The sequence below is a fragment of the Oryctolagus cuniculus genome, chromosome X (genome assembly GCF_051225735.1).
Source record: "Oryctolagus cuniculus isolate XC-2025 breed Fujian yellow rabbit chromosome X, ASM5122573v1, whole genome shotgun sequence".
In the NCBI taxonomy this organism is placed as follows: Eukaryota; Metazoa; Chordata; class Mammalia; order Lagomorpha; family Leporidae; genus Oryctolagus; species Oryctolagus cuniculus.
Window position 1 is genome coordinate 61,171,499 of NC_142888.1, and position 72,089 is coordinate 61,243,587.

General features: G+C 38.3%; 1 long non-coding RNA gene across 5 annotated transcripts; it reads left to right on the forward strand.

Moving 5' to 3' along the window:
• Window positions 1-9,686: 9,686 nt before the first annotated feature.
• LOC149119660 (uncharacterized) lies at window positions 9,687-41,701 on the forward strand. 5 transcript variants are annotated; one of them, XR_016227660.1, is made up of 6 exons: window positions 9,687-9,817; window positions 10,327-10,435; window positions 26,667-26,819; window positions 33,766-34,002; window positions 34,627-34,750; window positions 41,580-41,701. It is a non-coding gene; the product is annotated as an uncharacterized LOC149119660 (long non-coding RNA). The 5 variants fall into 5 exon arrangements; XR_016227661.1 differs by having other exon boundaries at window positions 33,766-33,837; XR_016227658.1 differs by lacking the exon at window positions 26,667-26,819.
• Window positions 41,702-72,089: the final 30,388 nt, after the last annotated feature.

Consider the following 72,089-nt stretch of genomic DNA (forward strand, 5'->3'; position numbering starts at 1 on the left):
CTTTTGCTATTAAGTTGTTTGAGTTGCTTATATATTCTGGATATTAACCCCTTGTCAGATATATAACTTGCAAATATTTTCTCCCATTCTGTACATTATTTCTTCACTCTGTTGATTGTTCACATTGTAAAAGTCTTTAGTTTGAGGAAATCCCATTTGTCTATTTTGTTTACATTTCCTCTGCTTTGGGGTCTATTTTAGAAAAATCATTACCCATTCCTGAAGTGTTTTTTTCCACTTGGTTTCTTCTAATAGTTTCAAAGTTTCAGGCCTCACATTTAGGTCTTTAATTCATTTTCAGTTGACTTTCGTACATGGTGAGAGATAGTAGTCTAAGATTAACTCTTCTTCATGTGAATATACATCTTTCCCAGCACCATTTATTAAAAAGTGTCCTTTTCCCAGTGTATGTTGTTAGAAACTTTGTCAAAGATCAGTTGGCTATAGACACATGGATTTACTTCTAGGATCTAGAATCTTTTCAATTGGTCTGTAGATCTGGTTTTTTTTTTTTTTTTTTTTTTTGCTTTCAAACTTTTATTTAATGAATATAAATTTCCAAAGTACAGCTTATGGATTACAATGGCTCCCCCCCCATAACGTCCCTCCCACACGCAACCCTCCCCTTTCCCACTCCCTCTCCCCTTCCATTCACATCAAGATTCATTTTCAATTCTCTTTATATACAGAAGATCAGTTTAGCATACATTAAGTAAAGATTTCAACAGTTTGCTGCCACACAGAAACATAAAGTGAAAAATACTGTTTGAGTACTAGTTATAGCATTAAATCTCAATGTACAGCACACTAAGGACAAAGATCCTACATGAGGAGTAAGTGCACAGTGACTCCTGTTGTTGACTTAACAAATTGACACTCTTGTTTATGGCCTCAGTAATCACCCTAGGCTCTTGTCATGAGCTGCCAAGGCTATGGAAGCCCCCTGAGTTCACTGACTCTGATCATTTTTAGACAAGGCCATGGTCAAAGTGGAAGTTCTCTCCTCACTTCAGAGAAAGGTACCTCCTTCACCTTCTTTGATGACCCATTCTTTCCACTGGGATCTCACTCACAGAGATCTTTCATTTAGGTTTTTTTTTTTTTTTCCCCCAGAGTGTCTTGGCTTTCCATGCCTGAAATACTCTCATGGGCTTTTCAGCCGGATCTGAATGCCTTAAGGGCTGATTCTGAGGCCAGAGTGCTGTTTAGGACATCTGCCATTCTATGGGTCTGCTGTGTATCTCGCTTCCCATGTTGGATCATTCTCTCCCTTTTTGATTCTATCAGCTAGTATTTGCAGACACTATTCTTGTTTATGTGCTCCCTTTGGTTCTTAGTCCTATCATTATGATCAATTGTGAACAGAAATTGACCACTGGGACTAGTGAGATGGCATTGGTACATGCCACCTTGATGGGATTGAATTGGAATCACCTGGTATGTTTCTAACTCTACCGTTTGAGGTAAGTCAGCTTGAGCATGTCCTGAATTGCACATCTCTTCCCTCTCTTATTCCCACTCTTACATTTTATGTCAGTAACATGCTGTTTTAATTACTGTAGCTATGTAATGTATTTTAAAGTCAGACATCGTAATGTCTCCTGCTTTATTCCTTTTGCTCAAGATTGCTTTGGTTATTCAGGGTTGGTGATTCTGTTTTTTTTTTTTTTTAATTATTTGACAGATAAAATTGGACAGTGAGAGAGAGAGACAGAGAGAATGGTCTTTCTTCCATTGGTTCACCCCCCAAATGGCCGCTATGGCTGGCGCTGTGCCGATCTGAGGCCAAGAGCCAGGTGCTTCTTCCTGGACTCCCATGCAGGTGCAGGGCCCAAGCACTTGGGCCATCCTCTACTGCACTCCCTGGCCACAGCAGAGAGCTGGACTGGAAGAGGGGCAATCGGGACCGAATCTGGCGCCCCAACCGGGACTAGAACCCTGTGTGCTGGTGCCACAGGTGGAGGATTAGCCTATTGAACCGCGGCGCTGGCCTCTATGTATGTTCTTAGTACTACTTATCTCTCCCTCATAAGTGAAGGATCGCTTTGTTGGATACAGCATTGTTGAATGGAAGTTTTTATCGTTCAATACTAACTATGAAAAATAATTGCAAGTCATATATCTGATAAGAGTGTAGTCTCAGAATAAAGAACTTATTCAACTAATTGAACAGAAGGACAAAGAATTTAATTTGAAAAAATTAGTGAAAGACTTGAAAAAGTACTTCATCAAAGATATACAAATGACCAATAAGCACATGAAAAGACACTTGCCATCATTACTCATTAGAAAAATGCAGATGAATTCCACAAGGAGATACTACCTTACATAGCAATTATCTATCTATCTATATGGCTCAACACTAGCAAATGTTGAGGAGGATATGGATAAATTGGAATCCTACTGCATTAACAGAATGAATGTCAAGTGTTGAAACCACTGTGAAGAAATAGCTTGTTAGTTTCTCAAAACTTTGAATAATTACCATATAACCCAGGAATTGCACTTTTTCTTCATGGGCATATAGCCAGAAGTGTTGAAAACATGTACTCAAGTACTCACATATAAATGTTCATATAGCAGCACTGTTCACAAAATCTAAAAAGAAGAAACAAAAGTCAGTTGACAGATAGATGTATAAACAAAATGTATTATGCACATACATGAAATAGCAACATAAAAAGAAATGAGGGGCCAGCGGTGTGGCTCACTTGGTTAATCCTCTGCCTGCAGTGCTGGCATCCCATATGGCGCAGGGTTCTAGTCCCAGTTGCTCCTCTTCCAGTCCAGCTCTCTGCTGTGGCCCGGGAAGGCAGTGGAGGATGGCCCAAGTGCTTGGGCCCCTGTACCTGCATGGGAGACCAGGAGGAAGCACCTGGCTCCTGGCTTCAGATTGGCATAGCTCTGGCCGTTGCGGTCATTTGGGGAGTGAACCAACAAAAGCAAGACCTCTCTCTCTGTCTCTCTCTCTCACTGTCTGTAACTCTACCTGTCAAATAAATAAATACAAAATCTTTAAAAAAATAAAAAGAAATGAAAGATTTATCAGTGCTTATAATAGACAAATTGCAAAGGATTTATGCAAGGAGAAATATGTTAGACACAAAAGGCCACATATTGTATGATTCCCTTTATATGAAATATTCAGAATAGATAGTAGACTTATGAGAGCAAGTTAGTGGATATAAGGGATTAAGGGGAGGAGGAAATAGGGGAGTGACTGCATAATACATATAAGGTTTTCTTCTATGGTGATGAAAAAGTTTTGGAACTTTAAAGCTGGAGACTGCAGAACATTATGACCATACTAAATACCTGTGATTAGTGTACTTTAAAATAGTTAATTTTATGTTAATTTCACCTCCACTTAGAAAAATGACAGTAAGTAAAATGAACCATTATCTAAATAACTTGTAAACCTGAGTACAAAAATACAACATGAAATATTAATGAATCAAATCAACCAATGTATTTTAAAACACATCAAAACCAAGTGAAATTTATTTGAAGAATATAAAGATAGCCTAAATTTAGAAAATGTTTCTGTGCATTTGACTACAAAAATGTTACTGACTAAAAACCATGAAATTATATCAACAAATGTTTTCTTCCAAAATGTGTTTAATGAAATTCAACAGTGATCAAAGCCAAATAAAAAATTAAAGGAAACTAGAAAAACTTGGAGCTAGACAGAACTGTAGGCAACTCTTTCAAGAAGTGTGACAGATAGGGGATAGAGTAGTGGATGGTAGCTGCAAATTAATGTGGAGTCAAGTGTAGTGTTTTATTTATTTCATGAAAGACAATAACATGTCTTTATCTCTTAGTTATTTTGGATAGTCTCATGGTCCATTTTTTCTCAAATATATGCTCAAATATTTCCTTTTTGTGGATGTGTACCCTGACCCTCCCATTCAAAATTTCAGCTTCTTTACTATTTTCAAATGTTCTTATCATCCTCTATTTTTTCCCTTAGCATTTATCAACTTCTAACTTACTATATAAATTATGCTTTGTGCACATACATTTTATTTTATACATAGTGCATACTTTTTTGATTGGTATATATTTGGTTATATGTTAGTAACATTCCATTTTTTTTTATTTTCCCTGCTCGATAACAGCAAGGATTCTTTTTTCTTTTCTCTACTGGCACCGGGAAAACATAGTTCCCATAGTAAGTAATAAATACATATTTGTTGAATCATTAAGTTAATTAGTGATATATAACATGTTTATATGATGATAGAGATTATTTATTATGGTTAGACAATGCAGAGAAGGGAACAATTATAGAAATTAATTTCTTTAAAATGTGAGAATAAATTTTATTCAAAGCCAAACAAAGAGAGTACAACCTACTGTAGGAACAGGAAGATTTCATCTATCTTAACAAAAATTAAAAGCAGAGTATTTGTGAACAGATGAAAGTAAGTTAGCCACTGGGCAAATAAGAGACCTACCAGTTTTATTAAATTTTTTGTTTGAAATAAGAAATAGAGTCACCATCTGAGACTAAGAAGGAACAAATAATTATTGCTGGTTTGAGGAGGGAGAGAATAGAAGTAAAGTAGTTATTGTAGTTGAAAAGAAATTCAGTATATTAGAAAAAGCGAATAGGCTTACTGGCAGAGTTGAGTGTGTATTTGAGATATTTGAACTCCACTAGTATTTCTTTTTTTTAATTTCTTAATTTTTTCTTTTAACTTTTATTTAATGAATATAAATTTCCAAAGTACAGAATATGGATTACAATGGCTTCCCCCCCATTACGTCCCTCCCACCCGCAACCCTCCCCTTATCCACTCCCTCTCCCCTTCCATTCACATCAAGATTCATTTTCGATTCTCTTTATAGACAGAAGATCAGTTTAGCATACATTAAGTAAAGATTTCAACGGTTTGATCCCACACAGAAACATAAAGTGAAAAATACTGTTTGAGTACTAGTTATAGCATTAAATCTCAATGTACAGCACACTAAGGACAAAGATTCTACATGAGGAGTAAGTGCACAGTGACTCCTGTTGTTGACTTAACAAATTGACACTCTTGTTTATGGCCTCAGTAATCACCCTAGGCTCTTGTCATGAGCTGCCAAGGCTATGGAAGCCCCCTGAGTTCACTGACTCTGATCATTTTTAGACAAGGCCATGGTCAAAGTGGAAGTTCTCTCCTCCCTTCAGAGAAAGGTACCTCCTTCTTTGATGACCCATTCTTTCCACTGGGATCTCACTCGTGGAGATCTTTCATTTAGGTTTTTTTACCTGTTAAAGTAAAATGAACACTATGAGAAATGGTGACTTGATCAGCCCTCACCCTGACTGTTGATGAGCAGCTTAATATGTTATCCCTTTTAGTATTTTTTTTGTTTGTTCTACTTAATACTTTTGGTTGAATACTGTAATCAATACACAATTCTTCTTAAGTGCTGAAACTTAACTGAAAAGTGATCGCTGTTAAATATAAGAGTGGGAATAAGAGAGGGAAGAGATGTGCAATTCGGGACATGCTCAAGCTGACTTACCTCAAACAGTAGAGTTAGAATCATACCAGGGGATTCGAATTCAATCCCATCGAGGTGGCATGTACCAATGCTTAATCTCCATGTATCCTGCTTTTTCTTCTTCATGCCTTGAGCATAAGAGGCAAACTCAAGGTTGGTAGAAGCTTGAGAGTGCTAAAGAACAGAGAGGTGAAATGTCCAAGTGCATAAAGATAACAAGGCCATGTGATGGGGCAGACTCAGGCCATTTTACTTCTGATGGAGTGATCCTTCCAACTTTACCTTGTTGAGACAGAAGGGTTGTGGATTTATTTTCTTCATTTCTGGATCTACTCAAGTCTACCTTTCCTAAAATCTCAATAGGGGTACATTTTATCTTTTCTCAAATTTATGAAAATAGCATAAACTCAGAATGATCATGTCTTCACTCAGGCAATATTTAAGATGCTAAATTATTACTCTTCAACAGCCAGTTTCTGGAACTAATGTGTATACATGAACAAAATCATTGACATTGTTATGGTGGTTTTGAAATTATAGAAGACATTATTGAAACTAATGTAAGAGTAATCTTTATTTATGAAAATATGACTATATAAATGAAAACTAGTGGGTTATTATCCATAAAGTATACATTTAAAAGGGTGGCATAGGTATGGATTCAAACTTTGGCTTTGTTGTGTAAGTGATGATGTTTTCCAAATCACGAGGCCTATTTTCTTCTCACCGTACAGTAGCATCTACTTCATGATTTATTATCAGTATGTGGAATCTTCAAAAAAATCATGGAAATTGATATTACCTTTTTTCCCACATCCTCACCAGCATTTATTGCTTTTCCCAGCACCATTTGTTGAAGAGACTGTCTTTTCTCCAGGGATTGATTTTACCTCCTTTGTTAAAGATTAGTAGGTTCTAGATGCGTCAGTTGATTTTGGAGATTCTATTCTGTTCCATTGGACTACATGTCTATTTTTGTGCTAAGTAGCAGACTGTTTTGATTATAACTGTCCTGTAGTATATCTTGAAATCTGGTATTGTGATGCCAGATTTGTTTTATGCTGTTTGTTTGCTTAAAATTGCTTTAGCTATTCAAGTTCTCTTTTGTTTCCATATGAATTTTAACATTGTTTTTTCTGTGTTTGGGAATTATGTAATTAGTATTTTGATGGGATTGCATTTAATTTGTAAATTGCTTTCATTAGTATGCAAATTTTGATATTAATCTTTGCAATTAACGAGGATGGAAAGTTTTTCCAATTTTTGGTGTGTTCTTCTATTCCTTTCTTTAATGTTTTATAATTTTCATCAAGAGATTTTTCACCTCCTTAGTTATATTTTTTCCAAAGCATTTAAATATTTTTGTAGCTATTGTGAATGGGACTGATCTTAAAAGTTCTTTCTCAGCCATGGCATTGTCTATGTATTCAAAGGATATGGATTTTTTGTGTGCCGATTTTATATACTGCATTTTTACCAAACTCTTCTGAATTTCAGTAGTCTCTTAGTGGAGTCTTTTGGTTCCCCTGTATATATAATCATGTTATCTGAAAATAGGGATAATTTGACTTTCTCCTTTCTAATTTGTATCCCTTTGATTTCTTTTTCTTGCCTAATGGCTCTGGCTAAGACTTCCAGAACTATATTGAATAACAATGGTGAAAGTGTGCATCCTTGTCTGGTTCTGTATCTTAGTGGAAGTGCTTCCAGCTTTTCCCCATTCCGTATGATGCTTGCTGTAGGTTTGTCGTATATAGCCCTGATTGTGTTGAGGAATGCTCCTTCTATACCCATTTTGTTTAAGGTTTTCATCATGAAAAGATATTGTATTTTATTTTATTTTTCTTTTAACTTTTATTTAATTAATGTAAATTTCCAAAGTACAGCTTATGGATTACAATGGCCTCCCTCCCCAATAACTTCCCTCCCACCCACAACCGTCCCCGTTCCCTCTCCCTCCCCCCTTCCATTCACATCAAGATTCATTTTCATTTCTCTTATATACAGAAGATCAATTTAGTATATATTAAGTAAAGATTTCAGCAGTTTGCACCCACATAGAAACACAAAGTGAAAAATACTGTTTGAGTACTCGTTATAGCATTAAATCACAATGTACAGCACATTAAGGACAGAGATCCTACATGAGGAGTAAGTGCACAGTGACTCCTGTTGTTGACTTAACAAATTGACACTCTTGTTTATGGCATCAGTAATCACCCTAGGCTCTTGTCATGAGTCGCCAAGGCTATGGAAGCCTTTTGAGTTCACCAACTCAGATCATATTTATTTATTTATTTTTACAAGCAGAGTGGACAGTGAGAGAGAGAGACAGAGAGAAAGGTCTTCCTTTGCCGTTGGTTCACCCTCCAATGGCCGCTGCAGCTAGCGCGCTGCAGCCGGTGCACCACGCTGATCTGAAGGCAGGAGCCAGGTGCTTCTCCTGGTCTCCCATGCGGGTGCAGGGCCCAAGCACTTGGGCCATCCTCCACTGCACTCCCTGGCCACAGCAGAGAGCTGGCCTGGAAGAGGGGCAACCGGGACAGAATCCAGCACCCCAACCAGGACTAGAACCCAGTGTGCCGGTGCCGCAAGGTGGAGGATTAGCCTATTGAGACATGGCGCCGGCCGGATCTTTATTGGAAAGATGTGTTTCTTGTAAGCAGCAAATAGATGGGTTTTGTTCCTTAAGCCAGTCAGCCAATCGGTGTCTTTTAACTGGACAGTTCAGGCCATTAACGTTCAATGTGACTATTGATAAGTATAGTAGCTTTGCCCTGCCATTTGCCAAAGATATTTTCTGATATATGTTTTGAACTTCCTGTGATCTTTTGGTGTGAGATTTCCTTCATTTACCTTCTTTCATATTGATGACCGTGTGTCTGTGTTTCTGTGTGTAACACCTCTTTAAGCATCTTTTGCAGGGTGGACGAATGGCAACAAATTCTTTCAATTTCTGGTTGTTGTGAAAGGTCTTTATTTCACCTTCATTCACAAATGAGAGCTTAGCAGGATATAATATTCTGGGCTGGCAATTTTTCTCTCTTAGTACCTTGGCTATATTTCTCCATTCCCTCCTAGCTTGTAGGGTTTCTGATGAGAAGTCAGCTGTGAGTCTGATTGGAGATCCTCCGAGAGTAATCTGACATTTCTCTCTTGCACATTTTAGGATCTTTTCTTTATGTTTCACTGTGGTGAGTTTAATTACAACGTGTTGTGGTGAGGATCTCTTTTGGTCATGTTTATTAGGGGTTCTGTGAGCTTCCTGTACTAGGATGTCTCTGTCCTTCTCCAAAACTGGGAAATTTTCTGCTAATATCTCACTAAAAAGGCCTTCTAATCCTTTCTCCCTCTCCATGCCTTCAGGAACTCCTAGTACCCGAATGTTGGGTTTTTTAATAGTATCCTGAAGATTCCTGACAATATGTTTTAGATTTCTAATTTCCTCTTCTTTTCTTTGGTTTGATTGTATATTTTCCTGTGCTCTGTCTTCTAAGTCTGATATTCTCTCTTCTGCTTCACCCATTCTGTTTTTAAGGCTCTCTAATGTGTTTGTCATTTGATCTATTGAATTCTTCACTTCATTATGATTTCTCGTCACTATCACAGTTTCATTTTCTACTAGTTGTTTCATTTCATTTTGATTCCTCCTTAATATTTCATTTTCACGAGAGAGATTTTCTATCTTGTCCATTGAGGATTTCTGTAGTTCAAGAATTTGTTTTTGAGAACTTCTTAATGTTCTTATCAATTTTTTGAGATCTGCTTCTTGCATTTCTTCTATCTCATCATCTTCATAATCTTGAATTGGGGTGTCTTTTTCATTTGGGGGCGTCATAGTGTCTTCCTTGTTCTTGTTACCTCAGCTTTTGCATTTGTTTGTCATATTGGAGATATTCTTTGTTTTTTTCTCATTATACTGTGACTCTAGATTAAGAGGACTGTCTGCTTTTGATGGATCCTTAGAGGCTGTGATGAATGTGGCCAGAGAGCTCTGGTTCTACAGGGTTAAAGGTGTGCCAAAGGTGATTCACCCTGATTGTTCTCTTGCTCGCTCTAGCTCGCTCTAGCTCGCTCTCTCTCTCTCTTTTTTTTTTTTTTTGACTCAGTTGGGAAGTAATTCCACACAGCTGAGTGGAATTGAGAGTAGTTGATGCATGAAATCTGGCCCCTGTGGGTATTTGTTTGCTTACCAGAGTCAGGTTTTTCTGCTTGGCTAATGAGAGACACCCGCTTTACATATGCAAAATGGCACGCACAGCTTTACTTACGTAAAATGGCACCTGCCCTTGGTCTTGCTCGGCTTTGTAAGGTGAGTGGAGAGAGAGGCTAAATGTCCGTGCCGGTTCCCCTTATTTGATTTTTTTCTCTCCTCCAGCCAGCCTGGTGAACTTTCCCCAATGTGGTTTCAGGCCTCATTCTCTGCAGGCTTTTTCTGCCTTTCCCCACCAATGTCTTGGGTTACCGAGAGGTTTTTAGCTCACCTCCCCTTCCAGCACTGGCGCGCAGACTCTGCGGCTCTTTCAGGTCCAGTGGCCCTTTTGGCTTCCTCGGCTCAGCTTCCACGCGGTGGGCGACCTTGCTCTCCCCTTAGGTCCCCGAGTCACAGCCACTAGATCCGCAAGAGTTTCCTCTGCAGTTTTTCCCTGATCCTTTTCCTGAGGCTACCGTAACTCCACTTTTATTAAACTATCTTTTCCCGGACTGTCGGTGTGCGCCCTCACTATTCCGCCATCTTGGCTCCGCCCCAAGATATTGTATTTTAATAAATGCTTTCTCGGCATTTTATTGAGATAATTGTATGATTTTTTTTCCTTTTAGTTTGTTCACGTGATGTTTTAAGACTTGGACTTTGTCTCTCCATTCTATCCTAGCCTGTGGGATTTCTGATGAGATATCAGCTGTGAGTCTAATTGGAGATCCACTGAAGGTAATCTGTCATTTCTCTTATGCACACTTTAGAATCTTTGTGTTTTACTGTTGAAAGTTGGAATACAGTGTGTCATGGTAAATATCTTTTCTGGTCCTGTCTGTTAAGATTTCTATGTGCTTCCTGTACTTGGATATCCCTTTGTTTCTCCAAATTAGAGAAGTTTTCTCTTATTATTTCACTAATAATATTTCACTTAATGTTCCACATATACTACATTTTCTTTATCTGCTCATCTGTCAGTGGACTCCTAGGTTGATTCCAAATCTTGTCTATTATGAGTAGTGCTCAATTAAACATGTAAGGTGAGGGCAATTGTCTCAGATTGATTTCATTTCCTTTATATTAGATTTCATTTCCTTTATATTAGATTTGCAGGTCATATGATATTTCTATTTAGTTTTTTTGAGAAGCATAGTGATAGAAAGGCAGAGAAAGAGATAGTGGAGAGAGACAGAGAGAGAGAGTGCGCACACAAGTGCATGTCCATCTGCTGGTTCATTCCCTAAATGCCTACAATGGTAGGAACTAGGCCTGACCAAAGCCAAAAGCTGGGAATTCAATCCAGCTCTCCTACAAGGGTGGCTGGATCCCAATTATTTAAGCTATCATCTCTCCTCCCAGGGTCTGCATTATCAGGAAATCAGAACTGAGACTTGAACCTAGGCACTCTGGTGTGACATATGAGCATCCCGATTGGCTCTTCAATCTCTAGGGCAAATATCCACCCAAGTTCAAAGGTTTTTGCAAAGCCTTTATGGTGTTTCCTATAATGACTGTAGTAATATTCATTTCTACTAACACTGTGTGAGAATTCACCTTCCTCTGAGTCTTCACTAGCATTTGTTTTCTTTTTTTTTCAATAACAGCTCTGCTTATTGAAGTAAGATTATATCTCATAGTAGTTTTCAATCACATTTCTCTGACTTTGGGGTGTTCTGATCTTCAATTACTTACATTAATGTTTTGCAATTGATGTTGAGAATTTATTCATATACTTGTTGGACATTGTATATCTTGAAAAACATGTCTATTCAGATAATTTGTCTGTCTTTAAAAGTTGAACTATTTGATTTTTGCTGTTGAATTGAGTTCTTTATATATCCTATATATTAAACCTTTGTCTGATAAACAATTGGAAAATATTTTCTCCCATTATATATGTTTTCTCTTCATTTTGTTGTTTCATTTGCTTTGAAAGCCTTTTTCTTTTTTAGCATGATTTGATCTCATTTGTCAATTTTTGCTTTTGTCACCTGTACTTTTGGAGTCACAGCCAAAAATTATTTGTCTGGATCAGTGTACTGAAGTGTGTCTCTTCTGTTTTTATCCAGTGTTTTTTTAGTTTCAGGTCTTACATCTTTGGTGCACTTTGAATTAATTTTTGTAAATGTTTAGAAACAGGGGTCTGCTTTCCTTCTTTTGCACATGGATATTCATTTTCCCCTCCATCATTTATTGAAGAGACTTCTCTTTCTCTAGTGAATGTTTTTATTGCCTTTGTTACAAATTACTTGGCTGTTTCAATATGTGGATTTATGTCTGTGTTTTCAATTCTCTTGCCTTGGTATATGTATTTGGATTTATTTTATTTATTTATTTTCTTGCTACTGTGGGTTTTTTTTTTTTTTTGGTAACTGTAGCTTTGTAATGTATGTTGAGGTCAGATATTGTAATACTCCCCTCTGTCTTCCTTTTATTCCGTATGACTTTGTTTAATTGTGTGTTTGTGTGTGTGTGTGTGTGTTTCAAACACATTTTATTTCTTTTTTTTTCTATTATTAATTTAGTATTTTGATGGAGATTGTACTGAATCTGTAGATCACTTTGCATGGTATAGGCATTTAAACAATTTTTATTCTTCAGACCGAGAACACAGGATATCTTTCCATTTTGGGGTGTTCTGATCTTCATTTACTTACATTAATGTTTTGCAATTGTCATTGAAGACGTCATTAATTTCCTTGCTTAAATTCTTCCTCAGTATTTTATTTATGTTTTGTGGCTATTGTGAAAAGAATTGCTCTCTGGATTTCTTTCTCTATAATTTTATTACTGGAGTGTGTTGACTCTGTATCTTCTCAGCTTACTAAATTCATTTATCAGTTTTCATAGCTTTTATTGGAGTTGTTTTTTTGTATATCTAAAATAGGTTTGTAAGCTGAGATAATTTAACTTTCTCTGTTTTAATTTTTATGGTATTTGTTTCTTGCCTCTTCTGTTTTGAATCTGGGTGAGATTTCTAATATTATTTTGAATAACAGTGGTAAAAGCAAACATTGTCTTAGTTCTGATCATAGAGGAAATAAATTCAACATTCTCCCCTTCAGTATGATAATGGTTGTCATTTATCGTATATACTTCATTATGTTTTTTTTGTATTTCATTTTCGATCATGAAGGGATGTTGAATTTTATTGAAAGCTTTTCCTGTATCCGCTGAAATGATGATTTTTTTTTTTGTCCTTCATTCTGTGGATGTGATGTCTTGCATTTATTGATACGTGTGCAGAACCATCCTTACATTCCTGCAACAAATCTCATTTGATCATAGTATAAAATCTTTTAATGTGTGGCTGGATTGTGTTTGCTGATATTTTGTTGAAAATTTGTTGCATTATGTTCACCAGAAAGATTGATTTGTGATTTTCTTTCTTCTGTGGGTGGCCTTGTCTGATGTTGGTGTCAGCATAGTTTTGGATTCACAGGAGTTTAGAATGGTTACCTGTCAGTTCTTTGGGATAATTTGAGAAGGAAAGGTATCAAGTTTTTCTTTAACAAATCAGTTGTGAAGCCATCAAGCCCCATATTTATCTTTATTGTGAGAATTATTATCACTGATTTAATCTTGTTGTTCAGTATTGTTCTGTTAAGTTTTTATGTGTCTTCATTATTTAGTTTTGATTGGTTATATGTCTCCATGAATTTATTTATTTCTTCCAGGTTATCCAAGTTTTTGGTGTATAGTTATTTTTAGTGTTTCATAATGATTCTTTGTGTTTCTGTGATATTAGTTATTTATTATTATAATTTATTTATAATTTATAATTATAGTTATTAGTTATTTCTTATTTTACTTATTTGTGCATATTTGTTTTTATCTTGGCCAATCTGGCTAAAGGTTTCTTAATTTTGCTTAATTTTTCAAAAAACAAACACTTTATGATCTTTTTTATATTTTAGTGTCTTTTGTTTTCATTTTATTTGTGATTTGATCTTTATTATTTCTTTCCTTCTACTAATTTTGGGTTTGGTTGTTCTTTAGTTCCTTGAGTTTTGTTATTATGTTGTTGGTTTGAAATCTCTTTTTAGTAGATGCTTATTGCTATAAACTTCTCTTTTAGTACTCATTTTACCATACCTCATATATTTTGGAAATGTTTTAAATTTCCTTTTTGATTTCATCATTGACCTGTTGGTCATTGTTGACTATATTGTTTAATGTCCATGTATCTGTACTATTTCTGAAGTTTTCTCTCATTGATTTCTAGTTTCATTCCATTGTGGTCAGAGAAGATGTATGCTGTGATTTCAATTTTTGTGAATTTTGTGAAACTTGTATCCTAATATTTGGTGTATTTTTAAGAATGTTCCATATGCTGATGAGAATAATGTGTATTTTGCAGTTGTTGGATGAAATATTCTTTAAATGTTTGTTGGATCCATTTGTTCTATAGTATAATTTAAACTCAATTGTTTCTTGGTTGATTTTTTGTCTGAATGATCCAGAATATTTTAAATTTCTCCTTCACTTTTGATAAGCAGCTTTCTGACTGCTGACTGATAGTGTTTTTCTCACAGCACTTTGAATATCTTCATTCTGCCTTTTGGTCTCTGTTATTTTGATGACAAGTTAAATGCTACTCTTACTGAGCATCCTTTTGTCTGTGATAAGTGACTTTTCTCTTGGTGCTTTTAAGAATATTCATCCATGGTTCATGATAGCTTGACTGTAATATATGCAAGTTTGTATGCCTTTGATTTATCCTACTTGGAGCTTTTTGAGCTTTTTGGATGTGAACATTAATGGTTTAATCAAAAGTTTTGTCAAAATATTTGGTCATTTTTTTCTTCACTTATTTTTAGTACTCTGTTCTCTCCTGTCCTTCTGGTATTTCTGTGATACATATTTTGGTATGCTTCATTGTGTCCTACATAACTCTAAACACTGTTCCTTTTCTTTCTGTTTCTCAGACTGGATAATCTGTATTTACCAATTTTCAAGTTTGTTAATTTTATCTTTTTGGAAATCTATTGCTGAATCTCTTTCATGATTTTTTTTTTAATTTTGATTTTTATATTATTCAACTCTAGTGTATTTACTCTGCTCACATATAATTTTTATCTCTTTATATTATTATATTATTCAATTGATATAAGAACATTCATGTACTTCCTTCCATTTTTTTTTTGTCATGGTGTCCTTTTTTCATACTTAGATTAATTGGAATAATTTCTAATAATCCAGTACCTGGAATTTCTCAGTGTCAATTCCTATTAATTGATTTATTTTCCCTGCATATAGGCCCTGTTTTCTTATTTTTTATGTGCATAGTTATGTTGTTTTTGTTGTTGAAAATCAGATATCTTAAATAATGTATAATGACAGTTATGGAAGTTATTTTTCCCCCTTCTGGAGTTTTATTTGCTTGTTTATTGTTCATATAATTATTTTTTGTTCTGTGGTACATCTCAGCTAATATGTTAGGTTTGTATTATGTGTGCCACAAAATTTCTCTTTGTTTGGCTTTGAGTTAGCTAATGATTGAACAGTGTCCCTAAATGACTTAAATCAATAAGTCAGTCAGCCTTTGCTGAGAGTTTCCCTGTGTATGTTGGGGCATACCTTCAATACTTTCAGTCATAGGTGAAAGATTTTTAGCTTTCTCATTTTTCCCTCCTGGAAATGCACATCACTCTTCAATGTTTATGACATTGTACAATTCCAAGAATATATTGAAGCTTTTAAAAGTTCATTTTAAAAAGATTTATTTATTTATTTATTTATTTGGCAAAATGAGAGAGAGAGAGAGAGCGAGAAAGAGATCTTCCATCCACTGGTTTGCTTCCAAGTACAATACCTGGCTGTGGGCCAGGCTGCAGTTAGGAGTAAGGAGCTCCATCTGGGTCTGCTCTGTAGGTGGCAAGAACTCAAGCACTTGGGTCATCATCTGCTGCCTCCCAGGCACATTAGCAGAAGCTGGATTTGAAACAGAGGCAGAACAAAATCCCAGGCACTCTGATATGGGATCCAGGCATTCCAAGTGGCAACTTAGTCTGCTGTGACAGCACCCACCTCACCTTGTGCATTCTGTATCCTGATTTCTCTGTTTAATATTACTGGTCAGTCTTGAGATAGCCCCAGTTGCTATTATCACCTCATGTAGTTGTGATGTTGAATAGTTGCTATTGATTTTTTAAAAAAATAAATTGTTTAATGATAAGGTTGTTCTCACACAGTTATTTCTGAGTCATGTAAAATAAAGACAGTTCTTGAGAATGTAGCTTCTCATTGAGTTGCCAGATAGGCAAAGTGGTGATAACTCTCTGGGAATGGGGCTTTCAGGGGAGTTCAAACCCTTTCTACCCTCTTCTGTGGCTATTAGACTGTGGTTTTTACATCTACCCTAGTTGTGAAGCCGTTGATTTTGAAAGCTACGTTAGAGTTATTGATTGTAAGGTAGAAATAGCAAAAGTTAAAATGCTACAACATTTTCCACTAAAATTTAGCTATTTTCTTGACTAAATGGCCTTTGTTTTCAGAGTTCTAGAAAAGTTGATTCAGTGTTTACAAGCTTCTCATTAATTTTTTGGGGTAACAGATTTTCAAAGTTCTTAGTCTGCCATTCCAGATGTGTGTTGCCTCAATATCATTTTATTTCTCTATATATTTCAGTTATAGTTATTATAAATTCTTTATTTTATTTTTATATATTATATGTATATACTGATTTTTTTCTATTGCATCTGAATCATTTTATTATGTATTTGTTGATTTTATTTATTTTTTCGATTAAAAGAATAAGTCTATTTCTCACTAGCTATTATTTTTAAAGATTTTATTTACTTGAAAGTCAGAGTTATACAGAGAGAGAAGGAGAAACAGAGAGAGAGAGAGAGAGGGAGAGAGAAAGAGGTCTTCCATCCGCTGGTTCACTCCCCAGATGGCTGCATCGGCTGGAGCTGTGCCGATCCGAAGCTAGGAGCCAGGAGCTTCTTCCGGGTCTCCCACGCAGGTGTAGAGGCCCAGGGACTTGGGCGATCTTCTACTGCTTTCCCAGGCCATAGCACAGAGCTGGATGGGAAATTTAGCAGCCAGGACTACAACTGGTGCTCATATTGGATGCCGGCACTGCAGGCGGTGGCTTAACTCGCTATGCCACAGTGCAGGCCCCTTACCAGTTATTTTCATAAGGTCACAAATGAATGCATATTCTTAGTAACGTCTCTATAGTCCATCCTATTAGAATTCTTTAGTGAGACACTATTAATGACTAGATGAAGTCTGATCTTTGTTCCTTTTCACCATTATGCCTAGCATTTATCAAAATGACTGAGAACCACGTTTTTTTGATATTACTTACAGCTGACAACATTTATATCTTATAATCTGCTGTTTGGATTAATGATTCCCATATATCGTTAATAATTATAGTGTTCTGTAATTTTGGTCAAAACAAATTTATTTACTACCACTTCATCTCATTTATGCTAAGATGATATTTTGCTAGTTTAGATGCAGGGTATCATTTGTAATTTCCACTTCAGTGGATTTATTTGGCATTGCTTACAAACTCATGTCAATCCATGAGGTCCTGGTCTACTGCATAGTGTCAGTACTTTTGTATTTCAGGAGATAAAGGGTTAGTCCAAGACTGTCTCATGGCAGAACCAGATACTCAAAGACCTATACTGTGTCTATTTCTCCAGTCATTGAAGGCACACTTTGAATATAAATACTTATCAAAAGTAAAGATACCTACATTAGCTACCTAATCAATCTAGTGAGGATTATTATTGTTAGAAAAACCAAATCCAACTTATATTTGATCAAGGATCTAAAACCAATTCTGGAGTAGGGACAGTCTAGTCAATAAATGGTGCTGGGAAAATTGTATTTCCACGTGCAGAAGCCTGAAGAAGACCCCTACCTTACACCTTACACAAAAATCCACTCAACGTGGATTAAAGACCTAAATCTACGACCCGACACCATCAAATTATTAGAGAACATTGGAGAAACCCTGCAAGATATAGGCACAGGCAATGACTTCTTGGAAAACACTCCGGAGGCAAGGCATTCAAAGCCAAAATTAACAATTGGGATTGCATCAAATTGAGAAGTTTCTGTACTGCAAAAGAAACAGGAAAGTAAAGAGGCAACTGACAGAATGGGAAAAAATATTTGCAAACTATGCAACAGATGAAGGATTAATAACAAGAATCTACAAAGAGATCAAGAAACTCCAAAACAACAAAACAAAAAAACCACTTAAGAGATGGGCCAAGGACCTCAATAGACATTTTTCAAAAGAGGAAATCCAAATGGCCAACAGGCACATGAAAAAATGTTTAGGATCACTGGCAATCAGGGAAATGCAAATCAAAACCACAATGAGGTTTCACCTCACCCCAGTTAGAATGGCTCACATCAGGAAATCTACCAACAACAGATGCTGGCGAGGATGTGGGGAAAAAGGGAAACTAACCCACTGTTGGTGGGAATGCAAACTGGTCAAGCCACTATGGAAGTCAGTCTGGAGATTCCTCAGAAACCTGAATATAACCCTGCCATACAGCCCAGCCATCCCACTCCTTGGAATTTACCCAAAGGAAATGAAATTGGCAAACAAACAAGCTATCTGCACCCTAATGTTTATTGCAGCACAATTCACAATAGCTAAGACCTGGAATCAACCCAAATGCCCATCAACAGTAGACTGGATAAAGAAATTATGGGACATGCACTCTATAGAATACTATACAGCAGTCAAAAACAATGAAATCCAGTCATTTGCAACAAAATAAAGGAATCTGGAAAACATCATGCTGAGTGAATTAAGCCAGTCCCAAAGGGACAAATATCATATGTTCTCCCTGATCAGTGACAACTAACCGAGCACCAAAAAGGAAATCTGTAGAAGTGAAACTGACACTATGAGAAACAGTGACTTGATCAGCCCTCGTCCTGACTGTTGATGAACAACTTAATACGTTATCCCTTTTAGTATTTTTTTGTCTTACTTAATACTATTGTTTGAACTGTTTAATTAACACATGATTATTGTAGGTCTTTAAATTTAACTGAAAAGTGATCCCTGTTAAATATAAAAGTGGGAATAAGAGAGGGAGGAGATGTACAGTTCGGCACATGCTCAGTCGGACTTGTCCTAAATGGTAGAGTTAGAAACGTGCCAGGGATTCCAATTCAATCCCATCAAGGTTGCATGTACCAATGCCATCTTACTAGTTAAAGTGATCAGTTTGAGTTCATAATTGATCATAATGATAGGATTAAGAGTCAAAGGGATCACATAAACAAGACTAGTGTCTGCTAATACTAACTGATAGAATTAAGAAGGAGAGAATGATCCAACATGGGAAGTGGGATACACAGCAGACTTATAGAATGGTAGATGTCCTAAACAGCACTCAGAATCCACCCTTAAGGCATTCGGATCTGGCTAAAAAGCCCATGAGAGTTTATTAGGCTTGGAAAGCCAATACACTCTGGAAACAAACAAACAAACAAAAACAAACAACCTAAATGAAAGATCTCTGTGAGTGAGATCCCAGTGGAAAGAACAGGTCATCAAAGAAGGAGGTACCTTTCTCTGAAGGGAGGAGAGAACTTCCACTTTGACTATGACCTTGTCTAAATAAGATCAGAATCGACGAACTGAAAATGCTTCTATAGCCTTGGCAACTCATGACAAGAGCCTAGGGTGATCACTGACGCCATAAACAAGAGTGTCATTTTGTTAACAACAGGAGTCACTGTGCACTTACTCCTCATGTGGGATCTCTGTCCTTAATGTGTTGTACAATGTGAATTAATGCTATAACTAGTACTCAAACAGTACTTTACACTTCGTGTTTCTGTATGGGTGCAAACTGTTGAAATCTTTACTTAATATATGCTTAATTGATCTTCTGTATATAAAGATAATTGAAAATGAATCTTGATGTGAATGGAATGGGAGAGGGAGTGGGAGATGGGAGGGTTGCGGGCGGGAGGGAAGTTATAGGGGGGGAGCCTCCGTAATCCATAAACTGTACTTTGGAAAATTATATTTGTTAAATAAAAGTTAAAAAAGAAAAGAAAATCCAAATGCAAACTCTTGCATCCACCTTCCCTATGAAAATAGTTGATCAAAATAGTACCACAGGGGCTAGCACTGTGATGCAGTAGGTTAATCCTCTGCCTACAGTGTCGGCATCCCATATGGGTACCGGTTCTAGTTCTGGCTGCTCTTCTTCCGATCCAGCTCTCTGCTATGGCCTGGGAAAGCAGTAGAAGATGGCCCAAGTCCTTGGGACCCTGCATCCATATGGGAGAAAGAAAAGAAACTCCTGGATCTTGGCTCCTGGCTTTGGATTGGCACAGCTCAGGCCAATATAGAGTCATTTGGGGAATAAAGCAGCAGATGGAAGACCTTTCTCTTTGTCTCTCCCTCTCACTGTCTGTAATGCTATCTCTCAAATAAATAAATAAATAAATAAAATCTTAAAAAGAACAGTATCACCTTGCTGAGTATATTTCAGAGATTATCATCAGATATGATTATTTCCTCTTTAACTCATTTATTTCACATATGTGGAAAATGTATGATTCATATATATATATATTATTCTTATATTACCATAAAGCTAATCAGGTACTGTATATAAATGTTGTTAGACCCTTACATAAATGAAATGTATGATGCTTTACATCATGGAACTAATGTGATCTTAACAATTGAACTGTCTGTAACCAATTGAATGACATTTGGCACACCTAAGCATATAGTTGGGTGCATTTATTAGCACTGAATTATTATCAGAATAAAGCTTCTAAATGCACAGGAAAAATACATAAAACATGTATCTTAAACTCCCAGTGTACACACTCTTGCTTCAGTGTCATATATTCCTCAACACTTGTCTGTGGCCTCATAGGGAGTCCCTTATGTTCAGTTAACAAAGAATAAAAATATATGAGCCTAATTTAAAATAGTGCTGCGGGAAAAATCAGTACCACCTGAGCATTGCCTACTGCAGAATCATGAATTTTCTCAGGATGACTTAGAAAGCCAAAAAAATGAGAAATTTTCATACTACACAGAACTTTGAGCAGTGCATTTGATAATTCACTTTTTGGAGCAAGAGAGAGATTCAAAAATCTATGTCACTTCATTGACCTTGTGTAATGGTTGCCTGCATGGCAGGGGAGTTGGAAGAAACAGATTAGAGAATTTGACAAAAAGGGTTGAAAAAGAGGTATAAGATGTGATTATCCATCTGGTTATTGTCCAAACTCTGTACTGCTTAAGGTAGTTGAAGTATTAACACCACCACCCCCCCCCCCCGCCGCCAGCATATGACCTTATTTGGAGATAGAGTTTTTATGGATGTAGTCCTGATGAGGTAAGATCATTAGGAGAGGGTGCATAATCCAATATGAGTGGAGTCATTATAATAAGAAATCTGGACACGAGTGAAACAATGTGAAGAGACATGGAGAGAAGCCAAAGAGAAAGGTCTGGATCAGCTCCTTGCCTCACAGCCCTCAGAAGCAACCAATTCGAATGATGGGTTGATTTTGTATTTCTTTTCTCCTTAACTGTTTAACAGTTCTGTTGATACACCATTCAGTCTGTGAGACCTTGTTACAGAAGCCCTAGCAAACTGAAGTAAACTCTGGTGCTGGGAAGTATTTTGTTGATGTGACAAAGATTCATACCTAAAAATAAAGATGTGGCATTGATTGGATAATTGGTAGAATGGTATCAAAATACCAGTTAAAATAGACTGCATATTGAAATCATACTGTTTTCAATTTGAGAATGATTCTTTCATATTTAAAATATATATTTTCTACTAAAATGACAATCCACTTTATTTAAAATTTCCTTTGTTTGACACATTAAAGAATATAACTCCTAAAATTTTTCTTCCATCTTTTCTGTTAACTGAACAATTATGAATGTGTGCATGTAGGCAGTTGCCTTTTGTACTGCTTACAGTAATATTTTGTATTGGTGTTGTAAGCGTGTGTGTTTGAGTATGTTTATGTTATAATCTAAATTTCCTCAATCATCAGCATAATTTTTTTTATTTTTGACAGGCAGAGTGGACAGTGAGAGAGAGACAGAGAGAAAGGTCTTCCTTTGCTGTTGGTTCACCCTCCAATGGCCGCTGCGGCTGGCACACTGTGGCCGGCGCATCGCGCTGATCCGAAGGCAGGAGCCAGGTGCTTCTCCTGGTCTCCCATGGGGTGCAGGGCCCAAGCACTTGGGCCATCCTCCACTGCACTCCCTGGCCACAGCAGCGAGCTGGCCTGGAAGAGGGGCAACCGGGACAGAATCTGGCACCCCGACCGGGACTAGAACCCGGTGTGCCGGCGCCGAAAGGCGGAGGATTAGCCTATTGAGCCATGGTGCCACCCAGCATATTTTTTATTTTTATGATTTCTTTCATCTTCGGTTTCAAGGAAGATTTTCCTATTATGTATTTGGAAAAGTTTTATATTTACTAATGTATTCTAGTTAGCATTAAGAAATCATTCTATAAGTTTTTGAAATTATAGAACAGCAATTCTGTGTTTAGGAAATTTCCTTTGGCATGTGTTAATGTTATTAAAGATACCTAAGAACTAATTTCATTTCTTTCATCCTTAAATGTAAGATTCTTCAGCACAGGGGGAAAAATCTCAGGGATAATAAGGAAATAAAAATCATACAGCTTCTAAGAGAGGGCAAGTCATGGTTTAAATTAATATTGTATACACTACTGATTACACAGACAGGATTTTATAGTTTGGGAGAGTAGAATTAAAGGATAGATTTTGAAGTTGTCTGGACAAAATCATAATTGGACTTTTCAGTACATTTGTCAACCTATATATTTTGTCAAATTTCTTTCTTTCCTTCCTTCCTTCTTCCTTCCTTCCTTCTTCCTTCCTCCTTCCTTCCTTCCTCTTTCTTTCTTTCTTTCTTTCTTTCTTTCTTTCTTTCTTTCTTTCTTTCTTTCAAAGATTTATTTTATTTACTTGAAAGACAGTGAGGCAGAGAGAGAGGGAGAGAGGCCTTCCATCCGCTGGTTCACTCGCCAGATGGTCACTATGGCCGGAGCTACGCCGATCCGAAGTCAGAGCCAGGAGCTTCTTCTGGGTCTCCCAACTGGGTGCAGAGTTCCAAGTAATTGGGCCATCTTCCACTGCTTTCCCAGGCCACAGCAGAGAGCTGGATTGGAAGAGGAGCAGCCTGGACTAGAACTGGCGTCCATATGGGATGCTGGCGCCGCAGGCCAGGACTTTAACCTGCTGCACCACAGCACCGGCCACCCAAATTATGTCTTTCTAAAACTGCTTGTATGACAAAGAAATTATTTTCTGAAAATGATACTTACTACATTAAATATTCTTTAGGTATGTTACCATTTAATAGCCATATTTCTACCTGAGGTTTGTCATTCAGTACTGTCTTAACTCCTCTAATCTATAACTAATAAGTATGTAAAAAAGATTAAAATATGTTACCATTATAGAACCTAGGTTATCCAAGTCATGACTATATCTGGACAAGCTTAAATTTCCAGCTACATTAGTATTTTAACCAACACTGTTTGAAAATTTTCTCCAAAATTATCCAGACCAAAATGAAAAACAGTTTTGAGAAATACAGAGCTTGATTAATTTATCCAGTAAATTACCAGATATCCATTGATAATGCAGTTTATGTGTAATACTTTGCTTTGTATTGCTATAATATATGAAAGGAAAATGTATTATTAGAAATAGAAACATCTGGCTGGCGCCGCGGCTCACTAGGCTAATCCTCCGCCTAGCGGCGCCGGCACACCGGGTTCTAGTCCCGGTTGGGGCGCCGGATTCTGTCCCGGTTGCCCCTCTTCCAGGCCAGCTCTCTGCTGTGGCCAGGGAGTGCAGTGGAGGATGGCCCAGGTGCTTGGGCCCTGCACCCCATGGGAGACCAGGAGGAAGCACCTGGCTCCTGGCTCCTGCCATCGGATCAGCGCGGTGCGCCGGCTGCAGCGGCGGCCATTGGAGGGTGAACCAACGGCAAAGAAAGACCTTTCTCTCTCTGTCTCTCTCTCTCACTGTCCACTCTGCCTGTCAAAAAAAAAAAAAAAAAAAAAAAAAAAAAAAAAAAAAGAAATAGAAACATCTATACAATTCACACAAAATATTTAACTTTCAGTTGAATTCACCTCAATCAATTTCAGTCATCCCCATTATCATAGCCATTCAAATTCTAACTGTCCTAGGACCCCTCTGGTGACTTCAGCAGGTTTTGTCTATACAAGTATTCATAGTGACTATTTTTTTTTATTATTATTCCTTCACTTCCTGAAAGATATGTTAAAGTCTGCTATAGTTTTTAGTCTGTCTGTGTATTGCTTATATATTTTTATATGCACATGCAGTGGAAGGCTCTAGGAAAGTGTATTTGATATTAGATTCTAAGATACCAAATTAAGAAGAGTGGACCAAATATTGACAAAATTACATTTTATTATATAGCAACCCATTTCTGTAACATGAGAGTTAACATGCTAGCAGTGACCCCCGGATACAGTGCATGCTAGAAGAATAGCTTTTGGGGAGCATGGAGAAAATGATGACTCATATTTAATGAAATAGAAATTTCAGAACTACTATAATAGTCTAAAAATATTTAAGGAGTCATAAAAGTGGGCATGGGTGTCTATATGGTATATCCATAGCTTGTAGATTTGGGAAATTCTCCTGCCAATTACGTTCCTTACTCAGATGTGAAGTATAGTCTGGTATAGTCACAGGATTAAGAATCTCAGCAGTGGTCATTATCTGTAGGATTGGGATGACAGCGTGAGAAACTGCTGTGGAACTGAGATCACTGATAGCAATGGGGATGATATGATTTTAAAATAATACAAATCATTTGGTGGAGGTAATCATTGGACGCAAAGGGCCCTATTTTCATGAAGGCAAGGTCAGTGTGGCAACCAAGGGAAATGCACCACAGAATGCTACATTATATGATTATTAGAGAACAGAATTTTGAGGACAGGATACAAATATATGAGCACCACACACGGAAATAGGGTTTTACTAGCTACCAGGACATTACATAGCTTAATCAAGTTGACATGTGTAATTAACCTTTTGCCCAGTTTCCAGACTTGTGCTAGTTGTCAATATCTGGTACTTGTTGACTGCAAGAGAGGTTGTTGCCTTGAAGAAGATTTGTATAACACCATGATAATTTTTTGAAAAGATCATTCATTTGTAAGTCATATTTAGAGAGAGGGAGAAACAGAGATTATCTTCCACCCATGGTTCACTTCCCAGATGGATGCAACAGCTAGCGCTGGGCCAGGTTGAAACCAGGAGCCTGGGGCTTCATCTGGGTCTCTCACGTGGGTGGCAGCGGCACAAGGACTTGGGACATCCTCCACTGCTTTTCTTAGGCCATTAGCATGGAGCTGCATTGGAAGTGGAGCAGCCAGGACACAGACTGGCACCCATATGGGATGCTGGCATCACAGATTGTGGCTTTACTTGCCACAACACAGTGCTGGCATGAAACACCATGATAATTTAAAATGATGATAAATTTAATTGTAAAATTTAAGGGCTATTGACCATTTACTGAGTTAACTAGAGATTGTTAAATAGTTTGTCATAGTTAACATTGATTCTCATACATCTGAAGCCTCATCATGGTCCACTTGTTAGTGTGGTACATTTGGAGACTGTGTAAATGGAATTCTGAGCCAGTTCAAGTGTACAGAATCTTTACTGGATCTGTGGAACAATCCAGTATTTGTTTCCCCAGTTTCTAAATATATAATTACAATAGATACACAAGGTAGTTAGAAAAATCCCTAAATTGGGTTCCTGGAATATGAGTAAAGCTATTATATTAGAAGAGATTATGTGAAGCCTCTAAAACAACTTTCAGCCAGCCAAAGTGGTAAATGAGTTGAAATTTTGTGGACACAGTGGGTTAGTGCAAATTCAAACAAGAATTTGTCCAATTACAGTTACTGTGTCAAATATATGTTGGCTAGAACAGGTCATTATGACTTCAGGTACATTTAGTTTTTAATCTAGCAAAAAAACCCAGCAACAACATATTTTCCATGCCCTAAGGGGATCAAAAGTGGAAGGATCACATTCACACAGAATGAATAATGATATATAATTACACTCTTTTCTCAGAGTATTTTATTGTTTTTCATGTTTGTTGGATTCTGATGATGGCAAGATGCATATCAGTGATCTTGTAGATGAGCAGACGTAGAATTCTTTGTTACTTAAAGGTCCAAATGAGTGAAGGTTTTTAAGCAGGGCCACATAGTGTGTCATGCCCAGGGAGAGTAACAACAAACCAGAACTGTAAAGGATGGATTATAAATGGTAATGAGGGTGAAGTTAGCTAGGTTTTGTGGGACTTTTATGGTTCAGGTCTTTGGAATGATTCTGTGGGCCCAGATGCAGAGCCCATGACAAAAATGTTTGACATCAGGGGTGTGTGTGTGTTACAACCTAGGAGTGTTATAGCCCAATAAGGATGATAGTTGGGGTATAAGTTTATCAAACTATATCAGACTGTTCATAAAGGGGACTTGAGAGTTCTTAACCATGATCTCAAAATAGTGTTAAGGACGATTATATTGCATATGGCATTTTAATGCTTTGGGTCTCAGCAAATATAGTCTAAATGTATCCCTATTATCTGAACATTCTGTAGAATATTGTATTTGTGCACTGTATTGATAATTCCCCATTAGTCAGATTGAATGACCACATTTGGCAAGTACTTTGTAGACCTTGTAATGCTTATGTGCTGAAAAGGATGAAAGAAACTCAGAAAATTTAGAGGAGGACTGCCATCAGTGAAGTTTTCAGTGGTCTAGTGGTTATCAGCAAATTGGAACATCCTTCCAAAGTAAATGACAATTAAATCCATCATGTGCCAATAAAAAAGGAATTACAACACCTGGCATGTTTCTTTCCTTTTTAGAGGAAGATTATTCTACAGGGCTATTGCCCTCAGACACACAGAAACTACTACCAACGGGAGTAGGAAAGCTGCTGCCACTGAAGGTTAGAGGCCACTCGCACCATGAGTGGGTAGACTGAATCCACTTGGATGGAAAAAGAACTTCTTTTGGAGGTGGGAGAGATTGTTTCCATTAAGTGTCAGGAGATCTGTTCCATTGAAAAAGAAGACTAATCATAATTTAGATACAAAGTGTTCTTAGCTTCATCAATGTCATCTGACACATCCCCTTTTTATTGTATAGGATTGCATTTTCCCCCAGTTACTTCCCCCGTTTTAACATTGGGCACCCTATCAGGCTGTAAGTTCAACTAGCATTTGTAATTGAGCCCGTCATAGGATGTGATTCTATATTTGATTTTCACAGTCAGCTTTGGGGCCACAGGAGACAAAGGCCTCCTTCACTGCACACATAGAAAGACTTAGGTCCTTTTTGTGGTACTTGAGCTGGAATTTGAATCCCTCAGCTAGTTCATTCTTTTCCTTCATCAGTTTGTCCTGCGAGGATTGGAGTAACAAGTCAACTTCATTACATTTCCAAACATATTTGACAGTGTCATATATACAGTCAGTGATCTTGCTTTTTTATAAGTGACTGAAGAAGAGTATTCAATGCAGATCTTTTGCATATCTTTTTTGGATAGATCTTTCCATGAATTATCATTGCTGTCTTTACAACTATGCACTGTCTCTGAACTGGCACTGATACCCAGAGACCCAAAGTGTCCCTTGGGGCCACTGATCAGAGTATGGGCTTATGAAGGTCAGGTTATTAATGGGATTTTATCTCAAGTCCTTCTCAAAATGGGTTCCTGAAACCAACCTGTGTTTATGTCTTCAGCTCTGGAATGCATTCTTAGCAATAGATATACTCAGTAGCAGTCTGAAATTCTGTATTGGTTCCCTGACCTATCGCGTAAGGCTACTATGGGAAGAAATGCCAAGTGGCACAGCCTCCACCTAAAAAAATAGTAAACTAAAGCAGTAATACATTCCTGGGGAGATTTAAGAGATTAGTGCTGATGTCATCCTGCTTATTAATAATTTTCAATATTAGTAATCCTGTGGGTTCTTGACACTTAAGGAAGAATTCTGAATACTGGCTCAAATAGATCAGACAACATGGTAAGTTTTTAAGCATTTTTTTCAGTGAGAGAAATGCACAGGAAATTGAGGGCTTTATTTAGGGAAGAAAGAGAGACCTAGAAGCTAAGTTGGGTGCATTCCAGGCAGAGAGCAGGCCAGGAGTGAGCCACATGGAGCAAGCATGCAGGCAGGAAAGCAGAGGCAGGGCAGAGGCCATAAGGCCTCTGGCCTGGAGGCTCAGTGCAACAAGGGCACAACAAGGGTAGGCAACCAAAGAAAAGGAGGGCCCACCATGCTCTAAGCCTTTTATCTACTCCTAAAGGGGAGTGGTTACGTAGTCTGATTGGCAGGTGGGCATCCAGGTGAGATGAGGTAGGGGCATGAGATCACACAGGGGACATTGTCTCCAGCTTACAAATCTAATCAATTTGATGCTATCTGCCTTTATCAGTGCCACTACTAAGGAATTCATTTCACAGCAAAATAAGTTCACCAATTGGTCTATGGTCATAGAATTCACTGCCTTAACGTGTTCTTCATAATTCTATAGTTGTTGATTTGATAGGATTGTGGAAAAGACTTTTGAAAACAGAATTATAGCATTAGCTAAGTGGCAATTCTTTGCAGAACTGGGATAAGATTCTCTAGAAGGTTGTATGATATGAATCTGTCCAGTACATAGTGCCGTTTTTCTCATAGCCATGATTCATAGGTTCAGGAGTTGAGGAGTAGAAATGGGAGTGGCACCACTCACCATTATGGCTAGTGATACAGTAGCAAAATTTTCCCTCAAGTTCCTCTGACTTTATGCTTTCCTGGCTTAAAGGTCTTAGTTTCAAAGAGAGGGATGGTTCTACCCAAGACACAACAATCAATCTATTGAACTGGAAATTAAAATAAAGGGAATTACAGTGATGACTGTGTGATTGATCTTGACTACTGATAAGAAATTAGACTACTACAACAAATTTCTATGGATTTAAGAAAAAATATGAATGAAATACAGGAGATCACTGAGTGCATATCCCTTAGTATTATCATGCCCTGTGAATTAAGCCAATAGGAAATGGCAACAAACCAATTTAAGTAGGAATATAAATGGACTAAACTCTATAGGAATAAAAGTTTTGATCACGCCATTACATAAAGAACCAAAAGTAGCTAAGATGCTTGCTTAAGGGAAAGAGAATAAATAGAGTGGGTAATAGAAAAAGATAGTTATAAATACCAGCTATTGACCATGCGACCGCCTACAGAAATGCAAACTCTAAGGGGATTCAACTTTAAAACGTTTTTTTTTTCCTTCTTGAGGTGTATTCTCTCCTTCTCACTCTTGCTTTCTTCATCTCTTGAGTCATCTTGCTTCAGCAATGGTAATGTGTTCCAACACGTGTTCTAGGTCATTGATGTTCCTCTCAACCAAGTCTAGGCTATTCTTAAAACCATTCATTAATTAATTTATATTTCATCAATTAAAGAATTCCTTATTGACTCTTTTTTCAATGTTGCAACGTCAGATTTTAGGGTTTCTAATTCCTTGTGGGAATTTTGAAATGTAACTGGTTTTTCCTCTACAAACTTAGTAATCATGATTATTTTTATTCTTTTCTGTTTGTTCTATTATCTGGAGACTATAGAGACCTGTTCCTGTTGTTCGTATTTGATGTTTACTTTCATTTATGTTATCCTAACTATTCATGTACTAATTTATCTGATCATGTGTTAACTATTATACTTTTAAAAGAATTAATGTAAGTCCAGGATGATGCCCATTTTCTTCAGAACGAATTTTATTCACTTGAGCGAGGCAACTCTTCACTATATGATAGAGGATCAATTTTGCCCTCAAATCTCGCATCCTCATAAGTATCTGTAAGCCACATGAGCAGTGCTCAACCGCACATTGTTCTGAACCCAAGCAAAATGCTGTGTGATCTGCACAAACAACGGGAAGATAGTCTTATAAGGAACTGCCACAAGGGTGCTTCTCCCTTATTTTGAAGGAAGCGTCCAAGAAGCACATTTTCTTCTGCTTCTCAGATTCCAATGAAGTATGCGTTTTCCCATCCAACTCCCCATGTCGGGATACAACTCTAGCTTAGGAGCAGAGTATCAAACCCTTCCTCAGCAACAGGCACTCCACTGTTTTGTTGCCTATTATCTCGCCCCTTTGTTTCTGTGTCCTCCTGTAAGATAAGGGAATGACTATCCTGCAGATAGTACTTTTATTATCTGTAAAAGTAATAACTGTGTGAATGTGTTTGAGCTGATTGTCTTTTAACTGCTCAAATTTCTCAGCCTATTTAATGTAGGCATCTAGGATAATCTTAATCCAATAGTGTTTGAGTTTAACTGGGTTTTCCAGATGAGACTCTTTTTACTTCTGATTTATCTCAACTCCCAACCATAAACATGAGGTATACACTTTCCATTACTGAATTTCAATTTACTTTACTTTTTAAGATTTCATCTTATTTCCCCCTTTTATTCTGCTTTCTCTTGGTTTTATCAGGTTTTCTTATCCTTTTAGACATATCTGCTTGTGATATAGTCACGTTTTTGCATTCTATAACTCTAATAATTGTAATTATAGCATTCATACTTGACATAATAAAATAGTATTATTTAATATCACTTCCAGTCTCTAAAAAACTAATGACATTATAAGTCTTTAAAGTTTATCACACTTTTCTGTTTTACATGTCTGTTTACTACTTTTTTAAAAAAGATTTATTTATTTATTTGCAAGTCGGAGTTACACAGAGAGAGGAGAGGCAGAGAGAGAAAGAGAGAGGTGTTCCATCCGATGGTTCACTCCCCAGTTGGCCACAACGGCCAGAGCTGCGCTGATCCGAAGCCAGGAGCCGGGAGCTTCTTCCAGGTCTCCCACGTGGGTGCAGGGGCCCAAGGACTTGGGCCATCCTCTACTGCTTTCCCAGGCCATAGCAGAGAGCTGGATCAGAAGAGGAGCAGCTGGGACTCGAACCGGCGCCCTTATGGGATGCTGGCGCTTCAGGCTAGGGCGTTAACCCACTGTGCCACAGCACCAGCCCCTGTTTAGTACTTTTAAGGTCACCTTATTATAAAACCTTCCACTTAGTCATTTTTACTAGGATTACTTTATGAAGGCTTGTTTATATTGGCATATAATTTATTTATTCACTGTTATATCTTTCATCTCATTACTTTGCTTTTAGTTCAATTTTCTTCTGCCTGAAGTAGTACTTTGGCAGTTTTGTAACAATATCTTAGTGGTATATTGTCTTCATTTATCTGATAATATATTTTTCCATCAATATTGTGGAATACTAGTATAATTAGTTCAGAAATTCTGATTAATTTTGGATACTTAGAGCAAAAAAAAAAATCCTGTAATGGATTATATAAAAAAATCATTTCTTTTTCTTGATATGTTCTGCAGGCAGAATATAGAAGCAGCACAGTGACACCAGAGAACAGATTCTTTTGTTTTTCCATTCAGCACTGTCCTACAGACTGTTTTCTACATCCAAGAAAACCTGATGCTTCATGATGGTTGCTTAGGATATAGTTGTAACATACATGCATTGTCTTCAGCAGAAAGAAGGAAAAAGAAGAGGGTAATATCTTCCAGTTGTGTGGTTCAATCTAAGCATTCCCTCCCAGAAGTTCCATAAAACTGCTCTGTATATGTTAGCAGAGATGGATGGGATTAGAGTTCCTGTTGTACCATAAGAAAAAGAATTTCAGATGTGAAGACAGAGTAGTGTTAAGAAGACAATAAGATTTAATGAGGTAGGGCATCTGTCAGAACAGTTAGGCACCTCTTCAGGTGAATCCGAGTGTGACCAGTCTACCTGCAGACTGGGGTTTATAAGGGTGTAGGATCCACTTTTTCCTGCCTTTTCTCCTCCCCTATATACTTTTCGCCTGGGCAAAAGGTTTTCTGGGTGAGAAATAAGTGAAATTACTCCCAAAATTTTTTTTAAGGGAAAGAGTTTATTGGGTAAACCCTACAGTCTGGAAGGAAGGGGCAAAGAAGGAAAAGAGGGAGGAGAGCTTAAGAGAGATCAAGAGAGAGACAGAGAGGCAGAGAGATCAGGAGATGGAGAGAAAGAGAGAGAGAGAGCCACGTGTTCAGGAGCAGGTCCTTTTAAAACTTTGCCAGGGGGCGGGCAGGGAAGTAGGAGCAGCAATTCCCATTAGGATGGGGATGGGGCTAACAGCAGTGGTCGGGCCATGTGGCCACCTGGCTTCCAGCAATGGCGGTAGGGCTACAGCCTAGGCAGGGTATAGATCGCGCCATAGATAAAACTGTGCCATTTTACTAACATTCCCCCATTTTGTTTTTTATAAAACAGGAGTTGTATGGGATTACATTAGTCCTAAAAGTGCACGAGGGGTGTAGGGACGATGATCTGTCTTTAAAGCTACTTCCTGCTGACACGGGGTGATGAGGTACTCTTCGCTGGCATGGGGCGATGTCTCAAGCTGCTGTCTCCTGGGTGGGGAGCCAGGTATATCCCTGGTAGCAGCATTTGGCCTTGGTTCGTTCCATTATCAACTCCTGTAAACACTTAAGCAGACACTGTAGTATAAAAGACAGGGTGAGAATAGCAACCAATGATCTTAAGAGTGGCATTAACCAGGTAATGATAGGATTTCATAGAGGAGAGGAAATGGGGGGGGTGTCTCTGGACCCTTGTGAAGACTGTTTGATGGATGTGGTTTAAAGCTAATCCCAACCAAGACCGGGAGAGAGGCCACTCAACTTTTGCAGGTAGAGGAGTTTGTAGAGAAATTCTGAACAATCATACAACATTAAGTGGAGGAGAGGACCATCAGTACACACAGGTCAGGAGTAGAGCCATTTATGTTAGAGTAGAGGCTATGATTACAAAGGAATGAGGCCCCAAGTAGGCTAGACAGGGTCTAAAATAAAGGATAGTCATTATTAGAGGACCTAAGAAAGGTGCTGTCTAAACCATGGATGGTTTCCGATTGAGAGGCAAATAGAAACTGACAAAAAGGGGCTTGACAATAATCTGGTAGGCTCCAAGACCTTGCAAATTATTAGGCCCAGACCCGTCTTTTTTTTTTTCATGTGGGGTACATCCTAAGGGAGGTGTGAACCTCTTGGGGAAGGCACCCTGTTGACTTCCATTACCTAGCTGGCCTGGGAGGAGAGCTGGCCAGGTAAAGGCAGGTGGCATCTTTAACAGGAAATCTACAGTTCTGCCTACAATGTCACTGACCCTACTTGGCCGTCCCCTCAGCAGCGGTGGTCACCTTGGAAGCTGGGCCGAGTGAAGGGCTTTTCAGCTTGGAGCCAGCAAGGTCTGTGGCTCTGACCTGGACGTCCTTCGACTCCAGGGCAGCTCCATTTCCAGTGACCCAACTCTTGGCTGGTGAGCTGCCAGGGCTCTTCATAAGCTGACTTCTGCTTAACAAGGCATGCTTCTGAGGCCACTACAATGCTTTCTGCAGGTGCTTTGTTTCTTAGGCCCTTTTCACACACATAGGTTAATTTGTATCTAACCTACCTACCTAACCCTTAGATTTCATTAGTCACCAGTTATACTTTACTTCGTAGAAGCTTATGAAATCCACCAGTTCACTGGATCCATTGTCACCACAGAGAAAAACAAGACTTAGTAACTTTTAAAGAAGTGTATGAATGACACTGTGTAGGTACTAACTTATTTTCAAATAAATGGGTAAATAGCTTTATTTGGAACTTCAATTATATATATATATGTATGTGTGTGTGTGCATATTATATATATACATATATATATAATACATGCAAAATATTATGCCCTTGCTTCCTGGCCGCTTTAGATAATATGAAGTCTATTGTCAATTTAATTACATACTTAATAGGTAATCTATCTTTTTTGTGTTTCTTTTTTTAAAAAAAGATTTATTCATTTGAAAGATAAGAGTTACAGAGAGAGTGAGAGAGAGGTTGTTCATCTGCTTGTTTTCTCCCCAGATGGCCGCAACGGCTGGAGCTGCACCCATCCAAAGCCAGGAGCCAGGAGCTTCTTGCAGGTCTCCCATGCGGGTACAGGGCCCCAAGGACTTGGGCCATCTTCTACTGCGTTTCCAGGCCATAGCAGAGAGATGGATCGGAAGTGGAGAAGCCTGGACTTGAACTGGAGCCCATATGGGATGCGACATTGCAGGCCAGGGTGTTAACCCTCTGCGCCACAGCGCCAGCCCCTCTCTGGTTATTTTTACAGATCACTATATTTAACAATGCTCTGAAATTTCACTATAAAATATCTAGGTGTAGATTTTCTGCTATTTATCTTGTTTAGATTTTATTGTGCTTCTGAGTCTTACAATTGGTGTATTTCATCAGTTCTGGGATTTTTTTTTGCCGTAATCTTTTGCAGTATTTCCTCTTATCACTGAAGTACTATTATATATGCTGGACTTTTTCATTCTTTCACTCTATCTCTTGATCTTTCTTTCATGTTTTCCATCTCTATCTCTTTGTGATGCGTTGTAAGTAAATTCTTTTAATTCATATTTCAATTTACAGGCTCTTATTTTGCTGTATATGAAGTAATATTTATACTATCATTTGAGGTTTTAATTCCAGTCATTTATTTTTAATTTCAGGAACTCAAATTGTTTCATTAAAAACATTCTAAACTCGATTGCATTTTTTCCTTTTCAAGATGATTTGTTCTAGATTATTTAAGTGTTTTAGACATTATGTTTTTTCCATGCAAAGTTGTTCTATTATAATACATTGCTATATAGGCTGATTTTTAGAATGGATTCTTTTCTCATCTTTGCTGTAAATTTTGGATTTTAAACATGCTTCATGAATACTTACCTGCAGGAGCCCTGTTCTGACATCAAGAGAGAATTTTTATTATTCCTGGCAAGTACCTCAATTTTTCATCAGCTCTTCTTGACAATCTGAGATCAACCTGGCATTATTACCTTGGGATTTCCTCAACCAGGTAGGAATTACAATTTGAAATGAAAGCTTTTATACTTGTGTAACTTTATGTAAAATTTTTCATTGGAGAATTTTACCACAACAGGAACACAGGCCATGGTAAGCAAGTTTCTGTGTGTGTGTGTGGAGAGACATCTGGCACACTATTTTACTGTGGACAAATTATAGTTCAAAGGGGTGTCACTACTCCGTCTGTATCATATACCACTCTCAAAACTGATATTCTCTACTGTAAGGGCATTAAAACAAAGGGATCTAGTTTATGAGACTGCAAACCTGCCCATGGATGCTGAAGTGTCAGTTCAAATGATAAAGGCCATAATTTAAAATTCCTTCATTTTGAACCTTGTTTTCATGTAAGTTTCTTTCTGTTCACTAACCTACAAATTGATCTGACATTTACTTCCTTTTAACCTGGTACCTGAGAATGTTTCTTTATTATTTTGGTATTTATTTACATATTTTACCCTTTGGTTTATGTTCCTGGAGTTTCTGTGTTTAGAAACAGGAGGGATAATTTTCTCAATATTTTTTAGAAAATCATAATTATATTTTGATTTACTAATTTTTTAAAGAGAAAAGTATATTTAGTGTTTTTTTTTCACTTGGTGCTACAGAAAAGGTACCTAATCTAAATCAAAGTTTTATTTGCATATTGCATCAGTGATTATATTGCAGATACCTGTATCTAGAAAGAAATAAAAATATGTGTTATACATTAATCAAGTGGCTAAATGGGATTGTCAAGGCCAAAAAATCTTGACAATGAAATATAATCAAATATAACCAGAGATGTAAGTAAAGCCAGTTTTGGTCATAATTCTTATATTTACAATTTATAATTATAATTCCTTACATTTTTAAGGAATCTTCATAAGGTATAAATTCCACATTATCCTATGATATAGGAATACAGGCATCTTTAAATTATCACTTATACTCTTTAAGTACAATTCCCTTTTCAAGCCCTAACTTTCCTCATGGCTTCTTTAGTGTAGCTTAGAAATTCTATGAGTAGTACAAATAAAATCATTTTAATCCCCTTTGAGACAGGGAAGTGGATGGAGCAGTTGAGCCACTGGGGTAGTTGTTATTATCTCAAAACCTACCGGGTATCCGTTTAATTCTTGCTCTAAAATAAATAGTCCCTGCCTGGACCAGATTCATACCAGTTTAGGAAGCCAAGACTTACCTAGCTAGACATACAGCTCATTATATGTTCATTATAATACATTGGTATGCTAAATGGAACACCTGCCAGCCACCATGACAGGCAGTGCCAGACCATATAAGGAGCAAAAAGCAGTAGTAGCTAGATTCTGGGAAATCTCCACCTACTTCCCAGAAAAACCACAAACATTCTTTCCCTTTATTGGAATATGCTTCTCCTTTCATTAAAATATGTATGTGATGTTAAACACAGTTCAGAGACGGGGCCACTCCCTTCCAAGTGGGCCTGTACTCTGACTGTGGAGTGTGTACTTTTGTTTTCTGAAGAAAACACTTGCTACTTGTTCTTCAGTTCACTCCTGAATTCTTTCTTTGATTGAAGTTAAGCAACTGAGTACCAGACAGTCCTTGCTGTCCAATACCACCTTTATCTATGATCAATGTAATTATAACCGAATGCTTTAATATCCCACAGTATTCAAACACAAAACTCTAATGATAGTATTATAGTTCCATGGCTGTTTGCAATGTATTGGTGAATGATTTCATGAAAGTTAGATTTTTATTTTGCAGAAGTGAATTATTTTTTGAGATCACTTTCAAAGAAATAAGAACTTCTTAAGAGCTAGTAAAAAGTAGAAAACATGACTTCTTGATTTTTGTGTCTTTAAAAGAATTGCTAACTCAGTAGGCTAATCCTCCGCCTTGCGGCGCCGGCACACCGGGTTCTAGTCTCAGTCGGGGCACCAGATTCTGTCCCGGTTGCTCCTCTTCCAGACCAGCTCTCTGCTGTGGCCCGGGAGTGCAGTGGAGGATGGCCCAAGTGCTTGGGCCCTGCACCCCATGGGAGACCAGGAGAAGCACCTGGCTCCTGGCTTCGGATCAGTGCGGTGCGCCAGCCGCAGCGCATGGGCCGCAGCGGCCATTTGGGGGGTGAACCAATGGAAAAGGAAGACCTTTCTCTCTGTCTCTCTCTCTCACTCACTGTCTACTCTGCCTGTCAAAAAAGAAAAAAAAAAAAAGAATTGCTAACTGAAAAGAAATTATGATTCTAATTCAGAAAAATTCAGAAAAAAATTATCATTGTAAATTATATGAGAGTATCCAAATCTTCATGGAAAGAAATGAATGAGGAGAGAATGAATGTTTTCTGCATATTATTCATTTCCCTTACTGTTTCTTGTACAATAGACTAGCATCTAACTTGCCTTACCACTTTAGTATGATTATCTTCATTGTTGCCAATACTCTTGAAACTGTGAACAATAAATGACTCCTCCACCCATGCTTAACTGCAAGCTTTTCTGAGCTGCCTTATATACTAAGAACTCATAATAGTCATTTGCCAGCCTATTAAATTTATATCTTATAGTAGTTACCTTTGCTAAAAATCTGATAAGCTGTCTTCATAGAGTCCCTGATAAAATTGCCGGAATCGGCTATAGCCAAAATTGTAACTGGAGCCTGCACAGGTAATTCAGACTCATGTGAGTGTTACTTTATTATTTGTTATGAAGTTAAATCACATGCTTCAGATGACATTTCAGCAGCCATCTTTGGATGAGTGTAAAGACATGATTTATTAATGTGCATGCTGAAGGGACTTACTCCACTCTTTTCTTCTGCACTTATCATGTTTTTTTATCTTGTTGTTGTTGTTGTTGTTGTTGTTTGTTTGTTTTTTGACAGGCAGAGTGGACAGTGAGAGAGAGAGACAGAGAGAAAGGTCTTCCTTTGCCGTTGGTTCACCCTCCAATGGCCGCCAAGGCCGGCACGCTGCGGCCGGCCCACCGCACTGATCCAATGGCAGGAGCCAGGTGCTTCTCCTGGTCTCCCATGGGGTGCAGGGCCCAAGGACTTGGGCCATCCTCCACTGCACTCCCTGGCCACAGCAGAGAGCTGGCCTGGAAGAGGGGCAACCGGGACAGAATCCGGTGCCCCGACCGGAACTAGAACCCGGTGTGCTGGCACCACAAGGTGGAGGATTAGCCTAGTGAGCCACGGCGCCGGCCACTTATCATGTTTTGTCACTTAGTTTCATCCACTTAATGCGCCATTTGTACTAATGCCATACATTTCCAAACCCCTTTCTGAATGGCAAAGTGGATTTGGATTTTTTTATTATTATTTTTCCCCCTGTCTCCTTAAATGTCTGTAATAATAAACCTCTTTCTCAGAAGATGCATGGGTGTTTAAATGATAACAGTGTGCATGTGTGTGGGCAGGCCTGTTGCTCAGTAACACTGGTTCATGTTTACATTTTAGGCCAAAATAAATAATAGAAAAACTTAGAATCCTCATCTTGTTAAAATTAATTAATTAATTAATTTATTTATTTGAGAAAAGGGGACTAAGAGAGAGGGAGAGCTTTTTCCCATCTTGTTGGTCTACTCCTCAAGTGCCCACAAAGGCTGGAGCTGGGTCAAGCTGAAGCTGGGAGCGGGAACTCATTTCAGGTCTCCCACACAGGTGGCAAGAACCTGATTACTCGAGACATCACCGCTTCACTCCAGGTTCTGCATTATCATGAAGCTTGAGTCAGGAAGGGATCTGGATATCGAACCCAGACATCCTGATGTGGGACAGGGTAGCCACTAGACCAAATGTTTGCATTATCATTATCTTTTAATTGACAATTTCAGTGTGTTTTATGAGCATGATTTAAACATAATCTTTTAATACATAAATATACAATAGCCAAAGTAAATTAAACAGAACTTTTTTTTACTTTTTAAAAGTTTATATAAAAGGGAACAAATTTCATGTATTTCATATATACAGCTTTAAGAGCATAATACTTCCCAGCTTCCCTCCTCCTTTTCTTATTTTTCTTTCAATATTTATAATGAAATACTTTCAATTTTCTTTATAATCACAAGCTTGACACTCCACTAAATACAGAATTCAACAAGTAGTAAGTAGAAAAATAGTATGTACAAAAGCTATAAACAATAATCAAATTTCAAAGTGTAAATATTATTCATATGTAATACTTTTTTATACTCTGTATATTAGTTACTGTAAATCAGGGAACATGTGTATGTGTCTTTTTTTGGACTGCTTTATTTCACCAAGTATAAAGGTCTCCAGTTGCATCCATTTTGTTTCAAACAACAGTATTTCATTCTTTTTTTTTTTACTGCTGAGTAGTAGACTATAATGTATAGATACCCTTTATTCAGTCATCAGTTGATGAACATCTGGGTTGATTCCATACGTTAGCTATTGTAAGTTGAGCTGCTATGAACATGGGGGTACAGATAACTCATATGTGATTTCATTTTCTCTGGATAAATTCCAGGAGTGGAAAGGCTAGGTCATAGGGTAGAAATATTTTCAGTTTATTGAGGAATCCATGCTGTCTTCCATAATGGCTGTAGTAGTTTACATTATCACCAACAGTGTATTAGGGTACCTTTCTCTCCACATCTTACTTGCATTTGTTATTATTTATTTATTTATTTATTTGACAGGCAGAGTGGACAGTGAGAGAGAGAGAGAGAGAGAGAGAGAGACAGAGAGAAAGGTCTTCCTTTTGCTGTTGGTTCACCCTCCAATGGCTGCCGCAGGAGCCAGGTACTTATCCTGGTCTCCCATGGGGTACAGGGCCCAAGCACTTGGGCCATCCTCCACTGCACTCCCTGGCCACGGCAGAGAGCTGGCCTGGAAGAGGGGCAACCAGGACAGGCGCCCCAACCGGGACTAGAACCCGGTGTGCCGGCGCCGCAAGGCGGAGGATTAGCCTAGTGAGCCGCAGCGCTGGCCCATTTGTTATTGTTTGATTTGTGGATGGTAGCCATTCTAACTGGGGTGAGGTGAAACCTCATTGTGACTTATGTGAATTTCCTTGATGATTAGTGATTGAGAATCTTTTCATGTGTCTGTTGGCCATTTGTGTTTCATCCTTTGAAAAATGCCTGTTCATATCCTTAGCCCATTTCTTAACTGGATTTCATGTTTTGTTGTTGAGTTTCTTGAGTTCTTTAAGTAGAATCTTTTGTTTCAGGATCGTGTCTAAAATGTGGGTTTGTTTGATCAGGACTTAAAAGTAGATAATGAAGTAAAATGACTGGTTCAGGGTCATCTGGCAAAATAATGTAGACACTATGTTAAAATGGCTGATTCAAGTCATATTTATTGGGGCCTGCATTGTGTGAGACAAGGGGTTAAACTGCTGCCTGTGGTGCTGGCATCCCATATAAGCACTGGTTTGAGTACTGGTTCCTTCACTTCTGATCCAGCTTTCAGTTAATGCACCTGGGCAAGCAATGAAAGATGACCCAAGTGCTTGTGCCCCTACACTCACATGCAAGACCCGGAAGAAGGTCCTGGCTCTTGGCTTCAGCCTGACCCAGCCCTGGTCGTTGTGTCCATTTGGGGAGTGAACCAGCAAATGGAAGACCTCTCTCTCTCTCTGACTTTGCCTCTCCCTCTCTGTAACTCCGCCTTTCAAATAAATAAATAAATCTTTAAAAACGAGTGATCCTTTCTCATTTTAGATCAATTTCAGGCATCTGGCTTTTGGACATCAACTATAGTTTCATCTATTAGTAAGGTATCAAATACTTTAGTTGTGCTATAATGATTAGATTAGATTAGCCTGCTCATTGCAGTATGAGTTGCTGCTTTCAGTACTCTGTGTGTGTGTATACACACACACACACACACACACACACACATATATATATATTCCTATTTACAAAATTTATTTTTCTTACTGCAGGGTTCACTTATGGGATTTTTGTTTTGAATGGCATTGTCTTCTCTGACTGGTTCAGGGACTTCCCACAACCATTTTTGTACTGCAACATGTGCCCCAAGTGGCAGGAATGTCTGGAGACCTTGGCCTTTCTGTTTCTCTGTTAATGTCAACTATCTTGGTGACGTTTTTACAGTGACTTCAATTTCCATTTCGTGACACATCTTAAATTATCAATAATTTAAAACATGTTCACAAATACAATTCAATCATAACAGCTGAGCTTTAGATACTAAGTAGTTCTGTAAGCCATTGATCTTTATTACATGTTTGTAGCAGTTTAATAAATGCATAATAATTATACATCTAGGGTGCCTTAATAGCCATTCTTGGAAATCCGCTTTTACACTATGATAATTGGAGAAGCGTTGGTAAGCAATTTAGAAAGGTAACAAAGAATACAGCTGTGCTTATAATTTGAGTTGTTTGCAATATATATTTGATCATTTGACCTAGTAAACATTTCAGTGATTTGGTTCATTAATGGATCCACTCTCTTTTCTCTGTCATCTTTTCTTAACCAACCACAGACAGAAGCACACACATTTGCTTATATTATCCTCCCAGCCCCGTGGCTCCAGTGTCAGAAAAGTCATCATTCCTCCTTGCCAGAGCAAAATTAATGTCTATCCCAGCCACAGGCAATATGTACTTGCTTCATTTCATGTTGGTCCCTGAAGTTATTTCTAGTTCCTTAGATAATAACTGTTTCCAACTCTTGAGTGGGCTTCTAGTAGAGTATGTAGATTATCCAAATGATTTGCATTTTGAGGTATATCACATTGGGATGTGGTAGATTACACTTTTTGAGTGCTTGCTGTGTGCCAGGCTTGAGGTTACTATTATCTCAATTGTTTTCATGATATCCTTATATATAATTATTATTTTTCCAAATTTATAGGTGGGACACTTATGGCTAAATAATTTTGCAAGTGGTACTTAATCATTAAATGGAAGATGCAGGACCGCAGTCAATGATCAGTCCCCAAAGCCTATGTATTTAACTTTTATGCTGTACAGTTTTGTGTTCCTGGAAATTCTGTTTGCATATAATGAAGACGAATAAATTTAAATTTTTAGTTCCTGTACTGTTGCATCCCATCTTATAATAATTCACTTGAGTTTTCTAGAATAAAGTGCTTTCCTTTTCTTCATGCATGTCATTCCCATGAATGCTTATTAGGGAACAAAATTGGACCTTCCTGTCACTGTAATTTTGTGATGATGTTCAACATAGTGGTAGTGTTTTCAAAGATAATAATCACAACTCTGTAGTGAAACAGAATTATGTGCCACAGACCAAGCTGGCATTCCCACATCCTAGATAGTCTATTTTTTCCTATGAGGACTAGTAGTTGAGTTTGATGTTGCTTAAAAATCCACACATGCTGCCTTCATCATCATATATTTCTAACTGTTTAAATTCAGGAAGTATCCACCTTTGATAGAATTCAGAAGTATTGTTTTATGATCTAATCTACATATGGTTTAAATGTGTTAAACTTTATTTACAGCTATAAATTTTTATAAATCTAATAGTAGCAAAACCTCAACACAGCACCTTCGAGTCTCTTGAGACATGGAGACATTAACATTTAATGTCTCAACAACTAAATTCACCTGTATAGAAAGTTTGAATTATATTAAAGAAACGTATAAAACCTATTAAAGTGAGATGGCTTATGGAAGCTGTATTAATGGAAGTCTAAAACTTTAATGCATAGACTGCAGTTTGATTGTTAAACTTTATCAATATGATAAGTTGTAATGATTCTATTATTCTTTGGGTTTTCAAGAAATACTCCACCTACGGTATTGAACTTTCATTCAAAATTTGTCAAGTATGGTTACTGCAAGTCTAAAATTTATTTGAAAACCCAAAGTAATAAAACATAAATACTTAGTTGCAGAAAATGAGAGGCTAGATCTTTTCCTAGTAAGGTATTTGAAACCTTTAAATACAGCCTGCATGCTATTGAAGCATTACACTTTAGAAACTGGACCAGAGGAAGAGAATCTTTTAGACTTTTACTTTACAAATACTTGACTAGGACAGATTTTTTTCTTATGAATAATAAAGATGCTAAAAATGCTGCATTTGCTTTCATAATGAGCTATTTAGTAGAACACAAATAAGATCTTTCTTTTTTCCCTCTTGAAATAAGTACTTTTTAATGGCTAAAAGTTGGCTAGCTAGCAATATGTATTGCCCTGCACTCTTCAAGGTTAATAGGGGACAAAGCTGATTCATCTTTTCTTAAAATAATTGATGCTATCATTATGGATCATTTAATTTAGGCAATAGACAAACAAAAAGGCAAGAAAAGGATCTAATATCTTAATATGTAATCAGAAAGATTATATTGTTTCTAATATGGCTTGGGCATATAGAAAAGTGATAGATGGAATACTTAAAAGTTCACCTGATACAGATGTAAGCTGGTGATTTAATGAACTAAGTGAATTGAAAATAATTTCATTGAAACATTTTTAACCTTTGATTTTTTTTTTAACTTGACCGTTCATATCCCATGAATAAACTTTTACTTTACGAGTGTACGTCAGCAGTAATTTGCTGTAAAACATAAACATATTTTTGAGTACAGGGGCAGAACATGCATTAATACCATCCATTTTTTGAAGTGTTTTTACTGTTTTGTTTTAAATATGCTATGGATAGTAAATCCAAGAAGTCAAATCAAAATAATGTTTATTGTCAATGAAAAAAAAAATAACTACCTTTATATGGGTCAAGTTAAATAAAAAGCTGTATCTTCTATAATAAAAATCCTTAAAATAGTTAAAATTATGCTTACACAGCTTTGAAACAAAAAAGAAAAAGCTTTTTCCTTATAAATCTATTCTGAATATCTTGTTCTTCATTGCAATTACTCACATTTATATGGAGCTGTTCTGTTTTAAAGCACTTTCATAATTATTATTTCCATCATTCAGAAGTAGATAGAACTTTATAGTTTCAAAAGCAATTTCACATAGGTTATCTACTTGATCCTTATAAGAATCCATGTAAAGTTGTTGAGGATAAGTCTCTTATCCTTAATTTACAGATAAAGAAATAGGCTAAGTGAGGTTAAATGAGTTACTCAGGGCCATAGCTCATAAATGGCAGAGATGGGACAAGCTCAGATTTTCTGACTCTGTCACTAACTTTCTTTGTGACCTTGGAATAAATTTCTCTGTCTCTGTTTCCTCATCTATAAAATAAGGTTTTAGTCAAGATGATCCCTATGGTACCTTATAGTTCCTATGGTTCTACCAGTCTTTGATTTTTAATTCAGTGTTTTTTTTTTTTTAATAACAAATGGTTCCCATTGAAGTTTTAAAAAATCTATGTATGTATTTCTTTATTGGAAAGGTAGAGAGACACAAAGAGAAGCAACATGTGGTGTGATTCACTTCTGAAATGCCCACAACAGCCAAGGCCGTGCCTAGCTGAAGCAGAGAATCAGGAACTCAATTGAGTTTCCCACGTGAATAGCAGGGACTGAGGTACCCAAAGTATCACCTGCTGCCTCCCCAGGTGCCATTAGAAGGAATATGGAATTGGGCATGGATCTAGCATTTGAAACCAGGCACTATGATATGGTGTATGTGTGTCTTAGCTGGTGTCATAATTGATAGGCCAAATGCTGATACCCCATTGATTTTGTATGTGTGTGTCTGCCTATGAGGTTATTATATACTTTCACATACAGTTGTAAGATACAATACAGAGATAGATTTCTTTTACCTTCTGACACCTTCTCCCAGTGATAACATTTTCCAAAATTACAGCACAATACCAGCAGGATATTTACATTAATATAATTAACCAATATGATTCAGATTTCTGTAGTTTATCTTGTATTCATTTATGTGTGTGTAGTTGTTTCTGTGCTATTTGCTCACATGTGTAGGTATTTTACCCACAATCAGAGTCAAATACTGGTTTATAGTTTCTTTTTTATGTTTTTGTCAGGTTTTAGTACTGACCTCAAAATAAGTTGGAAAGTGTCCCACCCATTTATTTCTGGAAGACATTGTGAAAAATTTGTGTCAGTTATTTAAATGTTTGTTAGGATGCTACATTGAAATAATGTAGTCCTATAAATTACTTTCTCAAGAGACTTATTTATGAATTCATTTTTCTATTATTTTATCTATTTCTTTATTTAATTATGGTTTATTTTCCATGATTTTGTTTTGAAAATTAGTATGTTTCTTCTAAATTACCAAATATAGTATGAACATTAATTTGTTCATAGTATTATTATTACCATTCAAAATTTTGTTTATTCATTCATTTGACAAGGAGAGAAAGAGAGAGAGAGAGAGCGCACTCCCATCCACTGATTTACTCCCTAAATTCCTGAAATGGCCAAAACTAAGAGCTGGGATTTCTACTCAGGTCTCTCATGTAGGTGACAAGAACCCAGCTACGTGAACCATCACTTCTTTTTTACAGTGTCCACATTAAGCAGGAAGCTGGAGTCAGGAGTGGGAGCTAAGAGTAGAATTTAGGCACGCTAATGTGGAACGTGGGTGTCTTAACTGATAGGCTAAATGTCTCCTTCTCTTATAGCCATTTTAGGTTGCAGATCATTCGTAGTGATAGCCTCTATTTTATTCCTGCTATTAGTGATTTGTAGCTCTTTTTTTGTCCATTTTGCTCCAAGTTTATCAGTATTATTCTTCAGAAAAATTAGGTTTTTGACTCATTGATTTAATTTCCATTATTTATTTTCCCATTTTTCTATCCTTTATTCAATCTCATTGATTTCTGTTATTTTTATTTGCTTCTTTCTGATTGCTTTAGAATTATTTTTACTCTTTTGAAGTGGGAAGTGAAGTCAAAATCTGAAACCTGTCCTCATCATTAACATAAACGTTTGGTATAAAATTCCATTTCAGCACTGCTTTACATGTATTTTGTATATTTTAATATATTGTGGTCCTTATTTTTGTGTATTTATTTCCTTTCGGACTATTTCTTGGATATTATTGGTATGTATTGTTTAATTATAACTATCTTTTGTGTAATATTTAATTTCTATGTTAGATACTTTCCCATCTCTCTGTTACTGATTTCTAGCTTAATTTCATTATGATTAGAAATCACACTTTATATGATTTTAAATCTTTTAATTTTTTGTGATATGTTTTGTTTCAGAATGAGGTGTGTCTTTGGGACACACCATGGTCCCTTAAAAAACACTGTTCTATTTATGTCGACTAGATTCTGTTATTTTATACTTTTGCTGATTTTCTAGTAGTTCTCTCTGTTGTTCAGGATAATTGTTTAAGGCTCAACTAAAATTGTGGCTCTGTCTCTCATTTTGCATTTGTCAGTTTGGATTTTATACATTTTTTTTGACAGGTAGAGTTAGACAGTGAGTGAGAGAGAGACAGAGACAGAGAGAAGGTCTTCCTTCCATTGGTTCATCCCCCAAATGGCCGCTACGGCCAGCGCTGTGCCAATCGAAGCCAGGAGCCAGGTGCTTCTCCTGGTCTCCCATGCAGGTGCAGGGCCCAAGCACTTGGGCCATCCTCCACTGCCTTCCCTGGCCACAGCAGAGAGCTGGCCTGGAAGAGGGGCAACTGGGACAGAATCCGGCACTCCAACCGGGACTAGAACCCAGGGTGCCGGCGCCGCAGGCAGAGGATTAGCCAAGTGAGCCGCGACGCTGGCTGATTTTATACATTTTTAACTTTTGTTTGGTGCTTACACACTGGGGATCTGGATGGTTTCTTGGATTGATCCTTTCATTCTTACAAAATGTTTCTCTTCATCTCTAGACGATTTCTTTGCTCTGAAATCTCTGTTGTTTTAAGTTGATTGTCTTCTCTTATTCTAGGTCTTATTTTTTGGTTCTCAGCATGAATGGTGACTTTTTATTCTACCATGGACTTTTTGCCTATTATGTTAAGAGACATTATGTCATACTAGTTTAGTTGACAAACATGTTGTTCAGGTTTGTGCACCCTGATCTTAGCCTATCTTTTTGTATTTTGATTGAAAAAAACATTATAATTTTCAGAGATTTTGTGTTGTTATTTGATTTTCTTTTTCTATCTATTGCCTCAGGACTCCGTCTCATGCTTCCTGTTCCCTAAATGGTTTCCACAAGCCCTCTCCTGGGTGGAAAGGGTTGTGTAGGAACTCCAACATGTTTCCCAAATAGCCCCATATCTCTGTGCCAAGTGAAGGAGGATCTCAGCTACTGAGGACATAGAAGCTTCAAGGATTGAATCACTTTTTCCAGTTATGTCACTTTTGCCTACTCCTATTCTTTTCCTTCCACATTGTGTGTGTGTGTGTGTGTGTGTGTGTGCTTGATACCGGGAGAAGAGTCCAGTCTACAAAGAGAAAAACTGTTACCTAAGCTGGACACTTTTTAAGATTGTGCCCTTTGTCTAGTTCTATACGCCTTCATGTCTCAAGTCCAGCCTGGAAAGTCTTAGATCCATAAGACAGAAACAAGCTTCCTGGACTACACCATTGATTATAGCTGCTCCCATTTTATGAGTTTCATCAGCCAACTCTTTCAGTCAACTTTTCATTAATTTAATGAAAATACCTGAGAGAAATATTTTGGGGGGGAAGAAAGGTTTATTTCAAGTTAAACCTCAGAGATTACAGTTCAGGAGTGGGTGATCCTATAGCCTGGTATCTGTGGTCATGGAGGGTGCAAAGGATGATCACATGGTAAGCCAGAAAGAAGAGAAAGAAGAGCTAGGCCAAATTCGCACTCAAAATATCCAAACCTCTCATGAGAACCACCCCTGAGGGTATTCTCACAATGACCTAACCACCTCCCACTTGTCCCACCTCTGAGATACTAACATTAGATCAAGTCTCCATTCTTAATTCATCGACCATGACCACTGACATCAGAATTTAAAACATTTGCATGAGTTTTTGGGAGACAAGTTCTACTGTACCCTTAACACTCACCTTGATATCTCTGTGTGGAAAAAGAGAATTAATGTTAGTGGTGCAAAGAGATTTCTCAGACCTGTGACTTGTTATTGGGTGCTTTATGCCTGGCCCTCATCTATTGACTTGTATGTGTCTGTGAAGTGGAGTCTTGGGTTTCATATGGACAAAAGTAGTTATCCAACAAGGCGTCTTTCTATGTCTGGATATCTTTTATATATTCTTTCAGCCAACTTGGTTATGTATCTCTGGGTAGGGGAAGAGAATGTCAGATTATAGGAACAAAGAGCCTTCCCAGACTTGGTCCTTTGTCATTGCTGTGTCTTTTTTGCTGGTTCAAACTGCCTGTTTGCCCAACTGACTACAGGGGGATAAGGAAAATTTCAAGTGTGGTTGGGAAGGAAAGTGTTTCCCCTGGCTGCCTATTTTTGATAGGTTCCCAATTGACCAATTACTGTCACATATGAGTGTTGCCAGGCTTGACTGATTTAATCAAAGAGAAACCTACCTTCTATTTCTGCATGTCAGTTTGGGAAACACCAGTAGTTAGTAGACTTATTGTGTAGGCGTATGCAAAATGTCCTGCTAGCTTGTTATTCCTCCAGACTGGGTATCTCAAACCAATTTCTCTTCTTACCACATTTCATAGTGGTCATTGATTGAATCTTGTATTATTTCCTGGGTTTATAGTAGTGGTGAGTGAGGAGCAACAGACAAATATAAATCTGTGCTATCTTGTACAGATGAGAAGGCTTAAATATCATTTTTTTATTTTTTTAAAGATTTATTTATTTGAAAGTCAGAATTACACAGAGAGAGGAGAAGCAGAGGCAGAGAGAAAGAGATCTTCCATCCGATGATTCACTCCCCAATTGGCTGCAATGGCCAGAGCTGCGCCGATCTGAAGCCAGGAGCTTCTTCCAGGTCTCCCACGTGGGTGCAGGGGCCCAAGGACTTGGGCCATCTTCTACTGCTTTCCCAGGCCATAGCAGAGAGCTGGATTGGAAGAGGAGCAGCTGGGACTAGAACCAGTGCCCATATGGGATGCCAGCACTTCAGGCCAGGGCGTTAACCCACTGTGCCCCAGGGCTGGCCCAATATCATTTACTTTTAAGGTAAGATAAATGACATATAGTGAAGCTAAACAATTGGTTTTAAGTTGAGGAAGAACGTAAAACGTGATAGCATTGCTAAGGATAAATTCTAAATCATATGATAATATTTTTTCATTTATTTAGTATACATCTACTTCTGTGCTGGAGATTAAACTTTTTGTCTCTTTACAAAATCTGTCCAGCTCAAAAGTAAGCAATTTTCTGATCTTTTAAAATGTGCTATGATTTTTAAAATTCTTATGCTTTTTCATATTCTACTTCACATTTCTATAAATCCCCCCTATTTTTTTAACTTCAATAAAATTTATTGAGAAAGAATTCTTTTTATTCTCAAGTAGACATTGAACATTTACAAAAGCAAGAAGAAGCTGTCTTAAAAACATAAAGCTGCAAAGATTTCAAAACATAGACCTATTCAAAGAATATTCTTTGGCCACAGTGAAATTCAAAAATAATAGGAAATCTAGAAACTTTTTATATATTTTAGAGTAAGCAATATGCACATAAGAAATTAATGGATGGCCAGCACCGCGGCTCACTTGGCTAATCCTCCGCCCATGGTGCCAGCACCCCGGGTTCTAGTCCCGGTTGGGGTGCCGGACTCTGTCCCTGTTGCTCCTCTTCCAGTCCAGCTCCTTGCCGTGGTCCGGGAAGGCAGTGGAGGATGGCCCGAGTGCTTGGTCCCTGCACCCGCATGGGAGACCAGGAGGAAGCACCTGGCTCCTGGCTTTGGATCAGCGCAGTGCGCAGGCCATAGCAGCCATTTGAATCCCCCCCTATTTTACATTGAGTAATGATTTATAGTTAATAACTTATTCTTGCTAGTTGCTTATTTGTTTTTCTGTTTTGTAGTTCTCTTTGTCCTTCCTTTTTATCTTCTTGTCTTTGTAGTTTGATAGTTTCTAGTGGTGGTATGCTTTGATTCTTTTTTCTCCGTTCTTTGTGTATCTATCATATGTTTTGTAGTTACCATGGGAATCTCCTTGAACACTCTATAGTAATACCCGTCTGCTTTACGCTCATAACAATTTAACTTCTATTGTATATAGATACTCCACCATTTTCTTTTCCCCAAACACACACTTTCTGTAATTGATGACAAATTTTACTTGTTTCTATGTTGTGTTTACACTAACAAAGTTTTGTCATTGCATTTTGTTAATACTTTTTTTTAAGGCAAGTCTTATGGTAAGAAAATCCCCCACTTTTTGTTTATCTAGGAAAACCTTTATCTCTGCTTTTTTTTGTTTCTTTGTTTTTGATTTGATTTATTTTTAGGCAAAGGATTTATTGGGGAAATTAGAAGGGAAGGGGTGAAGAGGGAAAAAGAGGGAGAAGGAGAGCATAAGAGAGAGATCAAGAGAGAGAGCTAGAGAGAGAGATTGAGAGAGACAGCTAGAGATTGAGAGAGAGAGATGGAGAGAAAGAGAGCCACAAGTTCAGGAACAGGTCCTCTTAAAACTTTGCTAGGAGAGGCTGGCGCTGCGGCTCACTAGGCTAATCCTCCACCTGTGGCACCAGCACACCAGGTTCTAGTCCCAGTCGGGGCGCCGGATTCTGTCCCGGTTGCCCCTCTTCCAGGCCAGCTCTCTGCTGTGGCCCGGGAAGGCAGTGGAGGATGGCCCAAGTGCTTGGGCCCTGCACCCGCATGGGAGACCAGGAGAAGCACCTGGCTCCTGGCTTCGGATCAGCGCGGTGCGCCGGCCATTGGAGGGTGAACCAACGGCAAAGGAAGACCTTTCTCTCTGTCTCTCTCTCTCACTGTCTACTCTGCCTGTCAAAAATAAATAAATAAATAAAATGTTTAAAAAAAAAAAAAACTTTGCTAGGAGGCCAGCGCTGTAGCTCATTTGGTTAATCCACTGCTTGTGGCGCAGGCATCTCCTGTGAGCGCCGGATTCTGTCCCGGTTGCCCCTATTCCAGGCCAGCTCTCTGCTGTGGCCCGGGAGGGCAGTGGAGGATGGCCCAAGTACTTGGGCCCTGCACCCGCATGGGAGACCAGGAGAAGCACCTGGCTCCTGGCTTCGGATCGTTGTAGCTCCAGCTGTGGCGGCTGAACCAACAGAAGGAAGACCTTTCTCTCTGTCTCTCTCTCTCACTGTCTAACTCTATCTGTCAAATAAATTAAAAAAAAAAAAAAAAAAACACTTTTCCAGGGGCCGGGCAGGGAAGTAGGAGCAGCGAATTCCATTAGGATGGGGGTGGGGCTGGCACCAGTGGTTAGGCCAGGTGTCAACCTAACTTCCATCAACGGTGGCAGGGCTAGAGCCTAGGATGGTGTCAGGGTGTAGATTGTGCCATAGATAAGACTGCACCATTTTCCTAACATTCCCCCCTTTTGTTTTTTATAAAGCAGGAGTTGTATGGGATTACATTAGTCCAGAAGTCCAGGAGGGGTAGAGGGACAATGATCTGTCCTTAGAGATACTTCCTGCTGTCATGGGGCTACAAGGTACTCTTCGCTGGCATGGGGCCATGTCTCAAGCCGCTGTCTCCTGGGTTGGAAGCTGAGTATATCCCTGTAGCAGCATTTGGTTGACTGCCTGGCTGGTGAAGGCCTTGGTTCATTCCAATATCAACTTCTGTAAACACGTAAACAGACACAGTAGTATAAAGGCAGGGTGAGAATAGCAATCAATAATATTAAGAGTGGCATTAACCAAGTAAAGAGAGGATTTCATAGAGAAGCGGAAATGAGGGGGGTCTCTGGACCCTTGTGAAGACTGTTTGATGGATTTGGTTTAAAGCTGATCCCAACCAAGACTGGGAGAAAAGCCACTCATCATTTACAGGTAGAGGAGTTTGTAGAGAAATTCTGAACAATCATACAACATTAAGTGGGGAAGAGGACCATCAATACACACAGGTCAGCAGCAGAGCCATTGATGTAAGAGTAGAGGCCATGATTACAAAGGAATGAGACCCCAAGTGGGCTAGACAGGGTCTAGAACAAAGGACCCAAGAAAGGTGCTAAGTCATGAATAAGGTCTCTGATTGAGAGGCAAATAGAAACTGACAGAAGGGGCTTGATAATAATCTGGTGGGCTTTAAGACCTTGTCAGTTATGAAGCCCAGACCTATCTACCTCTTCACATGGGGTACATCCTAAGGGAGGTGTGAACCTCCTTGGGGAAGGCACCCTGTTGACTTCCATTACCTAGCAGGCCTGGGAAGAGAGCTGGCCAAGTAAAAGCAGGTAGCATCTCTAACAGGAAATCTGCAGTTCTACCTGGAATGTTACTGACCCTACTTGGCCATCCCCTTAACATTGGAGGTTACTTTGAAAGCTAGGCCAATTGAAGGGCTTTTCAGTTTAGAGCCAGCAAGGACTGTGGCTCTGACCTGGGCATTCTTTGACTCCAGGTCTGCTTTGTTTTATTTATTTAAAAGATTTATTTGTTTATTTGAAAGGCAGAGTTACACACAGAGAGAGAGAGAGAGAGAGGGAGGGAGAGAGAGGTCCTCCATCTGCTGGTTCACTACCCAGTTGGCTGCCAAAGGCCAGAGCTGCGCTGATCTGAAGCCAGGAGCCAGGAGTTTTCTCTGGGTCTCCCACGTGAGTGCAGGGGCCCAAGGACTTGGGCCATCTTCCACTGCTTTCCCAGGCCACAGCAGAGAGCTGGATCAGAAGTAGAGCAGCTGGGACTCAAACCGGTACCCATATTGGATGCCAGCACTGTAGGCGGCAGGTTTACCTACTACGCCACAGTGCCAGCCCCCTGCTTTGTTTTTAACGGACAGTTTTGCTGAGTAATGTGTTCTTAGTTGCTAGTTTTTTTCTTCTTTCAGTACTTCAATGTCATTCTTCCTTCTCCTGGTCTGAAAAGTTCCTTTTGAAACAGACATTCATGTATAATATAAATTATCAGAGCTCCTTTGTATGTGACAAGTTACTGTACTCTATATGTTTTCAAGATTCTGCCTTTTGGTAACTTGATTATATCTTAGCATACACCTCACTGAGTTTCTTGTTTTTGGTGACCTTTGGGCTTTCATGGTCCAGAGTAAGGTCCAAGGTCAGCAAGTGCAGGTCTGCAGTAAGTAAACCTTTGACAGGGGGCATAGATATGTGTGCTTCCCTCTGAGCAAATAGAGCTGGTGGAAGGACCTCAGCCAAGCAGTGCTAGAGCTGCACCACTGAGACCACAGGGAGACGGGGCGGAAGCACAGACCAGGTTGAGTCAGTCCCTGGAGCATGGGTGTGCCTTTTTAAAGAAATCCTCCTTGGCGTTGATCTTCACCAATCTCACAGTCTTCTACCTGGATCCCAAGGTTTCAAAAAGGTACTTTAGCCTGTGGATGACTTTCAAACGTTTGTTTATGTATTATTTGGGTACCTCCTGCTCAACCGTCTTACTCATGTCACTTCAGGCATAAAAACCTGTCTACTAATAATCAGGCTAACTGTGATAATTTCTTTATTGTTAAATAAATAAAGATGGCTCATGCCATCCTACTTAGCAGAAAGTAAGAGAAGGGACCATGATGTCAACTTTTGCTATCTTGAGATATGGGCTTTTTATAGATGAAATGCCTTACAACCAAAGGAGAACTGCATATGGGCGTAATTTTCTCTAGCTATAACATTTACAGAGTGTGGTTGTTTGTACAAATCTAATTATATGTCTTACGAAAATAGATGTAAATACAAAATACCTTTTGCTTAAGTAACTGGAAATGGATTACAGACATACATGTAAAACAAATTATAAAACTCCTAGGAGAAAACAGAGAACATGTATGTATATAACTTTTCTTTTGAAGATGGAATTTTTAGGTTTAACATCAAAGCATGATCTCTTATTAAAGCTGATAAGTTTTACCTCATCAAAATAACAAAAAAAAATTCTTCACCCAAGCAAGACATGGCTCAGAAAATGAGAAACAAGCCACACATATATATAGATGTATGTAACAATGGACTTGTGTCTGAAATATACACAAAATATGAAACTCAAAAATAATAAGTTGACACAATTAAAGTGTAGGAAAATATGAGAAGATACATAATCAATGAAGGTATACAGGTTGTTAAAAGCATAAGAAACAATTTTCAAAATAATTTGTCATTAAGTAATGGCAAATTCAAAAAAAAAAAAAATGAAAAAACAATGTGAGGAACCTGGTTGTGACTCAGCGAGTTAAGCCATTGCTTGTGATGCCAGCATCCCTTATCAGAGTGCTTTTCAAATCCTGGCTGCTCTGCTTTGAGTCCAGTATTCCTGCGAACGTATCTGGGAAGGCAGTGGAAAATGGCCCAAGTACTTGAGCCCGGGCCATCCATGTGGGACATTCAGATGGAGTTCTGGCTGTCTCGTTTGGCTTGGCCCAGCCCTGCCTGTTGTGGCCATTTGGACAGTGAACCAGAAGATGGAAGCTCTGTGTGTGTGTGTGTGTGTGTGTGTGTGTGCCTATGTGTATGTGACTCTACCTTTAAAATAATAAAAAATAAATAAATAACAACAAAATGCTACCACTACACATCTATAGGAATGGCTAAAATTGAGAAGACTAATAACATTGAATGCTGGATAGGATAGGAATAACAAGAGATCTCATTCATTGTTAATATGAATTTAAAATAACTACAGTCACATTGGAAGACACTTTTAATTTCACAGCTCCTTACAAAGCAAAATATTATCTTCTAGAGGATTTGGCAATCACATTCTTAAATATATATTCAAGTTACCTACATATAAACTCATGTTCAAACAAAAACCAACATACAAATATTTATAGAAACTTTATAATTACCCCAAAATGGAAGCTGCCAATAGGACAGTCGTGTCTTAGAAGGGGGAAGATCATATATGCTCCAAGAATCAGTCTCCATGCTGCAGCAATGATTGAGTTGATAAGAACTATTAAATTCATCTATTTCTGACCTCTAAATTCCATTGAACATGTGCAGCATCTGAAGGAGTACATGATGACGGAGGAGATGTAAATCTTGGTGAATTCCAGCATTTCATATAATAGCTACCATTTTCCACTCTTAGCTAGAGTGTAGAAAGTTGAGTGGATGTTAACCTGCATTTCTGGTATGTTACATTAGTGCTAACGTAGGCCGTAAAGCCTACGTATTCTAAAAATCAGTCTTATGCATTTTGATCTGCCTGCAAAGTAATTGAGGAACTGATGGAGAGGCTGGTCATTTTTCTAAAGTAAGTGAGTAGATGTAGATTCCAAGGCAGCATGTGTTGTAAATTTTTACACACAGAACACTTTTCCTTCTATCGTACTGGATTTGGGTACTCAGGAACATGTCTTTCAGGTCGTTGACTATGGAGAAAACAGAACAGAATTTCAATGATCAAACATGACAAGATATTTGGTCTCTAGATCTACTACATGACCCTGCCATCCCACTCCTAGGAATATAGCCAAAGGAAATTAAATCTGCTTTTGAAAGAGGTATCTATACCCCTATGTTTATAGCAGCTAAATTCACACTAGCTAAAGTGTGGAATCACCCCAGATGTCCATCAACTGATGACTGGATACAGAAAATGTGCTATATACACTCATTAGAACACTACTTAGCCATAAAAAATTAAATTCTGTCTTTCGCAATAAAATGGATGTGACTTAGAAACCTAAGTTATGCTTAGTAAAATAAGCCATATATTAACAAATATCATGTTTTCTCTGATTAGTTGTAGCTAATATATACATTTAAAAAACCCTTAATATATATTGAGCTAAACTGTTCTTGTGATTTGATTTTTTTCTATAATCCTTGACTATAACCCTGTGGAACAGTGATCTATCTACATTTTAGAGTTTTTATTTAGAGGAGCATGGAGCCTGTGATTATAAAGTAAATAGAAAGTATGTTATTACAAAAAATAAAAAGAAAAAAAAGGAAAGAAATGTAGGTGGAGTCAGACAAGGAGAAAAAAATTCTTATATTCTTGGAACTATACCTATGAAATTCATGAAGTCTGCTCTCTCTATAATAACAAAAAGGTAATAAAAAAGCAAGTTAAAAGTGAACCATGGAGTCCCTCAGAAAGAAATACATGTAGTTCCTTGGGAGTAAGGAAATTCTAGGTTTACCACATATAATATCGAAAATTTCATATTCTCAAAAAATTAGAAGTATGCAAGGAAATAGGAAATATTTTTTTAAAATTATCAACAGAAATCACCCATGAACAATTCTGGACATTGGATTTATTAAATATAGTTTTAAGGTATTTTATTTTATTCTATTTTATTTTAAAATTTTATTTAATAAATGTAAATTTTGAAAGTAAAATTTTTGGATTATAGTGGTTTCCCCCCCATAATCACTCTCCCACCCTCAAACCATCCATTTCCTACTCTCTCTCCCATCCCATTCTTCATTAATATTCATTTTTAATTATCTTTATATACAGAAAATCGACTTAGTTTATACATAAGTAAAGATTTCATCAGTTCGCACCCACACAGAGCATAGTATAAAATACTCTATGAAGAGTAGCTTTACGGTTAATTCACATAGTACAACACATTAAGGACAGAGATCCTACATGAGGAGTAAGTGCACAGTGACTCCTGTTGTTGACTTAACAAATTGACACTCTTGTTTATGGCATCAGTAATCACACTAGGCTCTTGTCATGAGTTGCCAAGGCTATGGAAGCCTCTTGAGTTCACCAACTCCAATCTTATTTAGACAAGGTCGTAGTCAAAGTGGAAGTTCTCTCCTCCCTTCAGAGAAAGGTACCTCCTTCTTTGATGACCTGTTCTTTCCGCTGGGATCTCACTCACAGATATCTTTAATTTAGGTCATTTTTTCTTTAGCCACAGTGTCTTGGCTTTCCATGCCTGAGACTCTCATGGGATTTTTAGCTGGATCCGAGTGCCTTAAAAGCTGATTCTGAGGCCAGAGTGCTGTTTAGGGCATTTACCATTCTATGAGTCTGCTGTGTATCCCGCTTCCCAAGTTGGATTGTTCTCTCCTTTTTAATTCTATCAGTTATTGTTAGCAGACACTAGTCTTGTTTATGTGATCCCTTTGACACTTAATCCTATCATTATGATCAATTATGAACTCAAACTGATCACTTTAACTAGTAAGATGGCATTGGTACATGCCACCTTAATGTGATTTGGAATCCTATGTCACATTTCTAGGTCTACCATTAGGGGTAAGTCCGAATGAGCATGTGCTGAACTGTACATCTCCTCCCTCTCTTATTTCCACTCTTATATTTAACAGGGATCAATTTTCAGTTAAATTTAAACACCTAAGGATAATTGTGTGTTAATTAAGGAGTTCAAACAATGGTATTAAATAGAACAAGAAAATGTTAAAAAAAAATAAATGGTAAGCTGTTCCTTGACAGTCAGGACAAGGGCTGATCAAGTCATTGTTTCTCATAGTGTCAGTTTCACTTCTACAGGTTTTCTTTTAGGTGCTCGGTTAGTTGCCACCGATCAAGGAGAACATATGATATTTGTCCCTTTGGGACTGGCTTATTTCACTCAGCATGATGTTTTCCAGATTCCTCCATTTTGTTGCAAATGACCAGATTTCATTGTTTTTTTTTCTGCTGTATAGTATTCTATAGAGTACATATCCCATAATTTCTTTATCCATTCTTCTGTTGATGGGCATTTGGGTTGATTCCAGGTCTTAGCTATTGTGAATTGAGCTGCAATAAATATTGAGGTGCAGACAGCTCTTTTATTTGCCAATTTAATTTCCTTTGGGTAAATTCCAAGGCATAGGATGGCTGGGTCGTGTGGTAGAGCTGCTATATTCAGGTTTCTGAGGAATCTCCAAACTGTCTTCCATAGTGGCTTAACCAATTTGCATTCCCATCAACAGTGGATTATTGTGCCTTTTTTCCCCACATGCTCGCCAGCATCTGTTGTTAGTTGATTTTTGTATGTGAGCCATTCTAAGAGAGTGAGGTGAAACCTCATTGTGGTTTTGATTTGCATTTCCCTGATTGCTAGTGATCCTGAACATTTTTTCATGTGTCTGTTGGCCATTTGGATTTCCTCTTTTGAAAAATGTCTATTTAGGTTGTCCCATCTCTTAAGTGGGCTGTTTGTTTTGTTGTTTTGGAGTTTCTTGATCTCTTTGTAGATTCTGGCTAGTAATCCTTTATCTGTTGCATAATTTGCAAATATTTTTTCCCATTCTGTTGGCTCCCTCTTCACTTTATCTTGAAGGGTTTCTCCAATGTTCTCTAGTAACTTGATGGTGTCAGGTCGTAGATTTAGGTCTTTAATCCATGTTGTGGATTTTTGTGTAAGGTGTAAGGTAGGGGTCTTGCTTCATGATTCTGCACGTGGAAATCCAATTTTCCCAGCACCATTTATTGAATAGACTGTCCTTGCTCCAGGAATTGGTTTTAGATCCTTGATCAAATATAAGTTGGCTGTAGATGTTTGGGTTGATTTCTGGTGTTTCAATTCTGTTCCATTGGTCTATCCATCTGTTTCTGTACCAGTACCATGCTGTTTTGATGACAACTGCCCTGTAGTATGTCCTGAAGTCTGGTATTGTGATGCCTCCGGCTTTGTTTTTGTTGTACAAGATTGCTTTAGCTATTCGAGGTCTCCTGTGTCTCCATATGAATTTTAGCATCATTTTTTTCCAGATCTGAGAAGAATATCTTTGGTATTTTCATTGGTATCACATTGAATCTATAAATTGCTTTTGGGAGAATGGACATACTTAAATTTAAAAGCTGAAATTGTGGAATTTTGGTTTGTGACTCCATGACTTTGGTATAACATTTGAAAAATGGATGCTTAAAACAATAAGTATACAATTAAATTAATGTGCATACAATGTATGCATAATTTATTACCATAATAGCATCCAGTTCAGAAAAGAAGATGGATAAAAACAAAAGTTAAATGTGTATAACAGTGCCAGCATTCCATATGGGCGCTGGTTCGTGTCACGGTTCCTCCACTTCCCATCCACCTCTCTGTTAAGGCCTGGGAAAGCAGTAGAAGATGGCCTAAGTCTTTGGGTCCCTGCACCTTCATGGGAGACCTGGAAGAAGCTCCTGGCTCCTGGCTTTGGATCAGCACAGCTCTGGCCATTGCAGACATCTGGAAAATGAATCAGCAGGTGGAAGACCTCTCTCTTTCTCTGCCTCTGTTTCTGCTTCTCTGTAGCTATGCCTTTCAAATGAATAAATCTTAAAAAAACACACTGCTGAGGATATTTTTGATAATCAATACAAACTATGTACTATGACCAAAAGGCATTTGTTGCAGGAATGCAAGCATGATTCTAAAGAAAGTCAGTCAGTATAATTGATCATGATGCATCATGTAAAAATTTGAATAACAAAAGAAAAAAACCAGATATATTGGATTTCATTGAAATGACAAAATGCATCAACAGATATTATTAAGAATGCTGAAAGACAACCTACAGAATGGAAGAAAGTGTCTTCAAATCACATATTGAATTAGAGTTTGGTTTCAGAGTATATGAAGGACTGTTTCAACTCAATGACTAAGACAAGCAATCCAATTTTTTGTTTGTTTGTTTTTGACAGGCAGAGTGGACAGTGAGAGAGACAGAAAGGTGTTCCTTTTCCATTGGTTCACCCTCCAATGGCCGCTGCGGCCAGCGCACTGTGCTGATCCAAAGTCAGGAGCCAGGTGCTTCCTCCTGGTCTCCCATGCAGGTGCAGGGCCCAAGCACTTGGGCCATCCTCCACTGCCCTCCCGGGCACAGCAGAGAGCTGGCCTGGAAGAGCAGCAGCCGGGACAGAATCCAGTGCCCCGACTGGGACTAGAACCCGATGTGCCAGCACCGCAGGTGGAGGATTAGCCTATTGAGCCACGACACTAGCCAAGCAATCCAATTAAAAATAGATAGAAGACTTGAATAGAGATATCTTCAAAGAATATATACAAATCATGGATAAGTGTATGAAGACTCTTCATGTCATCAGGAAAATTAAATAAAATCACACTTCTTCTGGTTGGATGATATTTTTGATGTTTTGTTGGATTCAATTTGCAAGTAACATGTTGAGTATTTTTGCAGGTATGCTCATCAGGGATATTGGTCTATAGTCTCTTTTTTTAAAATTGTATCTTTGTTTTTGGAATTGATGTAATGCCGCCCTCATAGAATGAGTTTGGAAGGGTTTCCTCCCTTTCAGTTGTTTTGAGTAATTAAGAAGGATTGGGATTATTTCTTCCTTAAAAGTCTGGTACAGTTCAGTAGTGAAACCATCGTCTCAGCTGGCACCGCGGCTCACTAGGCTAATCCTCCGCCTTGCGGCGCCGGCACACTGGGTTCTAGTCCCGGTCGGGGCACCTGATTCTGTCCCGGTTGCCCCTCTTCCAGAACAGCTCTCTGCTGTGGCCAGGGAGTGCAGTGGAGGATGGCCCAAGTCCTTGTGCCCTGCACCCCATGGGAGACCAGGAGAAGTACCTGGCTCCTGGCTTCGGATCAGCGCGGTGCACCGGCCGCAGCGCACCGCCCGTGGCGGCCATTGGAGAGTGAAACAATGGCAAAGGAAGACCTTTTTCTCTGTCTCTCTCACTGTCCACTCTGCCTGTAAAAAAAAAAAAAAAAAAAAAAAAAAGAAAGAAAGAAACCATCGTCTTGAGCTTTCTTCTTTATTACTGATTCAGTCTAAATCTGGTTGTTGATTTATTCAGGTTTTCTATGTCTTCATGCCTCAACTTGGGTAAGTTATATGTGTCCAGAAATGTAACTATTTCTTCTAGATTTTCTAATTTGTTGGCATGTAGCAATTTGTGGTAATTCCTCATTATTCTTTGTAATTCAATGGCATCAGTTGTAACTACTCCTTTTTCAGCTATGATTTTGTTAAATTGGATCTTATCTCCCCCCTTGGATAGCTGGACCAATGGTTAATTAATTTTTTTTTTTTCAAAAAAGAAATCTTCATTTCACCGATCTTTTATGTAGATTTTAAAATTTCTATTTTGTTTATTCTTTTATTTTTATTATTTATTTCTTCCTACTAATTTTGGGCTTGATTTCTTATGATTTTTCTATGTCTTTGAGATGCACTGTTAGATCATTTATTTGATACCTTTACAATTTCATGTAGGCACTTATTGCTATAAAGTTTCCTCTTCACACAGCTTTTTCTGTTTCCAATCAGTTTTGATATATATTTTCATTTTCATTCATTTCAAAGAATTTTCTGGTTTTTCTTTTGATTTCTCCTAGGACCCACTGTTCATTCAGGAGCATGTTGCTCAGTCTCCATGTGTATGTACATTTTCTAGAGTTTCTTTTGTTAATTTCCAGTTTCCTTCCATTGTGGTCAGAAAAGATACATGATGTCTTCTAGATTTGATATTCTTTCTTCTGTCTCACCAAGTCTGTTATGGCTTCCCACTGTATTTCTCATTGAGTAAATACTTTATTTTTAATAATTCTGATTTTTCTTTGATGTCTCTATTTGTTTTTTTAACTTTTATTTAATAAATATAAATTTCCAAAGTACAGCTTATAGATTACAGTGGCTTTTCCCCCTCATAACTTCCCTCCCACCCGCAACCCTCCCATCTCCCACTCCCTCTCCCATTCCATTCACATCAAGATTCATTTTCAATTATCTTTATATACAGAAGATCAATTTAGTATATATAAGTACAGATTTCATCAGTTTGCACCCACAAGGAACATAAAGTATAAAATACTGTTTGAGTACTAGTTATAGCATTAATTCACATTGTACAACACATTAAGGAAAAAGATCCTACGTGAGGAGTAAGTACACAGTGACTCCTGTTGTTAACTTAACAATTCGACACTCTTGTTTATGGCGTCAGTAATCACACTAGGCTCTTGTCATGAGTTGTCAAGACTATGGAAGCCTCTTGAGTTCACCAACTCCAATCTTATTTAGACAAGGTCGTAGTCAAAGTGGAAGTTCTCTCCTCCCTTCAGAGAAAGGTACCTCCTTCTTTGATGGCCCGTTCTTTCTACTGGGATCTCAGTCACAGAGACCTTTCATTCAGGATTTTGTTTTTGTTTTTGTTTTTGTTTTGCCAGCGTGTCTTGGCTTTCCATGCCTAAAACACTCTCATGGGCCCTTCAACCATATCCGAATGCCTTAAGGGCTGATTCTAAGGCCAGAGTGAATTTATCATCCATGTCATGTATAGACTTCCTTATTTCTTTTAAATGTTTCTCTGTGTTCTTTAGTAACCTTACATCATTCTTCTGAATTCCTTTTTATGGATTTTATCAAACTCTCCTTTTCACAATCCAATATTAATGTATTATTGTTTTCCTTTTAGGGCATCATATTGCTTTACTTGTTCAAGTTTGTTGTGTTTCTATATGGATTTTATACATCTGGGTGGTTACTTATTTCTATCTCTTCTGGAAGGTGGAGTTTTTATTTATTTATTTATTGAAGGACTTTTCTCCTGGAAATGTGTTTCTGTGGCTTACTAAAGTAGTTAATGCTTACCCTTAAGTTCCAGGTGTATGTGCTAGGTGGGCCCAAGGAACTCTGTCTCCATTTGTGAGTGGGACAAGAGTCGAGACTGATGCCCAAGAGAGGCATAGTGGATCATCTCTGGTTTTAGTCAGCAGGTAGAAGGGATGTTGGAGCTTGTCTGCAGTCCCAGCCCTTCTTCGTTTTAGGGTTAATCAGCTGATTCACTCTCTAGAGTGAGTTCCTGGTGCCAGTGCACCTCACCCATCCAGGCATTTGTACCTTCCAGATCACTAACACACTCCACGGTTTGCCCCCTGTTCCCACTGCAATATCCATCCCCAACATTCATGGAGTTCCAGATCTCCAAAATCAGACTGGATGTAATCATGGGAAGAAGCCACAACACAGACACAACTTGCAGCCCTCTCAGCACTGTGGCCTATGTCCAGAACAGCCACAGACACAAGGTTCCTGGAGATTGCGCTCTGCTCTGCAAGCTGCCCATTTCCCAGCATTCTCTATCAGTAGTGGGTTGCGCTCTGTTCCCTAAGAGAGAGTAGGCTTTCTTTGCAACTCTACTGTAGCAAATTGAGTTTGGTACTTTGGTGGGGAAAAGGGAGGGAGACAATGCAGCCTCCCTTCATAGAGCAAAGTAGCTGCTCAGATCCCCGCCAGCTCTCCAGGATATACTCAGAGCCAATGAGGACTGTGGAATTCTCCCACTTTCAAAGCCGCCAGTGGTAGGGTCTGTGGCAGCCTCCTCCCAGCTTACTTTGGTACTTCCCTATGTAGATGCTGGAGTGGCTGGCAGTATGAGGCTAGCAAGTATCTGTTCTCTCTACTCACTTACTAATGGACTTTTTGTTCTGTCTATTCTCCACTGAAAATTATCTGAGTCAGTTCCCTGGTAATTTGACCATTCCTTTGTTTCTCTGGAATCTTTCTGTGACTCAGCTCTGTGTGGCTTATTACTATTCAGCCATCTTGGACCCCCTGTTGACCACTCTTAAGATAAAGTTAAATTCTTCATGATACCAGTTCTTATTGTTGCATAAAATTCCTGCTTATTCCTGCCTTCTATTTATTTTCTGATAAACTCTTCTTCCTCATTTTTAATATTTGCCAACTTTTTTTAGAAATTACAAAGCACGTTTTTTATTTTTAATGTCTTTGTATGAGCTACCTCTTCCCCAGATCTAGAATATTCTTCTGTCACATAGTTGCATCCCCTAACTTACTCATGTACATATTCAAGTATTATCTGCTATATTAGTTACTTGCTTATTGTTTGTGCATTTCCATTAGAATAATAGTTCCTTAAGAACTGGCAATTTTATTTATATACTTACAAAATACTGATTTTAATTAAACATAAAATGGTAAACTCTGGACATCTGCCACCTTCCAGCCTAAAAATCAGCAAAAACTGTTGAAACAGGGCACAGTTTTCCCCCTCATACTGGTTCTGTGGCTCCAGTTGCAAAGTAAAATTTTATTGAAAATGTCAAACATAAAAAGAGAAGTCTTACATTTTAAAAAAATGTACAAAAAGCCCCACAATACTTACCAACATTGTTCTTATTCTACAAAATGGTGCCATAAGAAGAGTAAAAATTGTTGCAAACCATTACAACAGAATTTCTGAGTTGCAGCTTACTTGGCCTTCCTTTGCTCCTAAAAAAACAATGTGAAATAAAAAATGTCAAAGTCTCCAGAGAGAGGAATGAGCTTCTATTGCAGGTTTCCCCTGGATGTCTCTTAGATGAAGGGAAAGTGCAAAAATGTGTTTTTTGTCCCTGGCTATCACTGAGGCTAGAACAAGGATGAGCAATGAGGATACCACACTTCTCACAAGGGGGCTGTTCTTGTGCAGGGTGCATCTTTTGGAGAGGGGATAAAGGTCTTGCCTAAGTTCCCTCCTTCATGCCCCTCGCATGGGGAGAAGATGACAGCCAGTGTCTCTGTAATATATGGCAGCTTACAAAAACACAGCCCACTCCTTTCTGAGCTCCCCATAGGATTCTGCTGTACTTCCTGGGAAGGATTTAGCTAAAGGTAGCCTCTACCCTTGTGTTTGTGGGGGAAAACAACCCTGAAAAGTGATAAAGACATCATCCCTGCTGACATCATCATTGTGGGTAATACTAAAGGACCTGGACAGCCTCCAGTTCTTGCACCCCTTGCAAAGGGGGGAGCATGTGCCAGGAACAATTCAAGAACGATCCATACATCAATTCCTCCTCAGCTAACCCTAGAAAAAACAACCTGGTCCCTTAAAACGTCCCTTTGCTATATGTCTACAACTGCACACCCCTATAACACGGAGGGACAGGCATTTTAAAAGATTCGTTTTGTATAACTGTCTTGGGTGATTTGCTAGAATCATGTTGAGTATTGAAGAGTGTTTGCACTATAATTTTGGTATTTTTTTCTTTTTTTTTCTTGACAGGCAGAGTGGACAGTGAGAGAGAGAGAGACAGAGAGAAAGGTCTTCCTTTTTGCCGTTGGTTCACCCTCCAATGGCCGCCTCGGCTGGTGCGCTGTGGCGGGCGCATTGCGTTGATCCGAAGCCAGGAGCCAGGTGCTTCTCCTGGTCTCCCATGCGGGTGCAGGGCCCAAGCACTTGGGCCATCCTCCACTGCACTCCCAGGCCATAGCAGAGAACAGGCCTGGAAGAGGGGCAACCGGGACAGAATCCGGCGCCCCGACCAGGGCCAGAACCCGGTGTGCCAGCGCTGCAGGCGGAGGATTAGCCTATTGAGCCACGGCGCTGGCCTAATTTTGGTATCTTAACCATCATTTTCTCTGTTTGTTAAACCCAGGATTAGGTGGATGGAAAATGCCATCTTACTAGCTATTTCAAGTTTTTAAGTTTTAGAAGTAAAAGTGAGCATGTTGTTTGGCTGCTTTTCAGCAGCTAGGTCTGAACTGTGCACAAGAAGGTAGCATCTGGGCTCCCCTTGCATGAGAGAGGATCAGGTGGCTCTGCTCTCAGTGAACAGGAGAGAACTGAAGTACATGGTGAGACCCTACGCAACTGAGTTGTGCAAAGGCAGAGCCTGGGGTGCTGTCTGGAACCACTCCTCCTGGTCCTGACTCTGCCAGCACACCTCAGTGCCCCCAAGACGCCTGGGTGTGACTGTTCACAGGAAAAGTAGCCCATCAGTGGGTGAAGAGGTGTTGGATGACAGGCGCACTCCAGGACCTCTGGAGCAGCTTCTGGACATGTTGGGCATGTCCATGAAGTCATGAGAAATCCAAAGATCCTTTTGAGCTCATTGCACCATGTAACATATTTATTTATTTATCATTGTTGTTTTTAAATTTTTTATTTAATAAATATAAATTTTCAAAGTACAGTTAATGGATTACAATGGCTCCCACCCCCCATAATTTTCCTCCCACTCACACCCCTCCCATCTCCCGCTCCCTCTCGCATTCCATTCACATCAAGATTCATTTTCAATTATCTTTATATACAGAAGATCAATTCAGTATATAGTAAGTGAAGATTTCATCAGTTTGCACCCACACAGAAACACAGAGTGTAAAATACTGTTTCAGTACTAGTTATAGCTTTACTTCACATTGGACAACACACTAAGGACAGATCCCACATGAGAAGTAACAGATGTGATACAGATTAGATTCTCTAAAAATATTTCTCAAAAGGATTAAAAAACAAATGACAAGAGACTGTAGGAGACTGTAGGAATGACTAGGGAGGTGAGAAGAGAACTAAGAGTGTAGAATCCTAGGTGCTAAGTGATTTATATAATTCAATGAATGTTAACTGCTGCTGTTGGGTGAACAAAGTAAGCATTGATATATGACTGTTGGATTTACCAAATTTGGACATCACTAGTAATATTGAGAAAATATGCAATCTAAAAAAGAAAAATAATGGCAATTAGTAAACATGTAAGTGAAACAGCATCAGCAATTTTGATGTGGAGTTGGAACAAGCAAATTGAATAATAACATCATAGTAGAATATATTGCCTTTATTTCATTGGAAATAAAGGATGAGGTTGTATTTAATTATTTATATCAATGAAGATTGTATATTGAGTTATAATGGCTCAGATAAATAAGATAATCACCAGAAAATTACACACAATATAGATAGACTTATAAGCACCTGATGAATCTATTTTTAAAAGATTTCTTACTTACTTGAAAGGCAAAGTTACAGGGAGAGAATGAGCCAACATCTGATGGTTTACTACACAAATGCCCGGAGCTAGGCCAATCTGAAGCCAGGAGCCAGGAGCTTCTTCTGAGTGCCCGACATGGGTGCAGGGACCCAAGTACCTGGGCCATCCTCTGCTGCTTTCCAGGTGCATGAGCAGGGAGTTGGATCAGAAGTGGAACAGCTAATATAAATCATAGTGTATATATATATATATAACATTTTTATTTAGCCTGTCATCAGTTGTTGAGCATATGGGTTGATTTCATATCTTAGCTATTGTAAATTTAGCTGCATAAGCATGGGGGTACAGATAACTCTTTTTTTAATTTTTATTTTTTTGTCTTTTTTTTTAACTTTTATTTAATGAATATAAATTTCCAAAGTACAGCTTATGGATTACAATGGCTTCCCCCCCATAATGTCCCTCCCACCTGCAACCCTCCCCTTTCCCACTCCCTCTCCCCTTCCATTCACATCAAGATTCATTTTCGATTCTCTTTATATACAGAAGATCAGTTTAGCATACATTGTCGCTCCCCCTCTTTGCGGAGGAACGACACAGGACCCTGTGCTGTTCTTTTGTCTGCTCGGCCCTTCCCGGGTTTGCTGCTGGTTCTTCCCGGGTTGGCTGCCGACCCTCCACCTCCGTGGAGGGGCGGGCCCCCCTGCCACTTTCCCCACTTCCGCGGGGGAGCGGCACACCACCGGCCGGCTCTCTCGGGGGCTGCTCAGATGTTATTCGGATGTTCCCCTTAGATGTTCCCGGTGCATGTTGTCTCTCTCCTCCTTTATAGTCCTCTTCCACCAATCCCAACTCTGCTACCCACACGCCGAGTACACTGCTCCCCTCAAATCAGGAGCAGGTCCTGCTGTTTATTGGTTGAACTGGAAGCAGCTGCATAGAAGCTGTTTCCTCCTCTCCCAGCGCCATATTGTGGGAGAGCAGATGCATAGAATAAGTCTTAATTCGAGTAACTTAGTCTAGTCCGAGTTGCTCCCCACATACATTAAGTAAAGATTTCAAGTTTGCTCCCACACAGAAACATAAAGTGAAAAATACTGTTTGAGTACTAGTTATAGCATTAAATCACAATGTACAGCACATTAAGGACAGAGATCCTACATGAGGAGTAAGTGCACAGTGACTCCTGTTGTTGACTTAACAAATTGACACTCTTGTTTATGGCCTCAGTAATCACCCTAGACTCTTGTCATGAGCTGCCAAGGCTATGGAAGCCCCCTGAGTTCACCGACTCTGATCATATTTAGGCAAGGCCATGGTTTCATTTTGTTTGGGTACATTCCCAGGAGTGGGATGGCTGGTCATATGATGTATCTATTTTCAGCTTTCTGAGGTATCTTCATAGTGTCTTCCACAATGACTGTACTAGTTTGCATTCCCACCAACAGTGGATGAGGGAATCTTTTTCCCTACATCCTCACCAGCATTTGATGATGGATGATAGCCATTCATACTGGGGTGAGGTGAGACATCAATGTGGTTTTGATTTGCATTTCCCTGATGGCTGATTATCCTGAGCATTTTTTCAAGTGTATGTTGGCCATTTGAATTTCCTCTTTTGAAAAATGTCTGTTCATAACCTTTGCCCATTTCTTAAGTGGATTTTTTTGTTGCTGTTTTTGAGTTTCTTGAGCTCTCTATAGATTCTGGATATTAATCCTTTATCAGTTGCATAGTTTGCAAATATTTTCTTCCATTCTCTAAGTTGCCTCTTCATTTTGTTGAGTGTTTCCTTTGCAGTGCAGGAGTTTCTTAGCTTGAACTAATCTTATTTTTGGCTATGATTGCCTTTGCTTCTGGGGTGTTTTTCAAGAAGTCTTTGCCTATGCCAATATCTTGCAGAGTTTCCACAATGTTCTTCTCTAGTAATTTGATCATATCAGGTTGTAGATTTAGATCCTTGATCCATTTTCAGCTGATTTTTGGATAAGCTGTAAGATAAGGGTCTTATTTCATACATCTGCATGGCAAGATCCAATTTTCCCAACAGTATTTGTTGAAGAGACTGTTGTTTCTCCAGAGATTGAATTTAGCTTGTTGTTTAAAGATTAGTTGATTAGGAATGCATGGATTTCTGAGGTTTCTACTTTGTTCAGTTGGTCTACATGTCTATTTTTCTGCCAGTACCAGACTGTTTTGATTATAACTGCCCTGTAGCATATCTTTTTTTTAAAGATTTATTTATTTATTTGAAAGTCAGAGTTACACAGAGAGAGGAGAGGCAGAGAGAGAGGGAGAGAGAGGTCTTCCATCCGATGGTTCACTCCCCAGTTGGCAGCAACAGCTGGAGCTGCACTGATCCAAACCCAGGAGCCAAGAGCTTCCTCCAGGTCTCCCACACGGGTGCAGGGGCCCAAGAACTTGGAACATCCTCTACTGCTATCCCAGGCCATAGAAGAGAGCTGGATTGGAAGTGGAGCAGCCAAGACTAGAACAAGCGCCCATATGGGATGCTGGTGCTTCAGGCCAGGGCGTTAACCTGCTACACCACAGCACTGGCCCCCCTGTAGCATATCTTAAAATCTGGTATTGTGATGCTTCTGGCTTGTTTCTGTTTAAGATTGCTTTAGCTATTCAGGCCCTCTTATGTTTCCATATGAGTTTAACATCATTTTTCCTTGATCTGAGAATGTTGTTGTTGGTATTTTGATTGGAATTGCATTGAATCTGTAAATTGACTTGAGTATTATGGACATTTTGATGATATTAATTCTTCCAATCCACAAACATGGAAGATTTTCCATCTTTTGTGTCTTCTGTTTGTTTCATTATTTAATGTTTTGCAATTTTTATTTTAGAGATTTTTCATCCCTTGGTTAAATTCATTCCAAGATATTTAAATTTTTTGTAGGTATTGTGAATGGGACTGATCTTATAAACACTTTCTCAGCCATGGCATTGTCTGTGTGAGCAAACGATATTGATTTTTGTGTCTTGATTTTATATCCCGCAACTTTACCAAATTCTATTATGAGTCTTTTGTTTCTCCTATATATGGAATCATCTCATCTGCAAACAGGGATAATTTGAATTCGTGCTTTCCAATTTGTATCCCTTGATTTTTTTTTTTTTGCCTAATTGATATGGCTAAAACTTCCAGAACTATGTTGAACAGTAATAGTGAAAGTGGGCATCCTTGTCTGGTTCCAGGTCTTTGTGGAATTACTTCCATCTTCCCTTTATTCACTATGATGCTGGCTGTGAGTTTGTTGCATAGTGCCTTAATTCTGATGTGGAATGTTCCTTCTATATCCAATTTGCTTAAGGTTTTTTTATGAGACTATGTTTTATTTTATCAAACGATTTCTCTGCATCTATTGATAATCATATGGTTTTTACTCTTCAATTAGTTAATGAGATGTATCACATTTATTGATTTGTGTATGTTTAAACATCACTGTATACTGGGCATGAATCCCACTTGGTACAGGTGAATGGCCTTTCTAATGTGTTGTTGGATTTGATTAGTTCGTATTTTGTTGAGAATTTTTGCATGTGTGTTCAACAGCGATATTTACCTATATTTCTCTTTGTTGCATCTTTTTCTGGTTTTGGAATTAAGGTAACACTGGGCTCATAGAAGAAGTTTGGGAGGATTAGCTCCCTTCCAGTTGTTTTGAACAGTTTGAGAAGAATTGGAATTAGTTCTTCTTTAAAAATGTGATAGAATTCCGCAGTGACGCTATCTGGTTCTGGGCTTTTCTCTGTTGGGAGGGTCTTTATTTCTGATTCAGTATCTTTCCTGATGATTAGTCTGTTTAAATATTCTCTCTTCATGACTCAATTTTGGTAGATTGTGTGTGTCCAGGAATCTATGCATTTTGTCTAGATTTTCCAGTTTGTTGGCATATAGCTGTTTGTAGTAATTCCTGATGATTCTTTTTATTTCTATATTATTCATTTCTAGATCTCCTTTCACTTTTTGATGTTATTGATTTTGGTCTTCTCCCTCTTTTTTTGTTACTTGGGCCAATGATGTTTCAATTTTGTATATTTCTCAAAAAACCGGTTCTTCATTTCACAGATCTTTTGTATTATCTTTTTGTTTCAATTTTGTTTATTTCTCTTTTTTTTTATTTTTATAAATTTTACTTTATTTATTTAAAAGGCATATAGGCAAACAAGCACAGAGAGAGAGCTCACACACACATTCATATTCACATTCTCTGATTAATTCCATAAATGCCCACTGCAGCCAGGGGTAGGCCAGGACTAATTAAAAGCTGGAAACTGGATCCTGGTTTCCCATTTGGTGTCAGTGACCCAACTTAATGGAGCCAATACCTACTGCCTCCCAGGGTGCACATCAGCAGGAAACTGGAATCAGGAAGGAGCCAGGACTCAAACCCAGACACTTTAAGATGGGATGCAGGCATCCCAAACATCTTAACTGCGGTGGTTATCACCTCCTTTCTAAATTCATCTTTTAATTCCATTTATCTATGAATTTCTTCAAGTTCCCTATTGTCAACTCCAAGGTTTATTTATTTTTGAAAAATCCTGGAGCATAATTACATGAAAATTTAGTAATTTTAAGTTATTATATTTAAAGTACTCCTAAAATATGAACTCACTAGGGAAATAATTACTTTAGAAAATTTAACATGGAAATTTTAAAGCAGAATTTATTTTTCCTTATGTATTAGTAAAGGATCGGGACTATGCTAGAGTTCTTGCCTTCACTTGGTGGTCAGGTGGGTATATAAGGAGACTTTCCAGAGCAATTAAGACTTAATAGAAACTTTAGGAGCACTGTAAAGAAATCTTCTTGAAGAGCCAGAAGACATTCTCACCTGACCATATAGTTGCATTACTAGTTGGTAGCATGTTCAGGGTCTGAATGACAGGGAAATTTGCTTATTTGACAGAATTGCTTTTGGCCTGTGTTGTGGTACAGTGGGTTAAGTTGTGGCTTCTGCAGCAGGCATCTCATATCAGAATGCCAGTTGCAATCTTGTCTGATCTGCTTCTGATCCAGTTCCCTGTTAATGTACCTGGGAAAGCAGCAGAAGATGGCCCAGGTACTTGGGTCCCTGTCACCCATGTGGGAGACCTGGATGGAATTCTTGGCTGTTGGCTTCAGACTGGCCCAGTCCAGGCTTTTGGAGAGTGAAGCAGTGGATGGAAGACCTCTGTTTCTCTACGCTCCCGCTCCCATCTCTCTTTGTCTCTGTCTTTTTCTTTTTTTTCTTTTTTTTTTTAACTTTTATTTAATGCATATAATTTTCCAAAGTACGACTTATGGATTACAATGGCTTCCCCCCCATACCGTCCCTCCCACCCACAACCCTCCCCTTTCCCACTCCCTCTCCCCTTCCATTCACATCAAGATTCATTTTCGATTATCTTAATATACAGAAGATTTCTCCTCTAGTTTTAATTATTTTTTCCTCCTACTAAATTTGGATTGTGTTTGTTGTTGTTTTTCTAGATCCTTGTGATCCACTGATAGCTCATTAATTTGATGCCTTTCCAATTTCTTGATGTAGGCATCAGTCAATATAAACATATCTCTTAACACTGCTTTTGTTGCATCCCATAAGTTATGATATATTGTAGTGTCATCTTCATTCGTTTTCAAGAATTTTTTTACTTCTCTTTGACTTCTTCTATGACCCACTGTTCAAACATTCAGGAGTGTGTTGTTCAGTCTCCAGGTGCTTGCATATGTTCTTGAAATTCTTGAGTTGTTAATTTCCAGCTCCATTACATTGTGGTCAGAAAAGATGCAT